This window comes from Rhea americana, unplaced genomic scaffold, assembly GCF_003343005.1.
Source record: "Rhea americana isolate MKP2758 unplaced genomic scaffold, rheAme1 scaffold_398, whole genome shotgun sequence".
Lineage (NCBI taxonomy): Eukaryota > Metazoa > Chordata > Aves > Rheiformes > Rheidae > Rhea > Rhea americana.
Window position 1 is genome coordinate 76,020 of NW_028186532.1, and position 72,089 is coordinate 148,108.

Sequence of the window (72,089 nt, forward strand, 5' to 3'; positions counted from 1 at the left end):
AATATAAAACTGAATACAAATATTTTCCATTACTTCTGTTTAAAGTACTAGCTAGCAATGGAATGTCTGMAAATCATTTTGTATTGAAATTTACACTCATATTCAGGCAATTTATTGTAGGTTTTATTTCTATTTTAAAACAATTTTTATTTTCTCAACAGAAAATTCCCCAAGAAAATCTCCTTGTTAAGCAGAAATTATGTTAGGAGTCCTTTCAAAATGTGCTGCTAATTTTCACTGATTGACACTAYATCCAGAAAAGGCAATAATTATAACATTAAAAAACTAATCAGTAGGTATCTTGCAAACATCTCAACTTAGATCCTGAATCTAAGGGCTACATTGCTTCTAAAAGTAGAATTTTAAGGGTGGAATAATATKAATATGAATACTATAGTAGGTCAAAGCTATTTGGTAAAATGATTAGATTATTTTCAGTTCATGTGTAAATACTAATGAATTAAAGGTGAAATAACTTAAGACTGTAAATGTGCATGTGCAAAAATCTCTGCATGTGGAAATTATGGCTGAACAGACAAGCTCATAATTTCCAATTTTAGAAGCAAGTGTGAGCAATGAATTAAAAATGGTCTGATTTATGGAGATAATAGTTCTCGGACAATCTTTGTTTGAAAATGTTGGCTGCAGCTCTCTCTTTGTTCCATTTTAGTGGTTGCACAATGATAGGTTTCAGTTTCAAAATGATTTACTGCACTTCACCTTTATACAGTTTTTTTATGGATGAAGTTTTTTTTTTTAGTCCATTTTAAAACACATTTCAATAGTGTGCCAAAAGTCTAACGAGGCTGGATAGTGGTGCAGAGAAAGCCACTTTGCTGAGTTTAGGGGCTTACAATTAAAAAAAGAACTGCAATTTTTTCAGTTGTCATAATGCTATAAATTGATAGCTGTGCTCTGGGGAAATTGTGCTGGGCTCACGTCYGTTACAATAAAAACTTCCATGGGGAATGTGCCTAGCTTTATTCTGAGCAGAAGMAGCAAATCAAGGTGGAAAAACACATGCTCCATGGGAAACTGCTCATACAGAGACAGGGCTGAGAAGGAAAGAGTAAAAAAGAGAAGATAATGATAAGAAAGAAGGAAGAAGGAAGAAAGAAGAAAGGAAGAAAGGTGAGTGTCTTGTCCAAGTTTTACCAAGCCGAGATGATGAGCAGRTGGTGTCCAGGGTGTCCTGGTTTACAGCTGCTGCTTCGCCGAGGTCAGGTGCTGCATTGCAAACATAAAGGTTTTCCACTGGTCCTGGAGAGAAGGGGTGGCCCTGGTCTTAATACTTCAACAAGTCATGACTGAAGGGCCAGTTTCTCTTGTCAGCCTCTTTGAGGAGGTCCCTGTGGCTGGAGGGACATAGGACAGGCTRGCTGAGACCTTGTGGGATTCCTAAAATTGGCCTCCTGTTCTTTGGTTCATCCTGAGAGTTGGGTTTATTTCATCTCCTCCWCTGCAAATATAGATCTGGAGGCAAATTTGTGTCAAAGCTTCTTCAATGAAAGACAGCTTCTAGTCCCATAGGAGTTTTTCCTGGGAACATTTGGCGCTGGTAAATTTTGAGTTCTCGCTTCAGCTGAGAGTTAAACAAAACCACAGTGCTTTCCATTTTGATGACAGGTGATTTTTCACTTTTAGAATGCTGCATTTCAATAAAGAAGAATTTCACGTGCAAATATCCTGAGACAACTATTTGTTCCAAAATATCTTGTRGGGGAAAATTGTCCAATTATGTACAACAGGCATGCATTCTGGCTTTGTGCAGTATTCAGAAAGATGAGGATCAGGTAAATAGCAATGTYGATCCTTCCTTCAAACCCAGAGCTGTGTTCTTCTGCGTGTCAATTCAATTTGTTTAACACAGTAGTCTTAGTCTATTGCTGAGGCAGTAAATGAATTTGCCTGGCCTCCTGAGTCAATAGCTTTCTCTCCAGCTGCCTCATAAATTGCACTTTCATAAATGACTATAAAAATTGAAGGCTTTAGAAATACATGTTATTTAGTCTTGAGTACTTTTGACTCAGAACAGTAGAAAACTCATTTGACTGGTGCAACTTGGGTTCCTGTGWGGAATTTTCTCTGTGGTAGGCAAGAAAACTTTGCAGTGTAAGTTTTGTTTCTAATTATTCCTATCAGCCTTTCAAGAAGAACGACCTGATTGTGAATATCTTTTCCATTGCTGTGGTAATGTGAAAAAAACCAGGAAGTAGATTAAATTCTGTTTCCAGTTCCTTGAGAGCCCCTCTGCTTTGACAGTGCTGTAGAAAGGGAACTTAGTATAAATAACTCAAAGCTGAACTCTTTTAAAGGGATTAAGAGTCAGCCTGAAGCTTTAGGGGTTGTTCAAAACTCCAAATCATTTCAAATTAGAATGAATCATAGAAACTCTGAATTGCAGCTGCTGTTTGGCTTTTGAAAGGGCTCATGGAGCAAGTTTAAACCCAATGCRAGGGAGCATTTCCTGTGTTGTTCATAGCTGTATCATGCAACGTGCTGGTGCAGGACATTGAGGAAGCCATAGATGCAAATGGGATTAAGAGGAGATTAGACAGAGAAACATATCATTGGTGGATATGAAATACCAGGGAATGAAGGAAGCTCATGGCTTTGTGAGTGCTCGGACATCTGTTTGGCTGGGAGAGCCTGCAAGGACAGGAGGCTCCATGTGCACTGAGGACCTCCCATGCCGGCATGTGGGTCCACGACAGCYCCTTGCAAGTAGGATGTGCTGCTAGTTGCCTTCTAAGTTTTGGTGCAGGCTCAATAACTTGATGTTATTTGAGCCTGTGCAGTTCACCATTAATGTACATTGCCAACGGATGCTCTATATTTGTGCTACATGTTAGGAGGATCTTCACCAGGCTCACTGAGGCTTTCATTCCCAGTTTAAGATCCTTTTCTCTCTTCTTTGAAATCAGTCAGGTTTTATCACTTGCCACTACAATATATCAATCTGAAGAGCATTTAACAGAGATATGATGTAATTTCAACTCTGTAAAGACTAATTTGGTGTTTAAAGTCATGATAACATCAGCAAGATAGTAGGAGAGAAAACATAGCTGATCCCCAAGTGAAACACTATTTACTTCCTTGGGGTACCATGAGCAAATTAGCAGTCTGCTCTTCTTTCCTTTCTGTTTCTGCATGGATTTTTCAGCTGAAGAAAACAAGAACCAGAAAGAGAGGCAACGATCAAAGCCCAGACGCAGAAACAACAGCAGTGTGTGTTAATGAGCAAGGATGGCTAGTCCATTAGCAGCTTCAAATGGAAAATTCTCCWGGCACTGTGAGCTAAACAAAAGGTGTGCTCCCTTTCCCTGGCACCCTCTCCTCCTCACACATGTCCAGATGCAATTTTTTACCCTGGTCTGGGAAACATGACCTCTCCAGTTGGCATCTTGGCATAACCTCAACTGCACACTGGCTGCAAGAGGTGCTCATTTGTCATTCTCTGCTCAGTGAGAAAGATTTCCTAGAGCCTAATGATGGATRAAAAAGGCAAGACCTTACGTCTCTGTGATAGTTTAGAGTCTCCAAATGGTACTTAAATCAATCCTAGTTCTGCAAAGCACTTCTTGGACTTAAGCACAGTCTTAAATCTTGCCTCGTGCACACATCCCCATTGCTAGATTGCATCGATGTTAGATATGGGAGCAGAAATGGCCAATTTACCACTGTGGAGCAGCTCCAGCAGTTCAAAAGTGACTCCTGTGTTGAGATTTTGTCCTTCCATGTAGTTGAGCTGGGGAGGAGACGTGTTCTGGTGTGTGTGTGTGTGTGTGTGTGCACATGTGTGTGCATGTGCGCAGGGCCAAGGCCAACCACCCGCTATGAGAAGATGAAGAACTGCAGAGATCTCCACAGGCTCATGCTACAACTTGACGGTGAGTCTGGTGCAGCTCTCATACAAGAGAGGATATGGTGTACTGAGGAAAGCACTYCTCCCTCCTTCCTCCCAACTGGCCTTCAGGCACTCCTCTTCCTCCGTCTCTCAAGTTCCCCAGGTCTTGTGGCCTTGGGACAGTAGGGTGCTTCCCACCCTGGCCAGAAGCTAGAGAACATGGAGTCTCTGATTTTCTGCAGGTTGTGAGCAACCGGAACAAAAGCAAAGAGCCCATCCTCAAATCTCAGTGCCAACTGGAGGAGCTTTGCTAAGATCTGTGGCCATCACCTCCATTGTTCCATAGCGAGATCAAGTCAGAGGAAGGGGAAAAAATTACACTAATGTCATTTTTCGTTGTGCAAATCATGGAGGATGTACACCAGATAACTTCCCAGACCAGGAAATGTAAATGAAGAATAATTATTGTGATTAAAATTGGTTTTTAAAATTAATCCTATAGATTTAAGATGTCTAAGATGTGTCTACTGAGGGTGTGTCTATTGAGGGTGTTCTTTTGGTTTCACCTCAAGAAATTTAAGAAGGGGGTAATGAATACAGGTTGAATGCCAACCAAACAGTGCTATGCCTAAGGAAGGAGTAAAAAATTCCTCTGGAAACACGTTTTATGAAAGGGAGCTGTATATGGAAACAAGTCAGACCAGATTGTTTAGGGCTTCTTTTCAGTACGGTTTTGAAAACCTCCAAGGATGGCAACACCATAACTTCCCTGCCAGAGTCTTTTCTGTATCCCTCACCCTGGTCTATACCTAGAGATGTTCATTATCCAGCTCTATGAACAAGGAGGGGACATTTTGTTTTATGGGTCCATAAGGCTTGCTCCACAGACCCTACTGACTTGGCCAGCCTGAATGACACGCTGTCCAAGAGRTTCAGCCATGCACAACCGCTGTGTACTCCCTCTTTCCTCTCAGTGGATGCCTCTCACTGGCACCTGTGACACTTTGTGGTGAGGAAGGACACCCATCAGTGGTACCTTCCTGTCTCATGACTCTTTGGAAACACACCATTGCAAGGCCTCAGGCTCCAGTCCTGCCTCACTAGCCAGACTTTCTTCTCTCAGAGGTTCAAGTGTTTCCAGATGTTGTACATATCCCAAAATGTAGGTAAGGAACAGTCAAAGGGAAATAGGGAGAATAGTCAAGACACTTGACTGACTAGACATAATTTTCTGCTACAGAGTAAAACCTCTTCTGGGTCCTCTGCTACCTACCGTGTTGACTTTGCACAGGTCTGGCGGTCGGGGCCCTGGCTATTTTACAGAAGTATGAAGAGCWGAAATTAGCAACAGGCTGTTCAAGGTCACCGAAGAAGAAGTCCTTGAAGCCAATTAGAGAGAGAAACCAAGATAAGCAGAAGTATGTGCACCTGGGAAGGGAGTCGACACAGCAGCCAATTAGAGACTGAGCAGATRCACCTGGACAATGCTAGACAACCAATAGCGACGCTTTGCCYGCTGGAAAGGATATATAAGCTAGATAGGTAGAATAATAAAGTGGAYTGAACTTGCATCACATTGATGTGTATGTTCTTTCCYGTCTTGCCAATAATGGGCTGTGGCCACTGGCTGCAGCACTGGCATGTCTCCTCACTGTGGCGGCCTCCATGGCCCTGTCTGAACATGACACATGAATGTCATGCCCTTTGATTGCTCCCAGCTGCTTTCTTGATCACCCAGCCAGGTAGCAAGTCTCCAGAGCACTCATTTATGCTGTGCCTTGATAACTCTATCAGCCTAATTGGCATCGTCAGGCATGTAAGTCTCTACTTCACCTTCATGAAATACAGCTTACTCATTGCAAGAGGCTCCTGAGTATAGTGGATCCAAATCTTGTTGGTGGGGAAAAGGAGGGAGTCTGGGAACATTACGAAAGTCGAGGAATTATTCCTCCTTGTGTGCTCCATGTTCACTTTTACCTAAAAAGAAAAATCCTAGGATTCTTATAGAAAAATAAGGCTCTTGTCAGCAGCAGATAGAAAGGAGGAATGAGGAATATGCAGAGCTTCACTAGCTGTCACCCGTAACTTCACAGTGGTGTAACACAGGAGCTGGCTGCCTCTTTGGGTCCAGAGCTGCTCACTTGGCTCAGTCAGTATCCAGTGACGCCTTTTGCCTCTCATCATCACTGCTCAGGCCATATCCCTAAACTGTGCAGCTTAAACATTTTGATACCTCTCTTTGGGATGCCCGAACTGCCAACGGCTCTTAGCCACAAGTAGGACCTGCTTTCTGCTGCCCAGGCTGTCCAGTCTGAGGTCCAGCAATCCCAGGTCGCAGAACTGGCCAGGGTAATATTTACCTGTGGCTCCCAGCAGGAATCACCAAGATGAGGAGTTTGGACTGTCCTCAGACCATTATATTTCTTTCCTACCTTTGGAGCGGTAGTTGGGAATCTACTGTGTGGTGCTGTAGGATCTTGGCAATTCAAGCTATAAAATTAGAGCTGACAGAAACCTTCCACGTGGATTTTTTTCCTGCCAATAAATGTGAAGTGTTCAAATCTTCATGGTCTCCCCTTGCCCACTTGTCCTCCTCACAATAACAATCAATGCTCTTTCCACCTAGTTTTTGCCCAAGTTTTGCCAGCTTCTCAAAACCACAGGTGATGCAAGGCTGCTGAAAAAGGCAAGGAAAATGCCTCTGAGATGAAGCTCCACGAAGAAATGTGCATGCAGCAGCATTGCTTGGTTATAGGCTGCAAGCGATGTTCGTGCATCAGCAGAAAGCAGGCGGCATCCACAGCCCTCAGGGATCCTTTCCTGTTCTACTGCAACATGCCCTGACTTTGTCATCCTGCTCGGGGCAGGCCATAGCTGCCACCAAGAGATGAGGCAGCGGGGGCTTGGCTTAGGGTCCAGAGTGAATTTGGAGATGGTCCCATTGCATCCCTGGTCAGGGGGGTGATTTGYACCAGGCAGCACAGAGGGGAAGAGCAGTGCTTGTGGCTGGATTTCACCAGTGCAACAGCAGTGGTAGGCTGGGTCATGTGTACTTCCCAGACTTCATACACTTTGGTTCATGGGCAGGTATGAATGACATAACAACCCTTGGGATGGGGTGAAGCAAGCCATCGTTTCAGTGAATTAATGCAAGTCTGTCCATTAATGCAAGGCACAGTGCACTTTCTCGAAATCAAATTCCTCACCTTGTATCATCTGCTGTTTCCCAGCTGGTCTAACTGGACACTCACTGCAAGGCTTGACAGTCCTGTTAGCTTGTATAACTGTTGGTGATTTTCCTACTTTAAAGTTTGTCTGATGCTTTTTTCTCACGTTTGATTTTTGGAATCTAAACTGTGTGAAATCTTGACTTTGCTGAGCTCAAATGTAATAATGTTCTTGCAATAGTTGAGCTGAGGCACTGCGCAGAAAACATGATACTTTGTTTTATAGCAAGGTTTCCAAATGGAGGTCTTTGGCATAGAACCATTCTGGATCCTCSCTTGTCAAGCAGGGCTTTTTAAAGGAATTTTCTAGCCAGAAGACTGATAAAGGATTAAGGTGGATTTCTGAAAAGACTATCTCAAATGAGTTTTTGATTTGTCGCATTTTTATCTGGAGACCGGCATATGTTAAACAAATTGCAAGTWTGATGCCTGTTTTTGATGTGAGGATTTTTTTTTTCTTAAAAAAAATATTTTCTTCCCTGTTACTGTGTGGGGCCTGAGCAAACAATGTCTCTGCAGAGTGACGTGTCTCTTTGTGCTATTGATGATATAATTTCCAATCTATCTGGAGTGCAAGCTAGGTCAATCCCATTGTAAATTATGTCATTGTCAYGGTCTTGACACTTTCTCATTCACCCTGCTGTTGGAGGAGAAAACCATTTAGTATTGCTCCGAGAAGTTCTTGGAAAGAAGTTGGCGAAGTTTCCAAATCTCTCCAGCTAGTGACTCTGCCAGGGCCTGATCTGGCTGTTCTGAGGATGTGGGCATCCMATCCAACCGGAGAGGCAGGATGGGCTAGTTGCTAGACTCATATGAGGTTGAGAAGGCTGAYGTGAAGCTGGCTTTTGAGTTAAGGATGCCCTACATCATCCTGGGCAGCTTTTGGACATCCCAATATGGAAGGAGCAGCCTGTCTTGTCAGAGGGGATGATGAAGACTTTGGAGGCTGTGAGATATGCTGGGAAGAAAACAAGCCAGAGAGTGACATGAGAGTTACTCTGAGCCAAAAAGACAAGATGAAGTAGCTGGCTACCTGCAGAGCAGGAGCAAAGCAAAGCTCTTGMAGGGAACAAGGTGGACTCGCTGGGGAGGTCTCAGTGCAAGAAGATTTCATCTTGATTTCCGCAGATGCTCCATGACAGTATGGAGCAGACATGCAGCGAACATGGGTGAGCAGTCAGCCTGGAGGCATATCTGAGTGTTTCACAATGCTGCATTTGGAGAAAATTCTGCTGGGAGGTGTCTGTAACCCCACTGTCAGAGTCTGATCACTCCCATTTCTTGCTCTCCATGTGCACTGAGTAATCTAGGCTGTAGTCTCTTGGAGAAAATGTATAAAACCAAGACTATTAAACACCTAATGAGCCTCTCCAGACCTAAACAGAATTAGTACCAGAACTATATTGAATGACTTAAGACTYAGTGCTGGCTGGATGAGGTGCTCGCTGGTGTATTAATGCCACAATGGCACAACCTACATTTTAAAAGTTAGAATAGTCCCTTTGTTACCCAAGGGGTGGGAAAGGCCCACAAGGGACATATGGCACCTTGACCAAGGACCACAACAGCAGTTCTCAGGCTGGCAGGTTGGATGCGGCTCAGGCTGCTGCTTGTTGCTGGTGGGAGGCTGGCTCACTGACTGCCTGCAGCAGAGATGTAGCAAGGTAAAAACAAAATTTGCCTTCAGGCCAAGGTCAATGAGAGCAAAGAAATTCTGCTTTTTCTCTAGCATCTGCCTCCCTGAAGCCTTCAGTGGCCTCCAGATCTGACCTCATGTTTGAGGAGATTAGTCACTGCATGAGCAAGGCTGTAAGTCAGCTGGTGAAGAAAGTGAATACAATTTTTCAGTGAGATATAACTAGCGATAGGAAAACAGTGAAGCAATGAACTCCTGACTTGAAGACTGACTCTGGAGAGATCTACAGAGGCACTTAAGAGTTCCGCAGGCTCCATCTTGAGATCTTGTTTCTTGCCCAAACAGAGCAAAACTGCTACAGTAAAATACACTAAACTTCAGTCCTGAAAATGTACTTTATACAGAAACCCCATTCAGATTTTCATCTTGGGTTTTTTTTTGAGCATGAATATACTAAGTTAAAAAGTTATCCTTTTTAGCACCATGTGGATCATCTGTAACACAAACAAACCACTCCAGCTTGCAATAATACAGAAGTAAAAAATGGACAGYCTGTGATGTTCTCTCAGTATTTTCCAGAACATGATCAGTGTTTTACTGGTGCTTTTTCTATGCTGCAGTCCTCTGCAGCATAAACAGAGTCTGTATTAGGATTTCTACMTTTCGGTAGTAGATACAGATAATGAAGGAGACTAACAAAGCAACACTTCCTTATTTACAGGCACACTTTTTGCTGACATTTCTGGAATAACTAGGTATATCAGGATCACAGACTCTTGGTCTGGGTAGGGAGCCCCAGAATGATTTTGTAGATCCATGAAATTCCTGCTTTTTATCATTGGATATCTTAGCTTGCAATTTTCAATGAATGTTTTAGTTTTGCCCCTTTTTTTCACCCTAGTGTTGCTGAGATTCAGCACTTTGCATGGTGCAGAACCAAGGAGGATGAGAAACTAATTCATGCAAACGTCTTTTTCTTGTTACTGAGACAATCACTTGTTTTCAGGGCTCTAGCTGTCTKTTTAACAACTCCCACCCAGTTAACTTCCATTTTTACAGGTTCATATATTTGTCCATTGTGGCCAGGAACAGAAGTCTGAGAGCCCTGAACTTCCCAGTAATTTCTGTTGTGCAGGACAGGTTCAAAGGAGAGTGGGGAAGGGTTTTTGAAATGCCAAAGGATAGATTTTCAAAGATTTTTGTGAGGCTTGGAGATTTAGGAGACTAAGTAGAGGGATTTCCACAAGCTTCTAAGCTGATTAATTTTCTCGTTCCCTTTTATTGCTACATACCCAGTGAGGGCTGGCCCCACCACGCAGCATGACTCAACACTGTTCCTCCCTGGGTTTGTTGGCCTGATGCTTCTCACCAATTTTAAATTCACAGGGAAAAAAAAAAAGAGACAAAAAAAATTGCTACTTTGTTTCTTATTGAGATACTGCCTTTACAAACTCCAGTATCATTTACTGCCTGCCTTTCCAAAGCAGGGATACACTTATTAATATCTAAACAATTTTATATCAAGTATTGCTGCATGGCAGAAGGCAGAGGGATGCTAACTTTCACACTGGATTTTACAAGGTGAAAGGGTATTATTCATTATTTGAGAGAAGCTACAGAGGAAATCAGGTATTTATTTAGATATATAATTAATGGAAGCTAAGACTTCAGTTACCAAACCATTCAGGACAGCTGCTGCTATTACTACTACTAAGTTCTCCATGGTAACAATACCAAAATCAATCCTGAAATAAAAAATCCCTGAAATTAAAAAATATTAATTGATCTCCTTTTTTTTCCCCTCTACCTCAGTGGGAAACTTAGTCAAAATCAATATGACTTTAGGGCTACATAGGTAACTGTAATTCAGATGTGAGGATTTGTGTGAGTGTAGAGTGAAAAGGGATGTTGGACATGGAAGCACTGGAAAGAACCAACAGCAGGAGAAGGGCTATGAGGAGCTCTCATGTTCATGGGCAGCCATACTAGCAGGTCAGCAAGATCCCCACATCGCAATGCATCAGCTTGCAGCTTTTCAATATACTCTAYTGAGAAAAAAAGGACAGTGATTATATCCTGATGACTCACCAAGGCAGGATGGAGATACCTGTCCGCTTCTGGAGCTGAGAGTGAGCAAAAGGCAGACCTCAAACCAGTGTGGGATTGCTCACCTAAGTAAAAACCAGGAGAGGTGAGGAAGACTCTGTGACTGGCATCTCTCTTCCTCCACATTGTTGCATCAAGGAGAAATAATAAGCCGGACTGAAAAAGCACAGCCTCCAGCTAATATTCCAGTATTAACACATCCTGAAGGAGAGCTGGATTTCGTGTGTAGACTGGGTAGGATGTAGAAGTCATTACATTGAATATATATATGTATATATATCTTCACAATTTATATAGATTAGATGTAGATAGCTGTGAAAGTCTGCCTCATTTACAGAAAGTTCTAGCAAACTTCTGCACTGTGAGAATTATTTGAGGAGGGAATTCCAGAATCACTTATGGCAAAGCTGGTGAAACATTTTATGAACTGTCAAGTGAAAATTAAACCCCGGTAATGTAACTGGTTGCTCTATCCCACCCAAGCACAGGCAGAACAAGAGATGTGTCCATCCTTTACCTGCTACAGCTCCAAATCCAGTTTATTCTCAATAGTAAGCCTCCTCCATAAGGCCAAGCCTTGAAATCATGGGGTGTTCTTTTTTTGGTGGTCCAAATCCCTGAAAAGAGATGAGATCTGAGCCAGTGTCTATTGAAATTAATAAGAGTGACACTGTACCTGTTTGGGATCTCCTAAACCAAAATGCACCATGCCGAGCAGTTGGACTGAGATGCTTCTGCAAGGAATGAGTTGCGTGTATCACTCAGTCACAGGGGAGGAAAGTGATGCCTCCAACACCACCAGTTACAGCAGACCCAGTCCAGGTTAGAAACATGGAGATGCACARCTGTTTCTGTCTAGAAAAGGCTGACAGCTCAGCCTTGTATCTGTGACTCTTAAGTTAGCTGTATTTCAGGGCAGAGACTCCAGACACACCAGATAAGTGGCCAGGAAAGGTGGATGGCAGGTGAAGTGTGAAAGCAGTAATCTAACCCCCTCAGAGGGTTGGTGGGTTTGTTTAATTGATGAACATGCACAATTCACCTAATGGATGGGACATGAGGAGACACCTAAGGCCAGATAAGGCCTTCTGCATCATTCAGAGTTGTTGCAGCTTAGAAATTGATGATGTGGATATTTAGGGCAACGTTGGGGCATGAGAGAGGAAGAATCTTGATGCTGTGGAGTCTGCTTGGGTGGCTGGTGTCAGGCTGTAAACTTGTGCATGAGAAGGAGGTGGCAGTGTTACACCTGCCAAAGCTGCACAGATGGCAGTAGGCAAATGGACATCTCCGACAAGGAACTATTAGCACTGTTCACCTTGACAAAACTTTCCTATCCTGCGTCATCATTCCTGGCAGCTTTTATTTACTCAAATGTCATGTGAATGAAGTTTTGGGAAATGAACAGGGACAACTTCAGAAGAATGTTTTAGGATAGAGAATGCTGAATATTCCAGTATCTCCTCAAGGAACCTCTGATGTGTCTACTTGCCTGTGAATGGCAGACCCATGGGACATTTCCAGAGGTTGGCAAAGAAGAATAAAAATGCATAAACATTTCAGAGAAGGAGAACTGCATGGAGAGGAAAGAGTTACTAAAGATAATGGACAGTATTGGAGCAAATGAGTACCAGGTGACTATGTATGCATTTAGGCTAAAAATTAGACTTTCCTGAGAATTATGAAGCTCTGGGACAGCCTTCTGAAAGGAAAGTGTGGTGAGATGCCTATCTCATTTTGCAGTATATTTGTTGTTTTTTGTAGGGAGTTACCTGAGAGGCAGAGTGGCAGGGAAGGGAATTGATAGCTGAGGAGACCTATTCCACTTCTCAAGTGCAAATAAATCACTCTGATTTATCATCAAGCAAACAGCAGACCTTGGTAAATGAGCAAGTTGCATTGATGTGGACAAACTCAACACAAGGTGACACCAACTCATCGCCAGCACAGATTATCTGGACTAGGGTATATCATTCAAACAAACTGGTGTCATGTATAATTTCAGAATTGGGGAGGAGACAGGAGTTGTCTGGGGAAATACACTGAGACCATGCTTCTTTGGCTGAACAGAAAAGTACCTTCAACCTCTGTCATATCTTTTCTCTGATTGATTGGTTGATCAAACCAGACGCTGGCTTTTTTTTAATATTGCAGAAGGTGTTAAACAATATTAAGGCTGAAACTGGAAGCTGAAAGTATATAAAGTATGAAAGTATTTGCCTAAAATGCTTTTGAAGAAAGTAGTGTACATGTCTAAGAATTTCAGAGTAATATGTGATCTCAGAAGTTTGATTCTACATTTAGAGTCATGTGGATCATTCCAGTCAGAAACCCCATTCCCCAATTTAAAAAAATAAATCATATTTTTTTGTTTAATACTGAAAAAAATGTTTTAAATGCCTATGAATCTTTATTTTATTTTGTTCTTCCTGGCATTTTAGGGAGAACTCAGTGTAGTCCTTTTCTCAGGCTGTTTATTATATTTAGTGAGTTAGACCTCAGGTTGGTGCTTCAGGCTGCAGGGGGTGGCCTGCTGTAAGGAGAGAAGCAGCATACGAAGGAGTGTAGCAGAGTGTCTGGTTGAGCTGTGCTACAAGACATCATATGATGGGAAGAAGCTGGCTTTGATTGCTGCCTCTCTCCAAGATATTGCAATCAGTGAAACTGGCTTAATGAGGTCAGACAGATACCACAGTCTAAAACCAGGAGGATTTTCATCTCCTCAGTGCTTCTATATCAGGTTCCGGTCTAATAGGAGGAGAAACAAGGGGCTGTGGGTAGCCTTATGTAAGAGACTAATTTTATTTGCTCCTGTAGTGATGAGAAAGCACCACTTCTACAGCTGACTGCCACGTGCCTTCCCTAATGCAAGACTTTCCGCTGCTTCTACTGTCCTTGAGCACTGCATGTGTCCAGCGCTCACCCCACAGACGCTACTTCTCTTCTTTGTCTAGTTTTCCTGCTGGCAAACCCCTTGGCAAGCAGGACCATTGAGCTGTCTCACTAGCCTTCTCTCTGCAGGAAAAGGTGAGGACTGGTGTCTGAACCCAGGACAGCGCAGCCCAGGAGGGGCAGGAGAGGTGGAAATATTTATTTCTGCCACCATCATGACTTACAGGTTAGCAGCCACCCATACGATCCTGCTGATACTGATGTCTTGGTAGAAACCCTCTGTGGTTTATACAGACATGCTGGTATATATATTATATATTATATGCTGGTCTTATATTAAGGATCTTCCCCTTTTTAAATCAGAAGAATCCCAAACTGCTATAATGCACCAGCCTGTGGTGATAGTAGCTAAAGAAGTCTAACTCTTCATAGACAAGCTTTTAGCACTGAAAATAGAGGGAGAGGAAATATTTTCATGCTGAATATCCTGAGAGGAATGGGAGTGAAGGGATAGCACGAGGGCCAGGGAAAAGCAGGAGCCAAGGGTCGTTTTGCCATGGCAGCCAGGCTAGGGCAATCTGTCCAGCAGTGCCATGGGGTTCAGAGGTAGCTGAGAAAATGCTCCTGCAGGTAATACAACAGCCACATTGTCATCCTTCCCCAGCCAAAAGAGAGGACTTGGGGATCGGTGAGAGCGGGGTTCTGTCATAGCTACCTTAGCAGCACATCTCTATCAGTATTTGTTCACATTATCACCCCCTGTTTCACAGAGCTTGCAAACTGGCATGGCAGATTGAGGGAGGATGGCAGCAACAGGTTCAGGATGATGCACAAACCCCACGGCAGAGATAGCAACCTTATCGCACACCATCAGGGCCTGGCAGATTTGCCTCAAAGGTTTTCTCAGTTACGCACCAACAGGATGTTTTCTCTCTGATTAGCTTTCACTGACCTGCTAGAGCTGGATTCCTAGAAAATCAATTGCAGTCGTATACCAAAGAGGAGGAGGGGACTGTGCAACTGCTAGCTTTGAAGTAGTTTCTCGTTACAAAGCGCAGAATTATTAGCACCAGGTAAACCTTTACAACTGAAGGTAGCATTTAAATCTGTGGTAGCAAACATGTGATCTGTTCTGTCCCTGGGGTGAAAACCTGATCAGGCTGTGGGCTGTGACTGGATGAAGAGGTTTTCCTCTCTCCAGCTCCCTTTTGCCAGCTTAGTGACAGATAAGTCAGAAAGCTTCTCAAGACCTCACTGACCTCTGTTGCCCCAAATTCTGGCAGAAAATGGGAGTCACTTATTAGAAAAATCTTTATCCTCATTGCTGGCTCTTCCCATGTCCTGCCTTAGGCCTTTGATCTTGAGATATTTGCAAGACGTAGCCTATGAAGTGTGTCTGCCCCATGACCAGCTGATCTAAGGGGTTTAATATTTAGTTCATTTTTTTGATATAACTTAAAAACCTTGGACAAATGATGTAGCAATGTATTTTAGGGGTTCTTTCCTTGAGACCAAAGTGTTCTTCCATCAGAAGAACAGTAGATGAAGCTGCTGGGTGGTTGAAAGTGAGCTCTTCCAACAGAACAGTGAAGTCTACCTCTAGATGATTGATTTGTGTTTGCATTTTGCCCTATGTTGTTTTGCCCAGTCATTGCTAGTGCTTCTGGCTGAAATGAAGTGAGCTCACTTCAAAGCACAAAGTGCTTACAGACACAAATATTCACAGAATAATGCAGGCTGGAAGGGACCTTTACAGAGCTCTTGTCCAAGCCCCATTTGAAACAGGACCAGCCTAGATCAATTTAATGAGAGGCCACAAGTTTTTTACTTGCATGAGGGCTGCGCAAGAATATACTGTGTGCCAGCCCTGGCTGCCTCTTGGGGACATCTCATAAATGCCATCTTTTTCTCTTGCCTGCAAATGCAAGCAAGTCAGTTGTCATCACTTGCTTGACTGAGGATGAGTTGGGTATTTCTCAAACATCCTTTCCTTCTTTCCTGTACTGCTGCTGTCTTCATGGGGGTCTTCACATCCCACCTCACCATGTTTGGGCATCCACTTAAGCTACACAGGGGACCTGGTTTCCCACAACAGCAGAAAATGGGAGAGGAAGGCCAAAACATTGCACTTTCAAAATGTCTGAACAAAATATTTTGATACCTTTTTTCTTTTCAAGGGAGTTTCTCTACTCCTATAATTGTATTTTCATACTCCTGACATGAGTTGATGAGATAAGTTTTGACTATTGCTATCTCTTCTTTTTTTGTTTTAATATTTCAACTGCAATGCTTCATTTCTAAGATAAGTGTATCCTTAACAAGCAAAAAATGAATATAATTCTCCCACTTCATTTATTGTCAGGAAACCCGAAAGCAGTTTGCAGTCTCTGCATCCTATTTTGTAGGGCATTGAAATCCAACCCACTTTGTTGCTTGTGGCTCAACTCAGCTTGTCCTGGAGCTCATGGCTGAACTGAGGACTGAGAGGACGAAGGCTATGCGGGACAGTGGTAGCTGAGGAGCTTCTTGAAATGCTTGTACCCCTTCTATATCCTTAAATGGCCCAGCCCTGGCAGATGAGATGCTTGTCTTTAAAAAAGGGGGTATTGGGGAGCATGAAGATTCATTCTGGGGAGAAGCAGCACATTTGGGGCCAAGTAGGATCTGCCTTGTCTTGCGTTACTGAAGTGAGATAATCCTGTTACAGAGAAAATACCAACCAGAATAAATACAGCACTTGGAAATAYTGTAAGCAGCCAGCTGAATGGTCAAAGGTGAGGGTCAAAGCACCAGGGGCCATACAGAGTGTTTAGTGTATGTTTGAACAGTACAGCTCTCTCCAATACTAATATCCTAAGGGATAAATTGGGGCAAAAAGGTTGAAAGAATGTCATTACAGAGCTGTAATATCTTTGTTTAATGGACAGTGATGGCCCTGCTCACTCTTAAACACTTTTAAAACCTAGCTGAACTTCTTAGCACTGCAATAGCCTGCAGCACCGAGTGCCACTGTTTGCGTGCTGCATGGAAAATACTTTTCAATTATATTACTTTATATCCAGGGCTGAATCATCTGTGTGCAATGTGGGCCCCAGTCTTTTCTTAGGAGCCAAGGTACCTTGTGGTTCCTTGTGGCCATCTGCCATTGGTGCCTAATAGTTCCAGCTGAGAAAGTGGAGTTTTGCAGAGCTAACCACAGTAGCTCTAGCCTTTCCTGTTTGTTACCTAATTGCTTTGGAAATCAGTCTGGGCTGATATATCAAGAATTACAAGATTGATGGGGGGACAGGGGAAGAAGGCTGTTTTCTGGAAGCTGAGCATCGCCTCTGTAGTGTTAATATCATGCAGAGATGTAAATGCACCTGGAGCTTGACTTCAGTGCTTTTAATAGTGTAGTGGTATAACACTTGGCCAATATGATTTCTTCTTTTACCACAGACTTCTAATTCCAAAGTCAATTAATTAAACTCATGCTTTCCTATGATGATATTTGATGCATAAGTTTGTTTTGTGCTTGGGAAGATCTTGGGTTGTTCAGTTCGGAAGCTTTGTCCTCCTCCTTTTTTTCTAGAAAACTACTAATTTAGAATAAGCTATATTGCTGCTAATGGACTCCTTGGGTAGCTGCAGTTTCAGACCAAGGGAGCGTGTGCATATTTCTTTCCACGCTGCAGAGGCTGGTTGAGGGTGGTAGCCCCTACAAGCCAGGACACAAAGAATTTTCCCTGTGACCTGCCTATTTCTGTCCTCCTGTAGCAAGTGGCATGCAGAAGGACAGCCCTTAGAAACTGCAGAGTGTTACACTCCCTGCATCAATACATGCTAACCCCAAACATAAAAATAAATCAGAACTGTTTTTTGTCTCTCTGTTTGTGAATTAATAATGACCTAAGAATATGGGACTTAAAGCTTTAAGAGATGCTAGATCTATGAAAACTTCAAGGCTAGGAAATTACCTTGAAGAGGCAATGAAGGGAAGCAAAAACAAACAAACAAAAAACCCCCAAACAATTACTCTCATTGCTGGAAAATGTGCCTTAGTTTTCATCTAAATCTATCTCATTTTTCAGCTGTTAGATGAAAGAGATTTCTTCAGAAACAAAGAAATTCAGAAATCTTTTGCCGCATATAATCTACTAATTTCTACTTTAAATGATGCTTTTTCTTATTTCTTATCATATCAAGGTGCCCCCATCCAATGACATAATCAAATACAGGAACTGGGATGGTCCTACGGACTACTTCAATACTGTTTAGGAAAGTCTTGTATGGAGATCTTCTTTCCTAACTTCTTGTCTTTTGGCAGCCAGAAGGCTGTTGGGCTTTCAGTGCCCTACCACTGGTGGATTTGGAGAAAGATTAAAAGTAAGGTTAAAATTAGGCAGAATTAAAGTGGAGGAAGATGTACTTCATCCTCAGACTTACAAAAAGACCACTTTCTTCTGTGGAATAGTATTAGACCTTTCTAGAGCTAGACCTGAGTTTCAAACTCCTAGCTCCTCTGGAAATTGCAGCCTAAATAAATAAGTCACTCATCTGATTCAATAGTCACGATTGGGAGACACCTGTTTTATGTTCTTGAAGAAGGATGTTAAGGAGATGGTACCTGGTTAACCTACGGACAGCAGAGCAGCAGTGGGAAAGGCTGAGTTAGCTCGTGCTGCCTTTGAAGGTGTAGCAGAAGTCGGCTGGGAGTGAGAATAGGAAAGTGCTGTGAGGACACATATGAGAAGACACTCAGACACATGATAACAGCAGCTGGAGAAACTGAGGCGCAGAGCAAGGCTCCTGGCAAGCAGCTGTCAGGTCTGGAAGTCCCCATGCTTCTACCTTGGGTGACGCTGCAACCCTCAAGGTGCTTCAAAGTCAGGGTCATTGCGTCTCATACAGTTAAGCCAGAGTAGTCTATCCAGTTGTGAACTGGGCATGTGTAGTTCATACTCTCCTCCATAGGTGAGCAGACCTATTTGCCATGTTTTTGAGTGTTCTCCGTGCTTTTTAAGCCCCGGCCTTACAATCAGAACTGCCATTCATAGCCAGCCTAAGCAAAAGTTTAGCATAGATATGAGCAGGACATTATCATCTAACTTTTCCAAGGTTTCTGCCTTCCTGGGAGGTTGTATGGGCAGATTCTTGCAAGGTTGGGCAGGTCATTGCAATCTGCATCCTTTCCATGCTTTCAGTGCTATTTAAAGCCATCTCAGGAGGAATATGTTTTCCCACTCTGCAGTCACTTCTGTGGGACAGGCAGTGCATGTACACCAGTCTGGGCCTGGGCAGACCTCCACTGACTCTTTGTCCTTGTGGATGACGTGCCAGGCACCTGCCTAGTTATACATTGCAAAGGCTGCCTGAAAACCTAGGGAAGACTGATAAACAGACCTCATGTCTAAATACCATCTTATGGCAGCAGGGCTGGAGAACGAAATGTCTGTTAATGCTACCTCAGGGCTCCTCATTTCCCTTCATTCATCGCTCTGCATTGTTTGTGATTGCGGCATTCATAAGGCACTTGCCTCACTTGCACATATTAATAATCTCTCATTTGGGACAGTTTCTCACATTTAGTTTTCCTAATTTCATATTTAGAGCAACACAGAACCATGCTTTCCATCCTTCCTGAGGGACATAGGAACTGCTTGACTCTTCAGCCTGGGAATTCTCATCTTTTGGAGTAGTGGGCTTTTTTGTTTTGTTTTGTTTGAGTTTGTTTGGTAGCTTTGGGTTTTTTTTTCAAATGTTGTGATTTTTTTCCTGAAAAATTATTTACCTTTGAAAGAAACAAGAAGTTGAGGACACTAGCCAGTGCCTATGAAAACAGAATGGAAGAAGGAATCACAGGAGCATTTTCCAGAAGTGCTAATTTTGGTGTTAGCCAAGACCTAGATGTTGTTATTGAAAAAAATTTTGCTGCTTACTTGTAGAAATGCCCTTTTGCATAGATGCCATTTTACTATGAATTTTTCTAATATACTATTTTATCATAAGTGGCTACACATTCTTCCAGTATTATTTTCCAGATAATCTTCCCTATCTCTTAAAAATTGCTTGCATGGTGATTTTTCTTTTCTTTATCATTAGTGTTGAAAAACGACTTCCAGCTTTTCCTGCAGTGGCTGACAGGGAGGGCTACCTAGCCAGCAAAGGTATATCCGTGAACTCTGCTTTTTACCTGTGCTTTTACCACATATCCCTCTGAGATCATGGAACCATGATTTGTGGGTGCTACGGGATTTTTCAGTGGATGCCTGTCATGGAGGATTGCAACACTTTTGAGGCTGGTTATGAGTTAGGGCTGAGGGGCCAGTAACACCGCTTTGTGGGAGGCCACAGGTCTGCTGTTCCTGAGGTACACGCAGTGGATGGTATAATTCAGCTGGAAGTAAAAAAAAAATCCAAAGTGGTACAGGCTGATATAAAATGGTAAAAAAAATTTTTTTTTCAAGTGAAAAGCACCATCTACCTCAAAGTGGAACATTTTGTATCTTTTACGCACAAAATGTCTGAAATGAAAAATACCTAATTCACTTGTACTTTTAGAAAAACAATGCAGTTAAAATTGTTTGAAGATGTTACGACAGTAAGTCTTAACTTTTCAAATTTTGCTCAGGGCATTTTTGGTTGATTAATTTTTCCTGCTTTGTTATCCTGTTGAATGATTGTACAAAATCAAGTACATCCTTGAAACTTGGTGAAGTAAAATCAGCTTTAAAAAGAAGTTTGGGCTAAAAACATCTTCTCAGAAGTGCTTGCTTGGACATGGTTGGGAACCAGGAAGATTCTGCTAGCATGATAAATTCCATTTGTGTCCGAAGAAGAGGTGCCGAGCAGAGGTCTACCATGAAATGAGGAGATCTCATCATTCATCTCTCATTTCCCTACTTTTTACTGGTACCAGTGAAGTCCCCAGTGCATCATCTGTTTTTYTTGTATGGATGTAAGTCTTTGAGGCAGTTTGCTGTCAGGTCAAATCTACTGTGGGGCTATTTTGCCCTGCTTGACAGCCTGTGGCCATTCCCACCACCAACTTCTCTGACTCCTATATGTGTTATCTGCCTGGTCCCAAGGTGCAGAGAGGGAGCAATTTAGAACAACTTGCCGATACAATTCATGTTAGCAGGAGTATCTCTTGGTCAGATCTTTAAAACTGTCATCTTGTCCCTACAACAGAGGGGAGATGTTATACAATTCTCCCGCAGCTCCCACTTATCATTTTATAGAGGAATCAGTATTAGGAAATGGTTTTTGGCTCAGCCCCTCACAGCCATCTGGGAACATTCTCATCTAGAGACGGGCTGAACCGAGTGACAGACGGTGCCTGCCCCTCACACTTCCAACAGCAGGGCAGCTACATGAAAAACGATGTATTCTGCATGCTTTTCAGTTGTGGCAACATCTCAGAATTGTCATTCATAAAGATTTGGCAGTGCACCAGACCAAATGACTGCTGATGCATTCCCCCACGGGGTTTGAAAGTTAAATGGAGTCAAGATTTTTCCTTTTTGTATAAGCCGTACTCATTTTTATGATACCGTTGCAGTACAGAGTTTGCACAGCACTTTTCTCATCTTATATCAGAAGCAAGTGTGAAATTGTAATAGCAGGCTAAGCACATTCTCTGTGATATTCAGTGCTACAAAAATTTTTCGTAACATGCTACCCAATCTTCCTGTAATATGAACAAACTGATGAAGTCCAAAGTCAGTGATGTACCTTCTACCTGATTTGTCTAAGTCCTGTAGTTTGGATAAAGCACAGCAGTTATGCTAATATCTCAGGTAGGGTTTAAGAATGAACTTCAAGACCTCTAAACAAAAAAAATGTGTCCTTTCTCATACCACAGGAATATGGGTCCTCTTCTTGCCTTAGGAAGTCCATCTAGTAAATATGAGTTCAGGGAAGATTTTAAGCTTTCAGACAGGTCTAGACACCACAGCAGGCTTCTGAGGCTTAGTTAAGTTTGCATATATCCAGTGCTTTGAAGATAAAAACTGTAAGCGAGGATTGCTGAAGGACGAGGCTCTGCATCCTCATTCGAACATGATGGTGATTCTCAGAGGACCCATGAGGTATTGCTGACTGCAAGTTTAGTGACTGGAGTTAGAGAGGCCTCCACACTTTCATCCTTGGTGTCAAGCTGCCATTCTAATCAAGTACAGGAGTAATCACATGGGAACTATAGGAGAAGATTTTCACAGTTTCTTTTACTGAGTGGTAATACAAATGGGAGCTAAACTGAGAAAGATAGTATTTATCTCAACCTCTGGAACTGGTAAAATGGCTGTGAAGTGTCAGGAACTAAACTGGGATGAGAAATTTAGAGATTTTTTTTACCCATTTTGAAAAAAGCCATTAGGACCTTGTGCTCTGGCCTCCTGCAGAGAAAAGCTCAGGGCAAACCATCCTTCCCAACCCAATGGCTCCTGAGAGGAGCAGTTTGCTTATTAAAGGTGCAAAGTCCAGCCTGTGGGAAATTCTGCATGGGGAATTTGCACTCACTGCCACCACAGAGGACTCTAGGGAAAGAGAAATTGTCTTTCTGGGTTATAAGTGATGCAGGAAAGGGGGTGAGAACCAATGGCCCACAGGTTGTTCACTTGTAAAGGAGGCCAAGATGCAAACCAGCAGGCACTTGGCTGGTTCAGCTCCCAAGGGGAAATGCATAACTATCTGGGAACAACACAGGCAATCCTTAAACGTATATTAAGGGGAGACTAAACTGCATGTACTTCTGGAGCTCAGATTCTTTTGTATGTATTAATTTTTACCATTTCTGCTATTTTACATTGTACTGGTAGAGCCAATGAGGAGCCAACAGTATCAGTATCTGGCCGTTACCGCTATTGTCTAGGTTTGCAAGGAAATTCCATGTGAAGAAATGCGTAATCTAAAGTACAGTAGGTATGCCAGGATATTTCTATATTGGCATTCATTTTCCAGCACAGGAATTCTTTACTATTGCTCGGATAACTCCATTTTCAAAACAATACAAGATGAAGTCATCTGGAATAGGCTTTGCCCGTGCACAGAGTCCAGGAAAAGCCATACTAGAGGAGTTCTCCCAGAATAACTTTATGTGCCAGCAAGTCCTAAAAGAGAATCTAGCCCATCTTTCTTTAAATAAAACACTACTTTGAAGCTTCCTGGTGTTGAGGAAAGGACAGAAAGAGTCCTGCCATCAGCCATGTATTTGCTATTCTGCAGAGCAGGTGTTTATTTTCAGGCTAGTGAGTAAGAGAGAAAATGAGAGTGGAAATAAGTAGAAGAAGGTATCCAGTCTGGGTGGATTAGCTATCATCTGTACCTGGGTAAGCGGTCCAGATTTATTCTCTCAGAGTAGCTGCTGCACACAATCTGTCTCTGTACTCTGCGTGTACGGCTTGTCGTATGATAACTGTGCTAATGAGTTCCTATGGTTTTACTATTGAAGATAAACATCAGTGCAAAACAAAACGTAACCAAAATAAGATGCCTTGAAGAGCACTGAAGTGGGGTCACACTGCTTCTGGAGGAAGGAATGGAGCATCTGAATGCTGGGAGGTGAACAAGGAGGTGCATGGACCAGGTAATGCACCATTCGCAGCTTTGAGAAACTCTGTCCAGTGTTTGTGGACTGCAGGACCAAATCAAACCAGAGGGGAAAGCAATTGTGTTGCTGAACTAAGCCCCAAGCAGCCCTATTGACCACGAAAAGCAGCGTGTGCAGCATCCATGGGTTGGAGTCATGCAGCAGGCTGAGTGCTGGTCTCCAGCCTTGCTGCTCGAACTGGGATGTCTGAGGACATAGGAAATGGGAACACAGCCTGAGTAAATCTGGAGTGCTGACTAGGTCTGGGAGGCTCTCAGAAGGTCTGGTCTCTCCTGAGAAATGGTAAATCTTGCACCTGTGACTTACTGAGCTCAAGTAGGGGAGGATTACAACAGCCTTAAGTACAACACAGTAAGAGGTATGAGCCTTCGAACCTCTAGGAATGAGGTCAGAGCAGAGCCAGGGACAACAGTTTCTTCCAACATGCGTACCCCATGCACAGCCGCAAGCACTGTCCTGCAAACCCCCTAAGCATCACAAATAGAAGTTAAAAGACTCCAGCCCATTCAGTCCTTCTTATTTTTCCCTGCCTCTCAAAAATATTTTGGTTTCTCTTTCTCTCCCCCCCCMCMCACACATACAGAGACTGGGCCAAGAGAAGAGATTTGTTTACCAAAGAAATATGTCGTATTAACTCTCTGCAACTTACTGTCCTAATTCAGCACCTGACCCAAGCACCCCATAACACATCTGTGATATACAATGCACCCCAAGAACGCATGCACCCTATAACCACAGCAATGCTAAGGGAACCAAGAGAGAGTCAGGGCCTGCATGGTCACCTTGGATCATCTTATTACTAGACAATGCTCAGGGAGAATGGAGCCGAGTTGTTCTTGGCAAGGAGGACGTAACAGTGTGGTTCATTGGTTGAGCTGTTGAAGCTGGAGTAGATGAAAAATAGGAAAAAGACTGGTAGCTCCCCCATATGTTAAGCTGGGCTTAACATGAGCTGGGCTGTTGGGTTGGGACATTGACAGGAGGGTATTAAATGTGTGAGACCTAAAGGAGACTGATGGCAAAGAGAAAAAGGTAGGGGAAGAAAAGAGAGCTGCTCCTTCTGAGCAAAAGCCCACAGCAGAGAGAAGAAAGGAGGCTGTGGAAAAAAACTAGTAGTTTGGAAAGGCTACAGTAAGTGACCTTTAACTGATGGAGCTGGTGACTGAGAGACTTGTACTATTTTGGAGGCCACTTAATTTCCTCCAGGTAATTTTGGCATCTGGGTCGCACCCCTCCTTTCTCTGATAAAAGAGTGTGCAAGGTGAAAAATATCATGGTGCTGGATGGCAGAACTGCCTGGTGGCTTTGCTCTTCCAAGATCAGCTGGGGCTTTTGGAGGCTGCTACCACAGTTCCCACACCCTTCCTGGGAAGCCCCAGGAAAGGAGCTTGATACAGCAGGGGATTCACACTGCCTATATCCTGGTCTCAGGTAGCCCCGCAGGAAGGGCATGCGCAAATGAGTTCAGCAGAAACTTCTCCATTCTAGCTTGGCATAGGACTTAATGTTTGCTATACAAAGCTGTTGGTGCTGATAGCACGTCCACATAAGAGATTTCCATGAAGCAACTGTTTCTGGATCTGAGGAAATCACCCTTGAACTGCAAGCATCTAATCTACAGAGTTACTTGTTAAATCACAAACTCTGTTAAACTTTCATTGCCCTGCAGTCCTGACCCCTTCACAGTAAATGGAGATGACTGACAGCATAAAGTCACTCGTGGGCTGTTCAGGATGCTTCCTTTTGTGTGCCTGAAATGCAAGGGCAAGCCCCAGGAAGGACAGCTTGTGTTTTCTATTTGCTGTTCCCATTGAACATCAGTGAAAGGATATCCAAATTTAGATACTTATTGTAGGGCTTGTGGCTTTGTGTTAGGCTTAGCAAGTAGAGAAAGCGCAGATAAGCTGCAGGGACTCTCCTGTCCTTCACTTCTTTGCTAAGTTCTTTTTTTTCCAAGTGAACTATAATTCCACGTGGCTGACACCAACACTCAGAAGGTCTTTCTCAATAATTCTTGTCTTTCAAGCAAAGTGAAGAAAAAATGCATGTGTCTTTGGGAGTAGGGGAGGGGGAATTGTTTTTGTATTTAGTTTTTCTCTGTTCTTTTTTCCTTACAAGTCTCATCAGTTTTCTCTTTCTTCAGAAAGAGTGGTTTATATGAGCAAACAAAAAATAAATCATAGATATAGCTCTGGGTTTTTTTATTCCTCTCTTCATGGCCAGACTTGTTTGGCGCTCTCTTGTATCTCATGATTGGCCTGAATTAAGGGTTTGATGCAGAGAAGAATGAATAATCACTGTGGAATACGAGTTTTAGCTGAAATTTTCACTTGATAATCCTATCCATTTTGCTATTGGTGGCTGTTCTCCTGACTGCATTTGTAAATCCAATTGTATGACTAGGGCCTGAAACTGGTGCAAATCTCCAAATCTGGTCTGAGGGACGGAGCTCCCTCTCAGTATGGGGATCATTCAGAGTATGTGGTCGAGGGTGTCATAGCTGACCTGGTCTTTCCTACTCATGGCATTGCCTTTGGTGTTTATAGTGTGCAAACATGTATGTAAAAACCTTGGACTATAGAGACGAAACAAATTGATGAATTTGTAGAGCTGGGCAGGACAATGCTTGAGTCCAGGACCAAGCAGTTATCCATCTGAGGGAGAAGGAACCAAATCCTGCCCCCTTCAGACAGATCCTCAGGTAGGAAAAGCAGCAAAGTTTTCTCTTTTTCATCATTTTTCCAAGCACCAGGGCTGGCTCTTGCACAAGCAAGAGATCATGGAGCACAACTGTGTTATGAAAGGGGCATGTGCTTTTGACAAGGCTCTTGCATTCTCTTGTCGAACAAAATCTTGGTGAAGCCTATAAGGCTCCTGATAGGCTGTAAGTCAGGTACTGTAAAAGAAGTGCAGCCCTGCTGAACTTGATGGTTTACCCTAGCCTGACCTTGGAGTAAGGAAAGGGAGACAGAAGAGTTTGCCTGGTGATGCCTCGTGCCCTTAATTRCAACGGTGATCTCCAAAGAGCAGCCATTGCACTTTTCAGATACATTGCTCCCATTGTAGTTGGTTTTCAGGCCTAAACAAATCTCTCAATAGGCATTTTTGCAAGGAATAGACAAAAATCTCCAGTTGGATCACTTACTGTATCTGTGGGTATACTTATATCACACCAGGAGACAGCAAGGTAGTTTTTCTCTTGCACGTTCTCCCCACAGTTGCCTTTGAAGTGTGAGGAAACTCCATTTATTGCAGGTAATAATGGGAGATAGAAGGGGGTGAGCAGTCACCATAACAAGTCGGCCCACAGAGCAGGACCTTTGCTCTGAACACTGACAACTTGATCTCCAAACCCACCTGTTTCTGCTCCAAGTGGTCCTAACCCAGATTCCTTGGGACTTCATAAGGAAGAAGAAAGAGGCCATAATGCAGCAAACTGTGTTCAAAAATCACTCTCTGCTGCAGTCAGTCTGTGAGTATAAGCTATTGGTGGCTCGACATCTGAAGACTTCTGGATACCGAGGACCCAGGTTCTGGTTGTGTGAGGGGATAGGAGCAGATATTCTGAACCTGGAATGGGCCTGGATCTGCTGTAAGCTATAGGTGATACTCCCAGCCTCCATCCACAGCATCAAGGAACTGGTATCTCGTGCATAGGCACGAGAGGTGACATCATACCCTAGTTGGACTTACATTAGCTCAAAGGGACAACAAGGCCCTTTCTCTGCAAGATGAAGGCAGGTTTTCACCTAATTCCCATGAACAGCCATGACTTTGATTGGTGCATGCTACAGTAGGGAAGGCAGCAAGCAGCAGGCTTTCTCTGGTTATAGATTTAGGGGACACCAAATCATGCAATCGTGATGACATCTCTCCAGCCTTGGGAGTCTATATTCTTTGCAGAAAACCAATGACCCTTGATTTTTATACCACAACGGGGCCTGAAGCATTTTACCTGAATCAGTGGTGGAAAATCACAGGGTCATCAGATGGTTCACCATCTTGGATGGTTGTACTTAATTCCTGTGGATGGAATAACTACTTTTCTGTGTCCTCGAATTTTCCAAGCTATCATTACCACAGAAAGCACATGTGGCAGCTTGACATAAAAAGGAGACAAGTAGAGCACTGAAAAGGCAGTTCTGGGGAAAGGGAAGTCTAGTGTGAGCCCTCAGAGAGAAGCAACTTTATCTGCACAAAATAGCGTTTCAGTGAAGACTCTCTAGCAGACTGGTTATTTGCTGCTTGCCAGATGTCAGTAAAGGACTCTTGTGTTGAACCACCCTCTGGCACAAGACACAAGATCATCTTTAGCACTGTTTCAGCAGAGTGGCTTTGCAACTTAATTGCAGATGTGGGGCTCTGTCATAGATTTCTTGTGTGATCATTTTGATTGGTCACGTTGCTAGTTATCTCTAAGGCCAGAAAACACTACAAATATGCTTTCCTGGATCTGTCTCTTTCTTGCTGCAGAAAATGAACAGGACTAAAGCTACATCTACATACTACATGTTAAGATATGAATATCTTATTATGTTCCCAAGAAGCATAAATTCATTACTTCCATCTTGCTGATAAAGAGAAAAGGCGAAGAGCTACAGATCCTTCACTTGTAGTACTGAAATATTTTTATTTCCACAATTTAAATTTGCAGAAAAGTAACTATTCCCTATAAATTCTGTTCTAGTTCATTTAACTGCCAGTGCATGAGAATGACTTATCACAAGAGCCACAAATGCTATCTCTTTCTCCTCTCCCTTTGCTACACATGTAGAATAGTTCAATTAGCAGAAAAACGTTTTTTTTTTTTTTGGCTAGTCGTTGTGCTCTTTTCCTACCCAGTGGCCTCAGACCATCTCTCAGGTAGTCCAGCAAGCAGGTGCCTTTAGGACATCCTGTCTGTTTGAAGCAGGCAGTGTGGCTAGTGGGATGGTGGAGAGTGAAATTAGAGGGATACATCAAAATCTTTGTGCAGGTGAGAACTCTGGGGCTACAGACCTTGCACCATGGAGACATTTCAGATCAGAAGGCCACAAGGTTTCACGATGATCTTCAGGGACTCCCTTGCACCCATCTGTCAGGGGGAGAGAAGGAATCCTGTACACTTCCTCTGAGGACCTGCCCCTGAGCCAACATGGCTGTGGGTTGAAGAAGCTCTGAGCAGTTAGCCATCAGCAGGGGAATGCTGGTGCTTAGGGACCCTGATAAATACTAGTCAGAGGAAAAGGCAGTCTTTGCAAGGGAAGGTGAACAACGAAAGAGAGAGATAGACCCCTAAGGAACTCAAGAATGAGGTACCTCTGTGGTGAAGGTTTCTCATCAGAAATAGCATGAATCTATGACCAGTTCTATTCTGTAGTTTCCCACTTTTTAAAACCTTACTCTTAACACTTGTTGGCCTTACTTTTCTCATATATTTTTCCATGCTCAGAGTAATTGCTGATACATGCAGCCAAATCAAATATAGATTACAGTAATTTTGAAGTGAAAGACTTTTGGATACAAGCTTTGATTCTTTTGTATGTGAAGAGAGGGAAAAATATTTAAACACAGTGCAATAGAAATGAATGTAGCCTTGAGAGCTTGTGTGGCTGTGGAAGCAGTGCTCTCTGGGAAGAGCTCTGAAAAGCAATCCATTAAATTGAATCCCATTGCTTTTACATTCAACTTAATGAACAGCACTGGAGCAGTGACTCATTGCACCACCAGTATTGTTGCCTAAAGTTACCGCAAGAAAACATTCAGATTGATATTTCAATGAGTCACCTTCCCAACAAAACGGATTAAGGAAAATTTTTTGTATTGGTCAAAACAACTCTTATCTTCTCAAGTATAACTGCTATTTAAAAAAATAAATTAAGAATTCTCTTAATGTGTGTAATTCAGCTATTTTTAGAGAGTAACATGGAGTAGGTAGGACTTGACCATCTCGTCTTATCTGTCCCTACTGCCATTGTTCAAGAATGGTAGTTATCAGGGTTTTTCTGTCTCCTGAGTAGACCTTAGCCCCGTTGTCTTTCCCACTCCCTCTCTGCCCYGTCAGCAGGGTAGGCCACATCGTCTGCCCAAGAGTTAAGAGTAAATTGGCTCTGGTTCCTCTTGGCTCCTTTTTTTATGACACCTCCTGCTCTGAGGACCTCTGCCTCAGTGACTATATCAGCCTGCCAGCCCTGCCTTGCAGCTAAGCTTTTGCCATGTTTTTCAGATAGGAATGTATGCTGTCTCACAGTAGTCAGCCACAAGCCCTCTCTAATGAGAGACATGACGTTTGCGCAAAAGGACCAGTTATCCTTTCAGATAGCTTTTGGGGGCAGAAAGGAACCTGACTCTAGTGATGTTTGTCCTTTAAATTTATTGGCTGTTCCAAAGAACCAGACTTTTTTTAGAAGATACTCAATGGAGGCTTTGGGTACACCAGGTGTTGGGARCTTTAATAACTTCTAAAGCCATTCCCAAGTTTATGAATAGAAAAGTTGTATGTAGTCAGAATAACGGGAAGTGCTGAGTGCCACATCATCATGAGACAAATTATTGAAATCTCAGTCTAGAGCCATGTAGGTTAAACAGTGCCTGTTTCCTCTGAAATTGCCAGTTCAGAGATGTGACTCACTGTTCGAGTTCACATGAGGTTTTGACACTGCTTTGGGGGAGTACATTTGAAAAGATGAATACATAAGCTATTAATATTTGTTCTAAGAGGAGAGACACAAACAAACCCAATCCAGCAGAAACAATACTTACCCCAGTCTCAGCCTCTCCCAAGTTTTTTTTTTTTTTTTTCTTTTTTTGGTGGAGGATTTATTTTCAGTCCAGATGATGCCTCCCTGAGAGCAAGCAGGCTAGAGAGCATGCTGTACTCCAGACACAAAAAATTCCTGGTACAGCATGTCCCAGATGAAGAGCAAAGGCTTGTCTTAATGCCTGATGGATGGGCCTCCTCAATGGAAAATGGAGATTTCAAATGAAGACCAAAACCCTGTTTATGCTGACAAACAATCACTTTGATTTCCTCTGCCAAATAATGAGTGTACAGTGATTCTAAAGTGAGTTTTCAGGTAATGCAGAAGCTAGGAATAAGCTACACATTTTCCTAAAGCTCTCCTGAGGACTTTAAGCAGCAGCTTTGGGGATGAGCAAGTTAATACATTGCTTAATTCAGGTAATCTCATTTCCTCTCTGTTTTCCTTGGTATGTCTCCCCTCCAGGAGCCTATGGCCTGAAAAATCTGATATTTGGAAGTTAATAATAGCTTTTGGAAGCTATTCTTATATCTCTTCCAGCTTCTTATAAGATCTATTTTTAAACTTGGTACCTTGACAGCATGATCAAACTCTAGCAGAAGCAGTACTGGGCTAGAAAGTGCCTATTCTTGTGGTTCGCTTTTGGTTTGGTGTGAGCAGACAGCAAGAAAAATGGGATCTATGAGGAGGTGCAAGTCCTGAAAGTGTGTCTAGAGAGTTGTGCTTGCTTCCAGCCACAGAGAAAAGTGGAAGACATCCTTTGGTGGCGAGGTTAACAGAGCTCAGCAATCATCTGTCACATTTCTTCGGCTTGAGCAATATGGATTGACCTTGGCAGCATATTCCTAAACTGGAGATGTTGGGCTGGATAACACAAGCAAACAGAGCTATAATTCTTCAAGTTTATGTTCATATTGTTTCTGTGTCTGTGGTGAGAAACCCTCTAGACAACTTGAAATTAAGACTGTAATTTGCTGTGCTCTTCAGGTCACTTGCTGGCATTGCTTCAGTTCATCACAGTTTAATAGGGGTTACATTCTTTTTCGAAATACTTCCAAAATGAAACACTGCTGTTTTCTATGGATTTTTATTATGGATAGGAAAAGAATGGGATAGGTTGAGCTCTTGTTTGAAGTAGTTTGTTAGACACAAGCAGGAGGTTTATAAATGAAAGGATAGCAAGGTGCTGTAATAAAACTCATGGCCGATTTTAAGAGCAAATTAATAATTCCTTGCAAACATTAGGATATAGTTGTTCTTGCCTTCTGGCAAGAGGATGGATGTGTCCCATCTCGTCCTCTCTCCTGTGATTTCAGCTAGGTGTAGAAAATCTGCGGTTATTTTCATAACCATGCTAGCAAGAAATTGTAGCAGCAAACCTTTTAATTTATGCACAGAACTCTGGAAAATTTTACATTAAGTGATGACCGGATACAGGGCAAGCATAAGTTTCTGCTCTTAAATAAAAATGCAAGGTCACAAGCTCTGTGTGAGCTAACGAATAAAGATTTTTCCAACAGGAGATTCCTCAAAATCCTTGTGTAGGCTTACGACCCTGTCATCCCCCTGCTTACTCCAAAAAGAAGGGTGATGAGAAGGGATCCTAGGCTTATTACTTGTGTCTTGATATGCAGGCAGCACTGGGTTTTTCTCTCTGAAATGCCCTGAGAAAGAAGTCTTTTTAAGGCGGTGGCCCAGTATGTAGACACGATAGCTAGCCTGCGAATGAGCAGGATTAGGAAATTCAGTTGTGATTTTTGAGGACATCCAGCCTCTTTGGAAAGAAAAAGGTTCTACATCTGCTAAAGAAAGTCCAGAGGACAGTGCAACATTGCCTGTCTAAAAAGAAGCACTTCTACTTCTTGGCAGAGCTGGAAATGTCAAGTCTTGTCCATCCTGTCCATTTTGAAGCCTTGAATGAAATTACTTCTGTTTTCCAGGATGCAAGGTCGCTATGGTCCTTGTTTCCTAGACCTCCAAGCATGGGCAAAAGTCCTCGTGGTTTCTTCAAGCTAAGGGTGTATTTGGTATCAGGTACTATGGCTGGGGCTACTGAATTCCCCTCTGCTGCATCATGCAGGGGCAATGACCTCTGCTGCATGAACTGGTTTTTCATCTCTTGCACATGTGAGCTCGTGTAGAGGAGAAGGTCTCATGCACTTCGTTTAGCTGAGAACTATACACATGTTCCAAGACTGTGAGAGAAATAGGATGATGAAAAAAATAAATATACTCAGCTTTTCAGTAACTTAAAACAAAAATCCCTTTGTGTTTGGCTTCTAAGCTCAACAGTTTACACCTCAGGTTAAAAAAAAGGATGCATTTACAGCAATGATACTGTTAATTGTATTAGAAACCTCAGATGCACATGTTTTAACCTGAATTGTGACACAGATTTTTGGAAGTCATCCTATAAATCACACTGTTCTTCAAATCCTTTCCTTCCCTCACAAACAGCTGCAGTTTTTATCCAAAGTGGTGGCAATATGAAAGCCACTATTCTTCTTCCCTAGAAAATGTTATTTAGAATTTAAATAGTTCATGCCAGCTCTTGCTTCTATTTTGCTGGAAGCTGGGTGTTAATACTGATTTCTGAGCCTCTCAGGTTCATGTTGCGTTGAGTATCATTTGTCATAATAAGAAATATGTGGGAAAAAATTTGCACGACACTCAATATTGAGGGTATATATCCGGATTCCTGCCCACCAGCAATAATCCAGCTGCATGCTCTCCTTCCTTGGTGCAGCAGGCGAGTTTAATTCCATAATTGCTGGTGGAACTAACAGTCAAAGAGCTGCACAACATACTTCTGTGCTACTTGATTTTTCAACTAGTATGCAAAGACATCACTACTTAAAAGAACCCTTTCCCCAGYAAAGGGACATCAACAGATGAATTTATGAATTCATGGTTCCTTTCATAAATTCAGTTTATGAATTTATGGTTCCTTGCTTTGCTCTCTGGATTGGCAAGGAGTCATGAGATGCTGAAGGTCAATTAGGAGCACATAGGTTTATCAGCTGTAGAGGTGAGGCTTTTCCCCTTATCTCCTACATGTTCATGAGKAGAAGAGCATCACCTGCATTTTGATGGATTGAAAATAGTTTTCTTTCTGCATGTGTTTGATGCTCTTCTCCCACCCCCTAGGCTAATCGGGCAGGCAGATATGGGACAGGAGGAATTACCTGCTCCCCTTTGCAGGGCATGATAGTTGAAGGTTGAGTTGCAACAAGGTGTGTGCCAGCTCACTCAAGAGCTGCAGTGTGGACTGAGTGCTCCTGGCAGCCRTGTTTCATTAGGGCAAAGTATATGTGTGGAAGAGTGTGGAGGTCTTGGGAAAAAGAGGGACTAAGTAACCACAGTAGTGAAAGGCACAGCCAAAACTCTCTATTCAAGTGAGCCAAGTAAACACTGACGTTGCTTAGGGTCACGCTGCAAATTATAGCTGTACAAGTAAGGGTGGAAAAGCTCGGAGTTGATCACCTGATCCCCACCCTGCCCTGGGCCTAGTGTTGCGCTCTTTGCTCGCTGCATCTCTATTCAGGGCTCCTTGCCCATCTCCAGCCATCAGGGACTTGTGTGAACTGAGCTAAGTGAACGGCAGCTACATCTGGGCCCAGCTGCTGAAAAAGGATTTGAGAAATAGGAAGCCTTATACTGCCTACTTCAAAAAAGGCAATATCAACAGAGAGGGAGAAGTGGCCTCGACCTTTCCTGGACACTAGCTTCCAGATAAGTGCGTTCTTGGGCAAGTACAAGAACTGTATCTTTTGTTCTTAGGTCTGAGTACTCAATCACATTTTGTTTTCAGTAAATAACTGTTGCTGCAGTATTTTAATAAATACCCACAATTACTTAGACTGTTCCGACATGTGTCAGGAGAGGAATTATTTTGGATATTGATATCACATCAAATCATTGGTTGTTCAACTGAATATTTGCAATTGGATCCACATGGCTAACAAGAGCTGATAAATCCTTCCCTGGTTTATTTGTCAAGAGAGAAGGTAAATGGCAGGCCCTGACTCTGCAAGTGGATTTATTCCCAGTGCTAATTCTTTGTCAGCTATTCTGGATAGAGACTCAGTATCCAAGCATGGATATCAGCATCCTGAGTATGCAGACTGTTCCTAATATCTGTCTCCACTGTCTCCTTCTAGCAAGCAAATAGGAAAGAGAACTTGCTTACATTGGCTAGAGTACAGACCCCACATGGGCAGAGTGGTAAGTAGGGGAGAAGGGTGTTGCCTCTCCTAGCAAACGCCAACCTTCTAGCACTGGTAGAGAAGCCAGCAAGAAACACCACAACAAATTGTCTGAATAAAACCTTGGCTTTAGACTGAAATCATAAGCAGATTTTATTTTTTAATGGAGAAATTTTAGCATTGTGGGAGAGATGGTGTTTTCTACTAGAATGAAGTGTTTACACCTAAAGGCCCATTTCTAGTGAACTTCCAAACAACTGAGTTCCCAGGCATCTCTAACAGCATCTGAGGACAATGGAGAGYGGCTGTTCTATTCTCTCTCAAGGCAAGGTCACATTGCTTTCAGCAGGGATCAGACTGAACTTTTGTCCTTCAGCACTTAATTAAATGAAAATGAAGAAGTGTATAAAAACAGACCAGATCATGTTGTGTTAGTCTCAAATGGCCGCAAGGATCCCAGGATGCTATTGCTCTCTTACAGACTTAGAATTAAAACCCAGCAAAGGTAGTGTAGTTATACCACTTACTAAGAGGAAACTGAGGTGAAACAACTTTCCTTGGGGGTTTTAGTTCGATCCTGGCTTTACCTCATGTTCCCTACATGGCTTGAGTGTGTAAGTAGCATAGTCCGTTACTGCTTCCGTCTGCAGCTGTACCTATACCATGCCAATATACATATACATTGTATATGTACAATTGCAGATGGGTCATAAGATAATTCAGGTTGGAAGGGACCTCAGCAGGTCATCTAGTCCAACCTCCTGCTCAAAGCGGGGTCAGCTTTCCCTTCCCTTCACTTTAGAGAGCAGGGAAGGTATCAGAGGTACAGCAACAGAACGGTTTAGAATAGAAAACAGCCTTCTGTCAGAGGTAGAGAGGCAAGAGCAACCATTTCCAGGTGGACACTGTCATGGTCCACCCTGCATGTTAGCCAGTAAGCACCATGGCTTTCAGAGAAAGGTCTTTCTCTAGAGGAAGAGAGAATATGGTGCTGTCTCTGTGCTGGTGCAAACAGCAAGGTGAGGTGGCTTCTGTCTAGCAAAGACAAATGGCTCACTAATAACCTGGGGGTAACACTCCTGCTAGGTGCAAGGTTGCAGCCACACCCACTTGTCGGATTCCCAGGTAGATGCTTTAAAATGTAGCATATGTGTTCCTATGCACTCACCCCAATTTCCCTCTGGATTTCTTATGTGCTGCAAGAGTTAAACTTTGTCATCTGGACAAGAGGGATTCTCCAAAGCCATGAAATAGATGGAATACAGCAGCAGCTTTTGAGGGTGCTGTCAGCTTCTCCTGCCTAGGGTGACAGTGAGGGGGGTAGTAGAACAATAGATGTGGCTACACAGCAAACGCTGCAAAGCAAGAAGCCATCAGCAGTGGTCATTTCCCCTCTCTGGGGCCACATGCCTGCTGCCTGTCTCTTGGGTAGCCCAGAGGGGTGAAAGGGAAGTTGAGCTCATGTCAAGCACTCAGAGGTGTCCTGCCTTGAAGGCCTATGTCTTGGGCTTCCAAGATATGCCAGTGGAGAATAATTTGTCCCCATTCCCACTGTGATGTCACATACAATTTTCCTTCCCAGTTCCCTATGGGAGGCCAGTACCACCAGAAGTGGGGGTGAAGAAGCTGTGAACAGCTCCACTTCTGGTCATCATGTTCAGTGATTGCAGTCTTTCCCTTTGGCCCAGAGTGGGAAGCCAAGGGGCCAAAGCATCCTTAAACTACATTTTAAGGATGTCAGAGGGGGCTCTCTGTACCCCAAGGGATCCCCTAAGGGGATTTATTTAAAGCTTTGCTTTAAAGCTCTGTCTACTGCCTGCTGAATGGAGATCTGGGCTTGACATACTTAAGCTTCTCCAAGCACTTGCACTGGAGAGCAAATCTGTGAGTGCAGATGTTCAAAATGCAGTAAGCTGGGAAGGACTAGAGTTATGGTGTTCTTTAATTCCATCAAGGCTCTAAGTTCATTGTGACACCTTCAAAAATCCTACTTAAGTGACCTGAAAAAGCAGAATAATCCAATGCTGGGAGAAGTGTCATGACTGTAAAGAGAGAAAAACACGTCTTCCTGATCTACTTTTGTTCTTGCAAAATATCAGTAAACAAGCAAGTGATATAGGAAGAGGAACCATTTGTTGTTTTAAAACTTTTTGATGAAATTCCTTTTATGAGAACATTGGAGGAAATGCAGAGAAAAAGTAAAGTTTTTGTAATGAAGGAGAAAAGGAGTCAGCTCTTGGAAACAGCTGTAACAGGTAATGGCTCTTCAGCACTGAGAGTGCAGACTTGACGAGGTCAGACTCTTGGGATTGCTGGTTTATGTCTTTGTCCTTGCAAGACTAACTTGGTCTTTCCATTAGGTCCTTGTTCAGAAAAATACTTATGCTGGTGTTTAAATTTAAGCCTGCTGAAGAATCTCCATCAAGGCAAGCTGTGCAAGCACGAGTGTTTTGCTGAAACAGGGCAATGAACAAGAAACACAGAAGACTTCTTGATGACCTGGGACAGCTTCTTTTGGCTAACTGTATTCCAGCTGGCAGCTTCCATTTAGGAATGACCCCCCCCATAGCTGACTTGAAATGTCTATACCATCAGTTTGTGGAGACAGTGAAGGGCTACAAGAGAACTTGGCTAGAAGGAGGATCTGTAAAAAGCAGGAAGACTTCTCTGCTTTAAGTTTAAAAGAGATTTTAAAAGAGAGTTGGTGGGACTGACTAGTTTGTAGTAATGGACAGYTCAGCAAGCAATAAACTCCTCTTACCTTATTTTTGCTCAATAAATGGCCCTCATGACAAGCTGAAAGCTTAACTGGTTATGTTACAGGAAAATACTGTTTCCCAAAGCAGCACGCGGACAAGGCATGCTGTGGACCATGTAGGGAGACTTCAACAGAGTGATCCGTGTCTGGAGACAGGTCAGAAGCCCTCAGGACATTCTCTGCAGGGCAGAAACATATGTGGATGTGATGAAGCTGGCTGTTGCCTATGAAATAATCCTTCAAAGTATCTGTCCAACATTGGTTACTACTGGAGGCAATCGCTATTTTCAGAAGCGCAGTAACGAAAACTGATGTGCAACCTTGCATATATTATTCTGCACACAGACCCACTGCTGTAAATTAGTTGTTGTCACATTATCTGAGTTGTCCGCACAGGGAGGTAGTGATTGATCCAGCCCTAGGAGTGGGTGCAGTGCAGCGGAGCCTGTTCTTCTGAACCCCTTGAGAGCAAAATGCTGCCCAGGCTAGTGAAAGCCTATATCATCCCAGCACAACAGCTGCTGTGAAAAACTCCACTGAGCTGCTTTCTATGGTTCAAGTTTTTTCAGTGCAAGATGAATCAAAAGAAACAATACATTTACAACACAGGAACTGAGTGCAGAAATACATGCAGCAGCAGCAGCAGTTTAGAATTTCACACTTTTGGATTTTCTAAAGAAATAGAAAAATATATCATGAGATTTATATTCACCTGAGGACTCCTTCTTTGAACCTAAAGGACACCAAAGTTCTGTGCTGTACTTCCCCTGGCTAGATTTCCAAATTTAAGTTTAACCACTGCCCTCACTCCACATCCCCCTCTCCAAAAAAAGAAAAAAAATAGAAAAAAAGGGGATCCACACATGCATTTCTCTGTAGCCTCTAAACATCCTCATTTAAGCCAGGAAGTGTAGCTTCTCAGCTTCTGTCTGCTCTTCTGCTTGTCTGGTTTGACTCCATGCATTGTGAAATGAAGCAGCAAAGCAAAAGAACTCAGGGAAGAAAAAAAGAAAGAAAACTCTGCATTGGTGCAGGGTGCCATGATAGACATAGAGAATTGACATCTTGCCTTGGTATGCTCTGCACAATATGAGGAGGAGCTTGAATYGCAAGTGCTAGATGCAGCATTTTAAAACAGTCATCTATTTTCTCCAAGATGCTTCGAAGAGATGTGAGTATCTAAATGAACTGGCTCTTCCTTTTGCATTTCTCTTGGACACAAAAATCTCTGATGGTAACAAATGGAGATAGTCCACTGAGACCAATCTTAAGCCTAGGGATAGCCTGGACCAAAGTCCATGGCTGCATTGACCTCTCCCCTTCCTTGAGAGCCTGTTGTTCAGGGTGCATCTTGCTACCTTTTGCAAAGGTACCAGAGTTTCTGCCATGCCATTAGAAAAGTTGTTCAGCTTCCAAACTAGGACAAATGTGACTCGATGGGAAAGAGAAGCCTCAGAAGAAGACAAGAAATAATCTTCTGTGGGAAAAAAGGGGGGGAGGATTATTTGGTAAAGTCACAAGAAAGTTTGTCTGGCATCCACTTAAATGATTGTGGTAAAATGCTATTAGTTAGGTGTTAAATTCGTTATCAAAACCAACTATGTAAAGACAAATACAGATGAGTAACCAGAAAGATTCACAGATTCTAATGGTGTCTTCAGGCCTTATGCTCAGTTTAGTTTGACTTTCCACATGAGAATTTCATCTGCTCTGTTGGATAGGAGTTACGATCCTCTGCTGAATGATGGTGAGCACTTCTGAGCAAAAAGGTTTTTTTTCTAGGCTTCAGCATACAGTCTCAGCATGAGGAACATAAAGCAATTTACCATCTTCCTTGGCAATCTCTTCCAATAGCTAATCATTATCACTGTTACAAAAAGTCCAGTTTATTTCCAATTTGAAAGTTGTCTTTTTGTCCTCCTTGTTTGTTTAAATTTCAGCTGTCAGCCACTGGAGTTTGCCATGCATTTAACCTATCAAAGAGAATAATTTTATGTTTAACATTAAGAATGAGGCATATAAATTTTCTGGGGTAGGTGAGAGTTATATATTTTCTAACAAAATACAGTAAACTGAAATCATACTGCAAAAAAGAGGATAATAGGAGGGAGAATTGAGGAATAGGAGGTTGCCAGTAGAGAGTATTGTGTTTTTTTTTCTTTTTAGAAAAACTATCTTTAAAGGAGGTATTTTTCAGGATATGAGAAAAGAGACACTAGGAAGAGCGATAACTTCATGGCTATTTGAGTTTCATTCCTATACTGTGAAGTTACACCTTAATCCTCATTTGCTCTAGTAATAAGAGGGGAAAGGAGAGCAGACTGGTTGGGGAAGACTCCTCCCACCTTCTGTGCAAATGAGATATCCTGGCAGCAGTGGGCAATCCAGGTCCACAACCCAGAGAGGGCCTATGCATGCACTATTACACAAAGCTGTGGAAGCAAAGATGCTAGTATCTGAGCCAGCCAATGACAGAAGCCACATCAGGGTAGGGGTACAGTCAAATTCTTCCCTGCTGATGTTTCCAGGTGTTCCCAGTGTTGCTTTCCAGTTAAGGCTGTCCTTGTGAGTGATGATTGGCCAACAGAGTTGCAGGAGTGTAAAAGAAGCTGCTGCATTCTTCTGCGTGGTGGTTCCCAAGTCCCTTCTTCATTCATGTTCGAGATGAGGCAACTGTGCCACCAAGGTCGCTGCAGTGAGTCCTGCTTCTTCAGAACACAGGAGAAGATGAGGTGTCTGCCAAAGAGCTGATGTTTAGCTCAGGACAATAAACAGTGCTAAGGGCAAAGGAGGTCATTAACATCACCAGAGTGCTTCTGCCAGCACCAGACAGTTACCTGAGCAAGGGAGCAGTTGGAAGACCTAGTGGTGTGGCTTGACTGAGAAAGAAATATCTAGAGCAATAGGATTTGATAGTATAGCAGAAATTACTTTAGCTGCTGTGGTACACAAAGCACCACTTGAATCTGGACAAGATCATATGGGCTATTGCCTTCTGAGGTTGTCCAGTATGTCTCAAGTATGAGAAACCAGACAGATCATGCAGAAAACTTGGGAGACCCAGCATGGAAGTGGGGAGTCTGAGAGGCTGAAGAGGGGAGAGCCAGAAGGGAAAGAGCCTCATTTTGTTGTTTGCTGTCCACAGAAACAATCCCATCCATCTATGCCTTCACAGAGTTTCTGGTAAGACTAGATTCCTGATATAAAGTAGGTGAATTCCAGGGACTCCAGTACAGCTGGGTTAAGCTAAACCAGGTGAGAATCCACCTCTGGTTTAATTTCTCTTCTTTCTCTTTGATCTATTTGTTCCTCTCCCACTACTTAATAACACTTGCTATTAATGAGCCCATGAAGGTCTAAGGCAGTTTTTCACATGGATCACAGACAGGGAGGGGGCAAGGAACACAACCATCACCCTGGAAAAGGCGGTAGGGAAGGGACTGCTCACTTTTCTCCCCTYCTCCAGACAAGGAGTCATTGGAGGACCTCTCCCTAGCACCTCACTTTTGCCACTGACCAGATGCCTTCCACCCAAGACCCAGGTGATGCACCTGTGTCCAGATAATACTTCCACGAGTTACCTGACTGCCATAACTGGCATGTATACACTCAGATATGAAGTATGTCTTGTGCAATAGAGACATCAGAAAGACACTTACTTTTGCCGCTCGCTGACATGTTCTCACGGGGGCTTGACTGTTGTCCCAGAGTGGGGCCTAGAGGATGTAGGCATTTACGTCCTAAGGTTGAGCACCTAATACTCATTGTAACATGCATGCTAAAGGGGTACAATGCGCCTAAGTGAGTAGAGTGAATGGAGGCCATAAGTACCAAGCAGCCACCATTCACAGCTTGATGGAAAATTATGGCTCCTGCAAGCATGTAGAGCAGCTTAAAATAGCTGATGCAAGCAGAAGTGAAGACTGACCCCAACTGGTGCAAACTCCTACAACTTCAAGCTCTTTGAATTATGCCARTTTACAGCAGTAGCTAATTACATCAGTTTTTAAAGGATGATTTAAAATTGAAGGTATTGGCCTAATTATCACCTTCCTTCTCCTCCTTCCAGTTCAACAAGGTGTGAACTCTCAGCTGCTAGTGCTGACAAGGGCTACCTTCTTCTACTTTTTTGTCTGAAGCCTGCACATTGCACTGGCTGCTATTATCGTCTGAACTCCAGAGGGACATAAACCATTGTTGACAGATGAAAACAGTGTATCTAGTCTGATAGACAAGAGCCCTGAAACTCAGAGTGGATAAATGAAGCCAGAAATGATCTCTTGTTTTGAGTAGATTAGAAAAAAAGTAGTTTGCCTTCAGCAATACAATGTACAGAGCACAGTTTCAATATATGTGTGTGCAAGCACAAGCATGGGTTTTGTATTCTGACTGAATTTCTACATCTTGGTGTAAGATTTAAGACTAGCAGACTACCTGCATGTGCTGCTTAAAATGTTGGAGACTGCAGCAGACTTCATATATGAAGACTGAAGGTGGTTGTGACTATGCACACACATGGATGCCCTGTCTTGTCTATAGTAGGCATGAGGCTTTGTCATTCTTACTCAGGACTGTAGTGATCTAGAGCACAGAGAAAGAACAGCTCCTTGATTTGTGCTTGTGTAAATTCTGCCTTCAGCAAAAGTGGCCTATGATGGAGTGAAACAAATTTTGGAGGGGAGGGAGAAGGTAATAAAATACAGAAAGATTGGTCTGATTGGCTTTAATTGTAATGCTGCATAATGTTCGTGTAGCTTGAAGTAATGAGATGATAAATTATATCTGAAGCACACAGAAATACTTTTAACTCAACCTGGGAGGCTGTTTTATTGCCTAGTGTTCAACAAACTGACAATTCTTTCCCACTGTGGAGGATCACTGAGAAACTTTATACAGAACAGTGAAATGACTTGGCATGTTAACCTTTCCAAACACTGGAGTCAGCCTGTGGATCCACAGCCCTCTGCCCAGAGAAGCAGAAACAAATGGCCAGATTGTTTCACACAAGAGAAAGAAAGACCATGGCCTTTCTGTGAATACACAGTATTTGGACTCTCCTTCAGTGAATCATAGAACAGTTGGGCCTGTAAGGAACCACTGGAGATCATCTAGTCTGACMCCCTGCTCAAGCAGGGTCACCTACAGCATGTTGCCCAGGACCATGTCCAGTAGAATTTTAAATATCTCCAGGGACAGAGACTCCACAACCTCTCTGGGCAACCTCCTTCAGTGTTCAGCCACACTCACAGTCAAGAAGTATATTCTTGTGTTCAAGTGGAATTTCCTGCATTTCATTCTGTGCCCATTGGCTCTCATCCTGTTACTGGTCACCACTGAAAAGAGTCAGGCTGGGTCTTCTTTACATCCTCTCATCAGATATTGATGAACATTTATAAGATCATTACCCAGCCTTCTCTTCTCCAGGATAAACAGTCCCAGCTCTCTCAGCCACTTCTCATACAACAGATGCTCCAGTCTTTTAATCTTTGTGGCCCTTGACTAGACTTGGTCCAGTTGCTTCGTGTCTTTCTTGTGCTGGGAAGCTCAGAACTGGATACAGCACTCCTGATGTAGTCTCACCGGGGCTAAGTAGAGGGGAAGAATCACCTCCCTTGACCTACTGGAAACAGTCTTCCTAATGCAGCCTGGGATACTGCTGGTGTTCCTTGCCACAAGGGCACATTGCTGGTCCGTGTTAAAATTGTTGTCCACTAGGCCCCCAGGTCCTTCTCTGTAAAGCTGCTTCCTGTCTGATTGGCCTCCAGCCTGTACTGATGCAAGGGGTTATTCTTCCCCAGGGACAAGGCTGTACAATTCCTTTTGTTAAACTTCATGAATTTTCTGTTGATCCATTTCTCCAGGCTATCAAAATCCCTCTGAACAGCAGTACAACTATCTAGTGTACCAGTCATTCCTCCCAGTTTTGTATCATCTGCAGGTTTGCATTTGATCCCATCATCCAGGTCATTAATGTAGATGTTAAGCTGTATTGGATCCAGTACTGACCTCTGTGGTACATCTCTAGTGACTGGTCTCCAGCAGGACCTTGTGTCACAGATCACAAGCCTCTGAGCCTGGCTATTCAATCAGTCTTCAGTCCACCTCACTCACTCTCCACTTATCTAGCCCATACTTCATTAGCTTGTCTATGAGGCTGTTATAGGAGACAGCATCAAAAGCCTTACTAAGGTATTCAATATCTTTGCCTTTTCTATGTGTTTTGTCACCAGGGCCCCTGTTTCATTCAGCAGCAGGTCCGCATTTCCCCAAGGTTTCCTTTTCCTGCCACTGATATACTTATAGAAGCCTTTCACATCCCTCACATGTTCCAACTCCAGGCAAGCTTTATCTCTCCTGCCCTTATCTATGCATGCTCCGACAGTGTCTCTATACCCTTCCTGGGTCACCTAATCCTGCTTCCACCTCTTGTAGACTTCCTTTTTATATTTGAGTTTAATCAGGAGCTCCCTGTTAATTTATGCAAACCACCTTCTGCCTTTGTTTGATTTCCTGCTTGCTGAGATGGACCATTCCTGAGCTTGGAGGAGGTAATCCTATCAACCAGCTCACATGGATCCCTCTCCCCTCCAGGGCCCTATCCCATTGGATTCTTCCAAGAAGGTCCTTGAGCAGTCCAAAGTCTGCTCCCCTGAAGTCTAGGGTTGTGATCATGCTTTTTGCCCTGCTTTCTCCTCATGGGATCCTAAGCTCCATCATCTTGTGATCACTGCACTATGAGGTCCAGCAGACTGCCTTTCCATGTTAGCTTCTTGATCACCCAAGCTAGGAAGCTGTGATTTCCTAGACGCACACCTTCTGCGCTCCAGAAACCTCCTGGATTGCTTGTGCCCTGCTGTGTTTTTCCTCCAGCAGATATCAGGGTGACTGAAGTCCCCCATGAGGACCACGATCTGTGAATGTGAAGCATCTTCTAGTTTTCTGAAGAAAGCCTCAGGTACTTCTTCTTCCTGATCAGGCAGTTTATAGCAGACACCCACTATAAGGTCACCCATGCTGGTCTACCCCACTCACTAACACCAAATTATAAACTCTCAGCTTCCTCATTCACCTCCAGGCAGAGCTCCATGCATTCCCACTGCTCTCTCACATAAAGGGCAACCCTTCCCCCCTCAGCTTTGCAGCTCGTCCTTGCTAAAGAACGTATATCCAACCCTCAGAGCTTTCTAGTCATGTAAGCTATTCCACCACATCTCTGTGATCCTGCAGAATCAAGGAGTGGTTGAGGTTGGAAGGGACTTCTGGAGATCATCTAATCCAACCAATGAAAGCAAACTTTCCATTGAAATTGTAGCCATGTAACTGCATGCGGATTTCTGCTTCTTCCTGTTTGTTCCCCGGGCATTAGTATACGGGCACTTTAGATAATCACCATAGTATTTTGTTTTCCTGGAAAGGACATGAGTGATTTCCCCATAATGTGGTCTCATGGGCATTTCCTTATTTACCAGCATGCACTTGGGATGATTCCACTTCAGCCCTGTTTTGTTGATGAAGAGGTGCCTTCTGCTAACATCACCCCAGATGCTTTGATCGCCAACCCCATCCACCCCATCATTTCTCATTACTAGATTGGCTAGCCTGCTGGCAAAGATGCTTTTACCCCATTTGGTCAGGTGGATCCACTAAGCAGTTGCTGGTCCTTGAAGAGGGTCCCACGCRCCTGTCCTTACCTTGTCTCTTTATCTGTAAGCAGCAGACACCCTCTAGTTCCTCAGAGGGTTCTCAGGAATCCCCCAGTGATCTCCAACAAAGTCAACAGAAGATCTAAGCAGAGCCTAGAAACTGCTACATAAACTGCTGTGTCTGTTCCCTATGCACATTGTGGAGAGCCACTGTCTTGGCAGGGTGCAGAAGTGGCTCTTTGTGAAGAAAAACACTCACAGAGATGCTGCAATGGGTACTCCAGACCTGTGTTTATGGAGCTACTTTGTATGAGATCTTGTAAACTCCAGAAGACCATAAGAGGTCAGGGCCTTGCTTCATCTTCCAGTAACAACTAAATCCCCCTGGGAACTTGAAACTTCCTAGTGATAAGAGGGAAATCTCCTTTCCAGAAACAAGGAGTGTCATCTACCTTGGATATAGACAAGCYGGGAGGTTTCTAATGAAGTCCTGGTGCCTTCCTGTTTCTGAAGTCCCCTGAAGTGGCTGCAGCTATGAAGTGACTTCCACTTTTTCACTGTAGTATTCTGAGATACCTCATGGGCAGGACTCAGCTATGCTTATGCTACAGCCGTTTGCTGCCATGCAAACTTCTGTGCCACTTTCTGTGCTGCTTTTTCAGACTCACGCTCCTTCTGGTCTCAGTGGGAAACAGATGTGGAATAGATACTGTTCCAAGGGACTTCTCAGCTCTGCTGGAATTTGACCTGCTTGAAAGAGCTTATAATAAATCCCTTCTGTTAACCCCAAACTGGAACATCTCTAGAGCAAAAGGACTAAAAGAGTAACTGGCAATTTCAATGGATCTGGTGCTGGGCTCAGAGACACCAGTGCAAGCAAAGTGTAATAAAAAGAGAGTGAGGATACAAAATCTTCATCTTTGTTCAACAAATGTGCATTTTAATGTTAAATTAGAGCTAAAGTATGTAGCAAGTTTTTTACTGGTCTGGAGTTGGAAAAATCCTCCACAAAACATTGTCCAAGGACCTTTGGATTAGGACTATGGGCTTTCTGAATACTGAACTTCAAGGGCAGAGATTAATATTGCAGTGAAATATTTCTCAATGGATAAGTAAAGCCCAGTGATCACTAGTCTATTTTGTCATTTCATTTTCTCTCTGATTTATATAGGACTCTCATCAGAACTGTAAGTTACATAGTTTCTCAGGAATTATATGCTCCTGCCATTATCCAAGACACTTTATCTTGTTCTAAAGCCCTCAGAAGACTATAACTGTCAAGGACAGTATTGCTCATTGGTTTCTGTAAAATATTTTAGGAAATACTTTCATGATAGCCGTTGTTTAATGCAAACATTCAACTGAAACAGCCTTTCAGATGCTAGCAAGTAGTACGAATGGATAGCAGAACTCACAGAGTTGCCGGGGAATTTAGGCCCTGACTTGAAACAGGCGTCTAGGGGAGGTCTGAATGTCTGTTTGAAGCAACTTGTACCAGACCTTCCCTCCCTGGGGACTCTCTATTGTCTACTATGGATTCAGCCCATACTGCCGCTTTTCTTTGTTGGGGCACTTTTAAGGTTTCTCTCCTCAGTCATCGGCTTTAGTGCAAACATATAGGGTTTCTGTAAGCCTGTCTTAGCGAAATGTTTTGGGGACTTCCTATCTTCCAGACATCCTTTTCACCATGAAGTCAGCCTGAAGCTAACCAGAAAGTCATAAGAAAACATACATAGGAAGGGGTGAATGCAGCATAATCCTAAGAGCTTTGCCTACATGGGGCACCCACCGATAAACATCAAGCCAGAACTAATGGTCTCTACATTAGAGTCATTTAAGGATTTAAATCCGTGCCCTGCACCTAACTGTGTCCAAAGCCCAGATCCTCAGAAGCTGTGCCATGCTTACCTACTGTTACTATTTCTTTTTTCTGTTCTTCTAGTTTTCTCCTAGCACCAGCTTTCAGGTTAACAACCTAACTGTTGCCTGACCTTTAACTCATGATTCAGACAGTTCTGTGAAGTCCTTTGAAGATGTGCATTTTATTTCTTCTCTCTGCTTGTTGGTTGCTAAACAGGGCTGGAGACTTCTTGTGCGCAAGCTCCCCAGGCCATCCCTGTGTGTTTTCTCTAATCACAGGTTTATTCTCTGTTGGAGCATTACAGTGCTTCCCTGGTATCTCTTGAAATAAGCAGACAGCATCTCTGCTAATGCTCACTGTGAAGGAAGGAGGCTAAGGTACAGCAATGCTCAGATATTCACCTGGTCCCACTGACATGGCTCCACAGCTCCAGGTACTGCCCAGTGCATGGCCGAGTGTGCATACTACCAGCCAAGCCACCATGAAATATTGCAGACCAAAGGATCTTTTAGTCTTTTCTTTTTCAGGAATAATAAGAAAAAATCACTAAACTGAAGCAAGACAGATTAGTTAGTTAGTGGTCTGGGTGTGCTCATTGRGGCTGATAATAGACAGCCAAAGAGAGTCCTGAGAGCAGACAACATCTAAGGGCTTTTGAAAGTTGGCTGCTTACCTTCCTGCTACAAACGGAGCAAGTGGAGAAGAAAGAGCTTAGAGCTCCATATAACAACATCTTGACAGCACTTGCTGAAATAGTTTTGATCTACTTTGCTTATAGATGGATATTTTTTAGCAGCAGATGATGGGGAATAGGTGTGAGGGACAGGAGGTAGGGGCGAGGATTCTCTCCTCCAGTTTCCTTACTGACATGCGTACGTCCAACCAACGAACCAGTGGACACCAGGACTGAGCAGTGCAGCAGCCCTGGGTGCTCTGAAAATGATTTCCTGACAGATTGTCAGGCATTATGTCTTTGAAATGGGCATCTGCCGTCCCAGGTGTATTCGAGCTAACATAGCCAGGGTAATTACATCTCATTGCATGCCTTCTCCCACCACAGAAATGCTGGAAATGCAAGAATGACCTAACTCTAACTCTAGCTATGACTACAGCACAGAGTGGTACAACCGAGCTGTTTTTTTTTTTTCTGTGGATTTTTAAATACTGATAGATGCATGTGACAGACAGGAATCTCTGTTCCTAGTAAGGTAGGTAGCTCAGTGAGGCAGGGCATGCTTAGGGAAATTCATCTCCTGTGGATCTAAAAATGCCTCTTCAGATATCCTTGCCTTTCCAAAGAGCTGTGCTGTGGGAGAAGAGTATGTTGAGGATTGGTCTGTGCCTCCTGCCAACAGGTAGGAAACAAGCAGGAAGAACTTGCCTACTTCCCTTCACAAGAAGGAAAAGAAAGCCAGCTTGCCAGGATATCCCAGGATTGTCTCACTTCTGTCACCTGATGAATATGTATTTACTGCACATTTACTCAAAAAGCAAAAGGCCTACATCAAGTCAGTATGTCATCACTATAACGTAAGCTCCTTCAACTGATGGGTGACCATCACAGCTCTGTGGCCTTTCCAGTGTTGCAGTTTTCACACACAGGACAATCGAGGACTCGCTAGTGTGAGCTAATTTGGTGAAGAGTGAGTTGCTCCTTTCCAAATCCAGGAATAAGGTGCCATTGAAATGTGCATTAGAGAGGAAAGACACTTTGACCATTCAGCTAAGATGTTAGAAGATTTGGTAGGACATCATGTAATCTCCTCATCTGCAATATCAGGTTGCTAATTCTGCCTTTCCTGTTGCCACAGATTCTGAGGGAGAGGTTTGCATCTTGCTGTGATTATTCAGGGTGTTTTATAAAAAGAGAGTCATGGATGTTAAGGCCCATGGATGTGGCTCATAAATAAGCAATGAAGTTGTATTAGGGATTTCCCAGTACTCCGCTTCCAAGGAAGAAGGTGTAACATAGCATGATTATATGGAAGGGCTGATGGACACCCCTTGGCTTTTGTGTGTGCACTCAGTGTGTCTAAGTGTAGGAAGATACTTGACATAAGGGAAAAGCCAAGCAACAGGTACTGGGCTAGTTCCAATCTGCTATAGCGGTTCATTTGGCTTAATCATCATTTTACTCCTCTTCCTTCCTTCTCCAGACCATCACTGAGAGATGTACTCCAAAACCCTGCAAGGAGAAGCCTTCCTCTCTCTGAAGGAAAGGAGGACATGCCAACAGCACTGAGCCCTGCACCATTCCCAAAGTTCTCCTCCTTCCTTTTTTCCCAGACTGGACATAAGTGGTGCAGTGGCCTATACACAGAATGTGCACATATAGGATATCACTCTCTGGGTCCCACTGTTTGGAGGCATTGCTATTCATCCTGTAATACAACTAGCAACAAAGGCACACACTCCCGCTCCCAGCCTCCACAATGGCAGCCCACTGAAGGGAAGACACACATCAGTGACTACCCCTGCAGCTATCTGAGGCCCACTGTTACTAATGGGTGAAAATTTGAATGTTTGCTGTCTGCATGTGAAAGGGCAGTTTTTGGCTTTTGAGGTCAAGGTGCGTCTGTTCTGTGGCATTTATCCTTGTGCTGCCAGACCACCAAGTCTCTGTTCTGTTGATGAAGGGCAGGAGGTCATAGAGCTCCTGCTCTTTGAGTCAATTGTGACTGTGGAGCTGGTAATATAGGAATAACATAGCAAATATTTCTCAAATACATGTAGAGTGGTGGTGGGCACCAYGTTCAATTGAAAGCCCTCCAGGTCAGAGGCTTAAAATGCAATGTTCTCCCCGCACAGCTGTGCTGCTGTGGCTCCTTAGTGCCTGCAGTGGTTAGGATACCTTCCAAACTTGGCGCTGAGCTGCTAAAAAGGATAAGAGCTCCAATTTGTTTAAAATTGAAGCAGCTAACTGTCTCTCAAGATGCCTATAAGATAAACAGAGTCACGCTAGGGAAAGGGGCAGATGAAAGTGGTTTTGTGAAACTAAGCTGGCTGAGAAAATAAAGCACAGAGTAGACAGGGAGACTCCAATTCCCAAACGGGCTGTCATGCTGAGAGTGAAGGATGAGCTTAGCTTAACTTCTACAAAAGGCATATGTGTCTTCTGCAGCAAACATTTTCCAATGTTTCCTGCTTAATCTGTCACATGAAAGACAGCAAATTCTCCTTTCCTTCTTGTGACTGATGGCCAGGCATGAGAGCCTGCTCTTCCTGCTTGTATTGCAAAAGGAACAGGCTTCTGTTGGAGAAGTCCAATGTTTAACACACCATTGCTCAGTGGACAGCATGTTTAAGGGATGTATCAGCAGGGGAGTGAATCTTCATGATTCGGACCAGCTATGCTATGTACAGAAGGATGGCTGACTGTTCCTTCTGACTCTGTAGCTGGGAAATGTGAGGCAAAATGACCATATTTAAATGCCTTTGGAAGCATATTTACTGAGAGAAGAGTAGTGGAGTGGCTGGGAAAGGGACCTTCAGTCACTGTCGCCTGTTCTCTTTAGCCCCAACCAGTATTGTGCATTGCCACATCACCTGATACAGATTCTTACTTGTCCCTATTGTACCTCTGGCTTAACAGAGACTTAAAAAAAAAGTTGAGTAAAATAATCTACAATCTCCAAAAGAACAGCCTTTTTAAGTGAAATTTGGAAGAAAATACAGAGGAAACCTGTTAAATATGCATTTTTTGGTATTTCGAACTGATGCTCTGACATCTTAATTATTAAGAAACAAATGGAGCAAGAAACACAAGTAAAAATGAGTTGTCTGGTTCCCAAACCTGGGCTGGAGGGAAGCAACATGACACATAAGTGGTGGACAGGAACAATGCCTAAATATAATAAGCTACAATTACACACAGATCCTCCTTACAAATTTTGATAAGACTTAAACCTATCCAAATTACATTAATACCTATAATGTCAGACAGACATTTGCACATACATGAATGAGACACTTTTTCATATGTATGTTATTGTTTGTTTTGCAGCTTTTGAAGGCCCTCTAGCAAGAAAAAAACGTACTTCTTCTACCGACAGAAGTTGAGATTAAAGTTGAGACTGTGGATTGGGAATTTGAATAGATCTGGAAGCATTTAGTTGAAAGCGGATATAAAATTTGTTGAACTGAGTCAAATAACTGAAGTAACTGAGGTAACTGATTTGCTGAACTTATTTAACATATTCAATGGAACAAGAAGAAAGATGTAAGGTTTTTTTGGCAGTATTTATGGCAGATATTCCTCTATGCACATCAGTAGGTTTAATGTAACAGACAATGAACAGAAAAGACAATAAATCGACACTCTTTGGATTTACTTCTTTTTWTCTTTTGTTTTGAAACTGCCTTTCAGTAGCATTAAAATGCTTAGACAGGCATCCACGTGTTGCTATCTTTCTGCTGGAGGTTCCCACTTCAGCAACTCAGGCCACTGAAATCAATACAGACAACCAAGACGTCTTCAAGGTATAGGTGTTTCCTGAGCAGTTCTTGCACTTAAACTGGGGGGTGCATCCTATCATCAAGAACTGTGTGGGTGYAGGGAGTGGCAGAATCCCTTCTATAGGGAGAAGAGAGATGCTTGGGGCTCCTGAGGACACCATCTCAGGGACGCTTTGCTCATCCAGTCCATGCCCATCCCAGAACAGGTCAGCAGGATCCCTAACAGAGCCATTGTCACAGCCCTGTTGGGCTGTCTGAGGCACTGGGGCACAGGTGAATGGCTTTCAGTCCCATGGAGCTGTTGGCATGTGGCTTGTAAACTCACAGGGATTGATCATATCTGGCTTTGGGGAAAAGTCTATGCTGCAAACTAACGATGGCAGATGTAGCTGTACCCAAAACAGTTGTTCTCACAGCCATTGTCCAACTCCTGGAYGAAAAGCTGCACTGTTAGCCCATGACTTCTCTTCATTGGCAGCAAGACACAAGATTTGCTTGGGGAGAAAGCAAATTAGGCAGACATCATGCTTAAACAGGAGCCAGGGACCTGCCAGTGCCCGAGCAGGGAGACCTCTCTGTACAGCCATGATATAGGAACACGAAGCAATAGCAAAAAGAATGATAACCATATAGCCACAGGACATCTGTAAGCAGAGGAGCAGTGGAGATGGAAAAAAGGCAGCTGCCTATTGCCTGGACAGACAAGATTGAGGTATGGATCAGAAGCTTCTTAGCTATAGCAGGAAGGTCAGAATATGAGGGCTATGAACAGAATTGGTGTTACAGACAGTGTCTCTCCTGTGGTCTAGTCATCTTTGGCTTCAGCCAGTGAGTCACTAAACACTTCTCCAAGAAGGAAGGTGAAAGGGGAAAATTCTCAGAGGGAAAGATGTAGCAACCTGCCTAGAACTGAATATTTGTTTCAGAAAGGTGGAAACATTTGCCTGCTAAGATTTCCCTGCCTCAGAGAAAATGTAAGGGGAGTGCCTGATACCAAGTATTTTTCTAGCCTTAGTTTATCAAGACAGCTCTGGAATTTGCCTCCTGAAGTGTAGAGTGTGCCTGTATGTTTCAGCCTATCTTGGTCATGTAATACTAGTTTTGTGCAGGGTTTTTTGCAGACTTGGGGATCTGAACCAGAACAGCAGAACTGATCCCTGTTAATTGGCCAAAGTAATGGGGTTACCATACACATATAACAACCCAAATTCTGATAATCCCCCAAAGCAGGACATGGTTAGGAAGCTGATACAGAAATCAGTATATTGTGTTCAGGATCCTGTAGGWAACGATGGTGTATGTTAAAGCCTGAGAGAGTAGCTTGCCATATGTCTGCCCTTCTGGGTTCAAATCTTTCTATGGCAGAGTAAGATAGTATTATGTCCAGCTGCTCCTATGGCAGAGTCAGCAGGAAGGAGATATGCCTGCACATTAGCTCTTTTACAGTGATTTGATTTGAGCCAAAAGGTTGAACAGTGGCCTCTGAACAGCTTTTGTATCTGCTCTGTTTTCTTTCCTCTGCTCCGCTCACCTCCGCCTGGGAGCAGATGGGATGAAACCAGAGAGGACTTGTATATCAGATGCTTGGGATAACACTGCAGCTGAGACACGGCCTGGGAGAGATCATCAGGCATGAAATAAGGGGACAGCGTATACAAATAGAGCAACTGTGAAAAATGCGTTGAAAATAACCTTATGAGGCTGGGTTGCTTTGGAGCAGAATTAGCATATAAATCTGGTAACTTATTTGGCATGCTCTGTGTGCTCCTAAGCAGGAGGAATGTAGTTTGTTCTTTTTAGCAGGGTATAAACATTTATGCTCTCCTTTCTGACCCTATCACTTTGATCTCCTCCATATACTTTTCCAGCAATGCCTACCGGCAATGGAAAAATGCATTAGCCTTAGCTAATTTGTTTTTCCTTTATATACAACTGCATTAAGTCTTGGGAAATGGGACAGTGAAGAGGTACTGTGGAGCTACAGGGCAAATCAGGGCACCTGTAACACCATAACAAGGTTCCCCATGTGTTACAGGAGSTAATGGAGGTTTTGAGTTTTGCTATTTTTTATTTTTCTCTTTAAAATCTTCTGCTTTTTTTTCTTCAACGTTAAGTGGTTCATTGCCAATAACAAAAAAAGAAAAAGAAAAAGAAAAAAGAAAAAGAAAAAAAAGAAGAAGAAAGAAGAAGAAGAAGAAGAAGAAGAAGAAGAAGAAGAAGAAGAAGAAGAAGAAGAAGAAGAAGAAGAAGAAGAAGTCTAATTGCTCTGTCTTTTGTGGGGACTGTTTTACATGAGAAGACAAGATTAAGAAGAAAAGAAAGACAGATTTATGAAGATTCATAAGCACAAATCATGGGGCCAAACTGTGAACAAACATAAATCTGTTGCACATTTGTTGAATTCACAGTACTATATCACTTTTGTCACTCAATGTCTGTATGTTTTTTCTGCACATGTAATGTTGGAACATGCATTATGGTAAGCAAGTAGCTTTCCTTACATTTCCTTAATCTGTAATGCACGCACATTGCCAAGGCCTGTGGACAAGCAAGCAGTGTAGGACAACCCGATGCCCACAAAGAAGGTGCAAGGAAGCCTGCTGCTCCTAGAGTTGCTTCTTCTACTGAGAAAAGATTTAGAGATTTGTTTTTTAAGTAAATCAAGTGCCTGCTTCACATTCCATCGAAATCAAGGTAGAGGTTGCAGGTTATTAGAGTCACCCTAGTAGCAATAATCCTGGCAGCTGTTTTTTTAAGGATTAAAGAAAGGGGATGACTTCTCTTGGGGGAAGAAGTTTTCTGGAACAATAGYCCTGCAAGTATGCCCTGGGGGTGTGAACTGGGTTGTGACAGGTATCTCAGAGACAGAAAATGTTGTGATAGACCTTGGGTTCAGGAGATCAGGACACAGTTAAAAATGAGCTGCTGCTTTTTCACTTGGAAGGGTTTAGAGCAGGGAAACTTGATCTCATGCTCATCAATGCTTGCTGCAGAACAGTTCCACCATAACTGGAAGGTGATTCAGCTGACTCTAAAATGTGGTGAGATGCTGCTGTATGGTTGTGGGAATCAAACTCTTCTCTAAAAGCTTGAGCCTGACTGCCTGGGCTATGCCAGGTGAGCCAGCTTTGCTAACCAAAAACTCAACTTTCTGCTTTGCTAGATGGGAGGAGAGCTTGCTACTGATCCAGGAGAGAAACTACTCTGTAGACTTTCAAGCAATGTAAGGTTCAGTGCTGATGAGAAGGAAAGTGCCAGTTTCTCTTGCTAGATTGCTATAGCTGTCCAGAGAGATGTTAAAGCCTGTCTCTCTGTAGCAGCCTGTAATGACAGTCACTTTTAATAGGGCAGAAGAAGCAGCAGAAGACAATCTGGGAAGTCTTTGGTTTGTACTATGCGGGTTCTGCTTTCTTGCAAATTCACTTCTTCAGCTGAGTTTGGAGTGTTTGAAGGAGGGGGTTTGGCTGTAATTTAATATATTCACATACTTTCACATACTTTCACATACTATCTTAAAAACTAAAAAAACACGAGAAGGAACAAAAGGCTGTAGGAATCAGCCAACCCATGGAGAGCCAAGAGCTGAGCTTACTATGCAGACTGAGTACTTTTCTCTATTGACCATCTTGTTTATTAGAATAGMCAGCAAGTGATGGGAGGCAGTCAGTCTCTGCTATGGCTGTGCTGCTTGTTACACAGATCTCTTGTGCATATAAGAGGTGGTAACAGATTCTGGAGGTCCATAGGACCTTCATGGCTTCCCTGGGTGACAGAAAGGAAAAGGAAGCATTCTTTCCCTTTACAATCTGCAGTACAGTATGGGAAAAGGGGTTTTAGAAGAAGGAGAACTCTTTCATAATACTACTGGAAGAAATGTTGGTTTCTATGCGTGCAGTAAAGGCTGCACCTAGACTGCTCTCCACATTCCCCAAGAAGCAATGTGGCAAGGGCACTCAAAAGTGACCAAGTATTTTGAGGTGTCTCTGTGTTTTAACATCCTTAACACAGTCCAAACTTCAGCAAACCCTAAATGCCAGCTCTGGGTCTCTCAAAGAGTTCCTATCAGTCCCTGGACATGGAGGGTAGCAATGCACACACCTTGCAGAAGTGTAGTACCCAGACACCTCCCCAGTGAACTGCAATATGGGATTCACTTCACTTCATTTAGCGCTCCAACCAAGAGAACCAGTTATCACCATCCTGGTCGTACCCCATCTTGGCATTGCTAAGTGGCAGCTCCTAACAACAGGCAGTGGTAAGGCGTTCCTGAACAGATCAGCTGTGACCCATGAGCCTTGGCAAGGGAAAACTGGGCTTTCCCCAAGCTGCAAAGTATATATTCATGKCTTATTTCAATTTTATTTCTGGACATCACCATGCACTGAGCCACAGAACTGCTGTTTCCTTAGTTACTAATGTGTTTTAAATGGAAAAAAAGGCACAGGGAAGATTTTATTCCTTAAAGGACAAAAGCACTGTGCCAGCCTGGTTAATTGGCTGCAGTATGCAGTAGTTTTTCCTTAGCATAAAAAACACAGTCTAAACTCCCGAGATTAGGACAAAGTTGACCCAATGACAAATGAGTGTGAATATGCCAGCCAGGCAGGTAAGATAGAGTGGGCCTGCAAGCTTGGAAGTAAGTTATTTCTGTAGTCATTAAATGTCATTCATTTCCCCCAAATAACTTCAGTGGCAATTAAAATACCCTTCCATTTTCAGCTGTCTTAAATCTACAGGAAAAAAAGTAATGGGTAGCATTTGATGGCTGGAGCTGTGTTCAGGCAAGATGTTTCTGAGACTAACATGATTAGCAAAGCCCTTGGTTGTCCTTCAGTTGGGATGTGCTGCCAGCACACTATGTTTTATTTCTGAAATATCTGCATAGGCATAGGAACTAAAGACTTATTTCTACATGTAACTCCCTCATACATGCAGAGACCTATCATGTGCAGAACAAGAAGTTAAACTTAATTTGCAATTGCACTGAAACATTTCTCAGGGTTCCTCTTACAAGTATGTCACATGACATTTCATTCAGGCAACCTTTCTTTTTTCCTTGTTTCATTCCCCATCCCCCCCAATTGGATTACCCATTTTAATGACAAAAATACGTTGGCAGTATATCACATCTTTGCTTTTGTTTCTTGAGGGGTAACTCTTCTTTTTACATTAGGAAAAAGGAAGCACTACGACTCCATTATCTGTACGTGATTTGGGGCCAGTGTTCCTTATTTCCCTAGGTAATAACATAATACTCCTACTCAGGGGTGCATTCTGTCTCTAAACCCTGCTCCACCTCATTTCCAAAGCAGTGAGAGCCCTGCTTCATAAAAGTCAAGATATGAATAACCAGTGGTACTTTGTTTTGTGTGGGATACAGCCTCTTAGCTCTTGGAGGTGCTCAAAGATGTTTCAGTCAGGTCTGAAGGTGTCAGTTGGCCACCTCTGTATAAGACGAGTCTCTGGTGAAGACACAATAAAATGTCGTGAAAATACATGCTGTAACGGTTCCAATGTATGTAAAAATCCTAATGCTGAAAATGCATCTCTATCAGCTAACAGAGATATCTCTTTTATCATTTCTCCACCCTCCCACTGCTCAGATATTTGAAGGGCATTCCATCATTATTCTTGTATTCTACCACAAAAGAGATACAATAGTTTTTTCATTGTTTTTATTTGAAGCTACTGGAAGTTGAAAGTACRTGATCGCTCACTTGGGACATCTCTCAGTGCAGCTAAAATTCTAAAGGGAGATTCAAATAATATAATCTGGTTTCCAGTTTTGACAATCATATGATCACAGTGATATTAGGCAGAATTTCTTGATTTTTCTTTGTCTCAGCTTCCCTTATCTAGAAGGGGAATAATCTATTTATGTTCTGCAGGTCCTCAGAACATAAAATCTAYGGCAAAGAATAGGAAGCATTTAATATAGTAAATGTCTGAAGTCAGCTCTTTGCAATCTTTTGATGCTACTGAAAAAACATAGTAGAATTGCAGTGATGAGTTAAAGCCAAGCCCCATGAGGCACTTTCTGGAKGATTTTTGATTACCTGTGCACTTGAAAACTTTATGACCCTTTCAGAGCTGAAATGCAATGAGAAGGAAAATATAAATATTTGTTCCAGCTTGGTAGTAAGTTATTTGGTTCACTGGAATGTAGAGATGTGCTCCACCCAGYCACACCAAGCTGGAGCCGAAACTTCACTTTTAACTAAGCATTTTGTATAACCTGGAAGCGTGTCTGCTCTCTAAAGACCTTTGCAATACMTAGGAACAAGGGATGGAGCTGCAAGCTTCATTATTAATTATGGGAGTAATGCAGATTTAAAGTCCATCTCTTTGCACTGTATAAACTGAAAATGTTCACTCTCAGGTTTAAAACAATGTATTATTAAGGTAAATAGGTAAATACATACTTTAAAAGTATCTGTAAATGTGCTTTTTAAGAGGAGTTCAAAGCTGTTTCCTGTTACCACTGCTATTGATGACGAATGACCAAGCAAGAAACAAAGAAGCTTAGAGGTTCACRGGGTGTGAGCAGCCTATTCTTCTAAGATACAAGCAGAAACCTACAATTTTAAAACATTGAGTCAATACAGAGTGTTGTATCAGACCATAATAATTTCTGGTGCTTCTATGCAGTGTTCTTTGGCTGGAGACACTGAAGCACTTTACAGAAGAATTCAGCAGCACAGTCTCCACAGTGATAAAGGGATCGGGCAGGGATGGAGGCAAGAACAGTGCAATGCTCAAGGAAACTCCACAAAGCAGAGGTGGAGCCTGAAATTTCAGCTAAAAGCCTGGCCCTGGCTCTGTCCCCTTGTCCAGCCAGCAGCTTCAGACTTGCCACGATAATCACCTCATCCTCTTTCCCAATTTTGTGATGACCCACTCCATTTTGGCCGTGAAGAATCAGAGTCATCACACTTGTTTTGAATGCTGACGGTGACACACGCAAAACCTTCCACCAGTCTCCAAATTCTCTAGCCACAGAGAATGGCTACCTTCACAAAACTAGTATTTGCTCTCCAGAGCCCAGACCATTCTCCTCCTTGAAGGGCCATGTGTGCTATTCAGTCCTGGCAGTGTTCGGGTGGGTGGCAAGGCAGCAGTAATTCATGCACCTGGAATAAAGCAGTGAATAAGAAATCCAGCCCTGCTGAAGTGGCAGTGTAAATTTTCAGGAACGGACATTCTAGGGAAGATCCTGAGGCCTACTCTGTGGTTTTGATTAAGATCTACTGTTTTCTCAGGGCTCTTCCGAGATGGTCACTATTGTGGTTTATAGAATTTCTCACGGTGTCAGTAAATCAGAAGCTTCTTCACAACAGTATTTAAGCTGGGTGGCTACAGCAGTATCTGCCAACTTTTGGCCACACACTAGCACAGACTTAACCCATTAGTGGAGTCTCTGCTCATTAGCAGAGTGGTTAGTGGTTAGAGGCAGTGCATATTTGCTCAGAAGGTTACCACAACAAAACCCATGCTGGTATCCAAATGTCCTACAGGCAGCAGTGAATGCAACGTGGGTTATCCTGGCCAGGCCATGGGAGAATGTGCATTATCCTTTAGTCATAGACTGTCCTGTTTCCATTCTGGGAAGCATCTTCCTACTTCTCTTTGTCCAGTTTCATTCATCACGGCTATAAGGCAAAGCAGTATTTAGAGATATTAAGTACATATTATTATTTATAGATAATTATATATATTCACTTTCATCTCTATGTCTTATTGCTCCTGACATCAAATCTTTCTCACTGCTGGATTCCCTGCTGAAGCAGCTGTACTGAGGATGAAAAGCTCTGTAGTAAATAGCTTAAAAAAATCATACTTGGATATTTTTGTCTGTGAGGTCAAGGAATAGACTGATTTTGTCCCTGCTATAGCTGAGTGAATTAAGGATTGAATCTAGTCATAATATCCTACTTTTGGCTTTATAAATGAGATCCCATTAATAAAGAAAATCCTCTTACCAATTGCCCATATAAAAATCAGACCTGTGAAGCTTTGTTCATACTCATTGCAGGCTATGGTGTGTTAATCTTCTGACCATACCAGCGTATGTCGAGTTTTCTTTCTTCCAAGATCATGTTCTTTCTAAGTGTCAGATATATTCTTAGATCCTTGCTTTATATAGTAAGATAATGTGATACCTTCTTATAAACTTGGAGACTATTTCCCTGCCTCTGCCTTCTTTTCTCAGCCTGCAAACAGCAGTGTCTTGGAAAACCAAACCAATGAACTAGCAAAACCAAAACTATTAAGGGAACCAAAAGTATTATTAAAACCACTACAGGCAACTCAGCTGCCTTTCTGTAAATAACAACTTGCAGATGTGCAAAAATGAAGTAACTGTGCTGTCTGGCAATTCAGCTGAATTCCAGATATTAGAGTATCAGTTAGAGTGGAGCTGGCTCATGAGACTCAGCCTTGCCTTCCTGCCTGCCCTAGCCAGATGCATCTGGACAGGTAGAACAGATCATGCTGAAGATGCAGAGCACGAGTGGACACCCACTGGTTTTGTCACTGACTGCTCCTCTCCAAAGCTTTCTGGAAACTGATTCTTTGCTGACTGGGACACCTGGAATGAGAGGCCATGGAAAGTGGTGGTGGAGGCTGTATTTCCCATGAACAGCTGCTGCAGCTGTTCCCTTGTCCTTAGGTATGGAGAGGAAGGCCTGTCAGCATCCTCTCCTCCTCCTCCTTGTTTCCCTCATTCACTGGCCCAACAGCTGCTTCTCCAGTTTCGCTATCTATACGCTCTGCTCTGTTTCTTTCCTGTGCTACTTAGAAATATTCCCTCTCCTAGAGTTCACAGGGGCTCTCTGAGTGCAGTCAGTCAGGAACTGCTGACCAAAATATGGAAGAAAAAAGGGAAAAAAAAAAAAAAAACTTTTCTCCTAAATATTCCAATATCATGGGAAGGTCACCACTTATGATTCCCTTACGAATATTCCATGTGGACTTTTCCAGCTGCTTCTCCTTCCTGCAGATACAAAGACATGAATTTTGGATTTACTCTTTTCTGAAGTGTCAAGACAAAAGAGTAGGTGGCGATTGTTATGGCAATTTTACTGACAGTGTTGGACAGGTTTAAAATGTTTACTTCAATAAGGGAAATCTTGAAGAGTAAACCAGATCTACACTTCCAGTGTGGCAGAATGACCATGTTTTTTCCATTCTAGCAATGCTGAGCACATTCTTCATCTTTTTATGGTACAGTAACCTAACTACAAAAGAAGAGGACAGGTGCAGAGTAAGGCAGCCACTGGGATTTTTGGCTGCAGGAGTTGCTACTGCATGTAACAGTGAGCAGATAGTTTCACCAGCCACTTGCAAGTTGCTTAATGCAACTAGCCCGTGCAAGTTTATTAATGGAGCTGACTGCCTCCCAGCAYCATGCCATGAATGATCAAAACCAAAAGCTCAAGCACAGATAGCACAGGACACGCTTCCATTTTGTTAAAGCTTATAATCTATGCTACCTGAATAATGCTAGATATAGGAAACATTATGTCACAAGTTGTGAGGAGAATTCATACAATGTTGAGCATTTCTGCATGCAATGACTATGGACATCAATACTTATTTGCACTAGCAGTTGCACTGGTAACAGCTTCTTAATTCTCCCTGTACAGCTAGGGAGTCAGTGTAGCTCAGAAGTTGTGCAGGAAGGGAAACATAGAGGAAAGAAAAGCTGAGGAGACACTGTAATTTCTGCTGTCATCCAAGTGTAAATCCTGACTCTGTGCTTCAGAGCGATGATGTTACAGAAAATCCCTTTGCTTGCTTTGTAGGGGGATGAAGTTGACCTGGACTTCAAGGACTTGTCTCTCTTTTGGAACCTGGGCCTTTACCATCTCAGTTTTCCTTCCTCCAGCAGCCTTGGACACACAGGGCTCCTGTACTGAGGGTACCACATACGACTTTGGTATTTTGGCTAGGGCCACTGCTCCTGCAATCCATCACTTCTTTCAACCTTTGCCACAGCCTACATGAAAGCAGAGTATGAAGCTAAGAATGGCATGTCAGTCAGTACTTGTCACCCCAGGAAAGGCATGTCAGCAGCCTTAGGAAAGGTGTCACTTTGTATTCAGATTTGCTCAAACTCTTTCTGAAGGCATATGTCTTCCTCACATGTACTTCCCCATAGATTTCCTCCACTTATCAACCGTGATTCCTGGATCTCAGCTTCTGAGGAGATTTCCCAATGCTCTGTATGTGGGACTCATATTTTCTGAGGCAAGTATACTAAAAGTCAGCCCTTCCAAAGGACCTATAATCAGATTTTCCCAAATCTTGGAGCCCAAAACTAAGGCGAGGTTTTCCAAAAGATTTGGAGATTTCTGGCCCCCAGGTACACCGAAGTTTTATGAAACATAGTCCCTGTTGTTGCAGCTGTCCTCTTTTTTGGAGTTTTGCCTTCACATCACTGCACTGCCTGGTCTCTGCAAAAACCTCTATTTGAACTTTATTATCTCAGACAGGGACATTTCTGGTTTGCCTGCAGAAAAAGCTACTCTCATGCAATTTGCTAAAAAAATGAAAATGGCTGGTGACAGTGTTAGCACCAGAGCCCAGGTAAACTTCAGTCAGGTCTTTGTGCAGTCCTGTCCCCTGAGCCGTGATGAATTGCTGTCTGTGTTGTTACATCAAAACACTTTCCTGGCAAGCTCTCCAGGAGCAGAAACCTGAGGTGAAACAGAAGCAGTCCCTGACGTGTGAAGTGTAAACAGAATTCCATACCTGCCTGGTTGTGAAATTGGTTTATGGATAAGAAAAGGTAAAGTTGACAGGCTTGACCTGTGTTATGAAAGCAATTCAATTYGCCTCTGTACTGCCCTGTGTCCATCACCTCTGCTTGCAGGAACCAGTCCCGGGTATATGATGGGGTCYCTTGTTGTCTGCCTGCAACTCACCAAGTGAGGTCACTGGTCTCTTAGCTTTGTACTTTATTATGTGGGAGCACAGAAGACCTCCAGGCATGAGAGAAGGAGACTTCCTATCCTTCATACTGTACAAAGCGAATAAGAAGGCTCTTCCTAGAAGATCTTACAAGCCAAGATTGCAAACCACAGGCAGAAACAGGATGAGAAAGGAGGCTGCTACTTGGTGAGACAGGCAGTTGGATCAGCAGCAGGCTGGCTACTGTTATCCAACTTTATTTATGGATTTGGTTGGGAAATATTTTGATTATTCTTTCTTTTTCAGTGAGGAGTTATACACTTTTTCCAGAAGCCCAAGATGGCTGAGTGTTGATTAACCACTGTTGCTGGAAACAATGTCAATTCTGGGACAGAAGTTCTGCAGAGGGAGATGACTGGAGCCAAAGCAGGCCTTGCATTTGACTATGAAATCCAGCCCATGAAAATAAGGATGGGGAACACTTGTCACGAAACAGCACTATAATCCCCTGCCCTCACAAGCTTTGTCCTTGCTAGAAATGCMGTAAATGAATGGTGGCTACTAATAGGATATGGGCTGCTGAGACTGGAACAGGTTTGAAACCGAGGCAACATACAGATTCTACACRTATGGGTCAGAACCTCAGCTGGCAGCATTTTATATGTCTGTATCTATCTAAGCTCAGTTTCGCTCCAGTCAGTGATTGTTCTCAAATCTGTGGCTGTGAGACAGTGACAGGGAGGGATGTATAAGTAAAACTGCTGGGTCAGTAGCAAATAGAGCCTTGCATATCAGAGTAAAATGAAATTCTGCTCATTTGTCAAGTGTATTCCTAGATCATGTCCTCCTTAAAAYTGCACATATTGATCCAGGACCTGCAAATCCTGATTTTCTCCCAAATCAAAGATGGGACTGCAATAATCTGCTCTCTCTCTATCTATGCTAGAAAACCCCCAAACCCTGTTTTTCCCTTTGGGCTTTCCCCAGCCTCTCTTCTTCCAGCTCTCCAGTCAGAAAGATGACTCATTGATGGYGGTTTTCACTGCTTCATTGCTGTTTTGCAGGCAATTTACGGACTCACGTATTTGAACAAGTGCAACTGGTGCATTAGCAGAAGGAACACAGACGGACAGCTGCTCAGTTTCAGGAGCCCTTGCTGAGAGCTGGCACCTGGTGTGTAAAGACACGTTGACCGTCAGTGGGGCATGAGGTCCTACAGCCTATGGGGCAGGGGAGAATCTGTCTGTTGTTGAAAGGAGGTATGGGGAAATAACTGTAATTACTACTTTTTAAAAAAGCCAAACTTCATAACCTTCATGTTTCCATGACTCTCACTATGGTTCTTATGATATTTTAATACCTTTCTTAAATCCTCAGTTCCCCTGGAATTAGGAGAAAGTCTTTGCTTTTGTCACTTTAAAAAAAAAACTTCTGTCTCTTTTTCTGGGAAGAAAGATTTGAAGACAACAAAAATTCTAGACATTGCAGTAATGAGACAAGTAATGAGACAAATCAAGAGGTTTGTTTGTTTTTAAGCATGCTAATACAAGGTATGACACAACTGGATCATGAGACACAGTAAGCTAGTGGATGTAGCATTAGGCTCTCCCTCTTGAAAGAACGCAGGCTAATGAGAGGCATTTTCTCAGCTCAGAGCAATTGCACGCTGAATGAGAAGCGATCTGCCACCTCTGTGCTCTTGGAGATGAACGATCTGCCACCTCTGTGCTCTTGGAGATGAACGAGTTACCTATCTTTTCACCAGGCTGAATGAATGGGCTCATCACAGGGTATTTTGTACGCAACTTTATTCTATTTGCATCAAAATATATGAAGGTAGGGAGAAAGAAAAGGGATCTAGGAGAGAAATGAGACAATCTCTTATCTTGTGCTATTTGATCTTTTGGTAACTAATGTTCCCCCTTAAAAATTAATTGTTTGAATAAATTGTTTCTCTTGTTAAGGAGAGCAAATGCAAAGCCATCCCTGGCAGCTGGAGTGGTGATGATTTGCTCATCCTAGGGCATCAGTATAATAATGCTTCCTATGGCAGTTCTGGGGGGGCAAAAAGCTTGTTCCTCTTGACTATTACAGGGGATGTAAGCCACAGTTACCTTGGGATTTGTATGTCAATGCTGCCAGTTTTGGGCCTCTTGGGTACTTAGGGATGGTGCACGTGGGTGTGGTGGTGTACGCATATGCACTTGAAAGATGCCATGATCATAAACTAAATCCCTGTGGAAGACCAAGTGAAGACCGCACTGGAAATTTTGTGATGTTTCCCTAGCCTATGAGTTAAGGAGTTTATATGTATGTTAAGATGGTATCAGTGAGGCGGTGGTTATTTCAGCCCTAGTGAGACTTTGCAGAACTCAACTAGCAGTACACAGCTTAGGCACTAGATGGCAGGGCCTTTTGAAATAGCACTAATGGAAATCAGGGCAATAAAGGAGCCCCTCTGGAACACTCATTTTTTGTTGGACCCAAAAACCCAGGGTACTTAATTACAGCGAATTTCCTTAACTACATATGTGATGCATCTGCAGACTTAACACAGCTCTCCCGAGGAGTTCAACATTTCCCTTGCCATGGAATCAGCTGCTTTTTGCCAGGTTTCATGATTTGAGGTCCCAGCAAGRGGACTTTTGACAGCATCACTTCCTTTCATCTTTTCAGGTGTATTCTGTTCTTTTTCCTGCTTTTGCTCTAGTGCCAAGCCAGCCCCTGCCAGGATCTTTGGTTGTCGGAGGTGCTGACAAGACCCTGTCTCCCCTCCATTCTTCACACAGCCACAGGAAGCCCAGACTCCCACCACAGCACTATGTGCGATGTGACATCGCCTCCTCCCACTCCACATCAGTTGTCCATTCATCATCATCACCATTAGCCCTTCCATTCCTCTGAAGAGATGGATGTTACAGGGCCCTGCCAGCTCCCTTTTCTCTCTTGTCTTCTGCCAAAATCAGGCCAAAGGCATTTCAATTGTTTTGCCTGACCTTTGCATGAAATTCCCCATCCAACGGCCCAAGCAAGGAGCTCAGAAGTCATCACTCACTGTCAGGAAACTAAATTTTTTTAATACAGTGGTGCAAAACAGTGTCTCCTGTGGARTTCTGCTGGTCTCACCTCAGCTTTAGACTCATTTGTCCTCTCAAACTCAAGCCGTCCAACCTTTTGAGCTCTAGCTGTGAGAAGGGGGCTCTTTTAACACCTTCAGATAAGATATCCTAATCTTTATTCTCTTTTTCTTTTTTTCCCCTCACTTTCTGTTAAATGTCACTAATTTAAATTGTCAGCGCTCAAGGGTCCCCAGCCAAAGGCTCTGTGGTCTCCCAGGTAGCAATAGCCTACGTGCTCTTTAGTTAAGGAAGATTTATCCTTTAGGAGACAAAGGAACAGCTACTCACACTCTTTGGAAGARGTGGCTTGACACTTTACTGCTTCTGCTCTTTGGCATAAGAGACATGTATGCTCCTTTCCTCTAAAAAAACTTTCTGTGCTGCTTCAGCCCCAGAAGAGCAGCCTTTCATGCCTGGGTGAYCTGACACCACCGATCACTGACAGGCCCAGGGGCCTCATGGTCTGAATGTGGCCAAGGGTGCAGGCAGCTGAGACCTGGACCGGAGCAGGTTGGCAGAGACCCTGCTCTTTGAAAATCCAGATCCTAGTGACTGGGTACACTGATGTCCATTCAACATGCAGACAGGAGTGATGTCTCCAGATGGGAAATAAATGAGGGACAGAGGGTGAACATGAGGGATCTCCCCAGAGAAAGACACCTGGCCAGCATGAGGAAACCCAGGCTCCACGTCCCCCTCTCTCAGCTCTGAGCAGAAGTGCATTATCCTGAGGTGGATGGCAAGGGCTCTAGCAAAGATGCACTTTTTTTTTTTTTTTTGAAATAAAATGGTTGTTTTGAGAGTGCCCTAAATGAGGTGCCTTCGAAGGAGGAGTTTCCAGAGTAYGCAGCACTCTCTGAAGAACCAAGCCCTTTGACTTCATGCCATTTGGGAAGTSTAAAATATTGATTTGCTCTTGAAAAAACAGGCTGGGGTCCTTAGAAGTGATGCTGGTGCTTTCAGAGACCTTTCTAACTGCAGGCAGGGAAAGCTCAGCCAGGAACACTGCTATTAAGCACTATGTCCTGGAGGACTGAGTCTGGGCAAGGCTAGAAAGGGCATCTCCAGTGCTACCTGCCTCACTTTTGACAGCTCCTTATTTACCTGCTTCTTATGGGCCTCCAGGGCTAGGGACTGCACATCTTGTGAAAATCTCCCTTTAGACAAGGCTAAAATATATGTTATTGTCTGCAGAAAGGAGGCATTTTAAAGAAGCTTACCATTAAAAATTTGCATGATACAATTAAGTGTATGTACATTTTTATTTTCTATGTATATTTATATGTGCATTTGTGCATATACAGATATAAATTAAAATCTATGCTTTTTTTTCTCCCTAAGTTGCTATTAAAATACTCATAGACTTGGCAAATCTTTGATTTCTATCTCATGAGATTCAGGGAGCTTTGAAGTCCAGGTTCTTGTAGTCAAGAGGATTTTAACTTCTCTTTCGTTAGATTGGTTTTGCTACTTTCAAGTCATTTCTAGCCCTCCTGATTGTAGATAACAACGTCTGAAAATGTGACTGACTGCATGTTCAAGTAGCAGGAGGCAAAGAGAAGAATCCACTTATTCTCTTTAAAAAAATAGTTTTTCTAAGTCATATTCATGATTTTATTGTGGTTTTAATGATTATCTCAGCATACTCCAGCTACCACCACGACTCATTCCTGTGGGTCACAGGTCTTATAATTGCCTTATCTTCTGTCATATTATTGGGTTGCAGACTTCTCAAAGTAAAATTTACTAGCCATGTCTATCTCTCCAAAGCAAATCGCTCAGCATCTTCCTTGATGTCTGGCAGTCTCATCACTGTGACATGATAAGGATAGTTTTAGTTAGTAGACCGTGCCTGGCTGCTCCACTGAGAAGGGCTTGCAGCATATAGCTCTCGCTCATCTCAGCAACTATTGCTGGAAACTTGYGTGTTGCCTCTGTCAAGGTGACGCACAAAGCACACCTGTGCAGACTCCACCTGTGCAGTGAGTTGCTAAAGCACTTTTCTCTGCAAGCTGAAAGTCACATCTTGAGTGGATTAAAAGTAACTCAGGGTTGAGAAGGGATTGGGAAGGCACTGTGGCCACATCTCTTGATGGCAGTGTAGACATTTCTGTTACAGGGAAGCTGAATGGGGCTCATACACACTACCTTGGTTCTGTAGGAATCAACTCACCATGTGTAAGGACATCTGAATAGAAAAGTAAGTTGCAAGAGACTGGAAAAAATATACTGGGGTCAAACTAGAAATAATGGATAACTAGCATATGATGAGAGCGCACRGTAACAGGCTGAAGGAAGAATAAGCAAAGTAGGGAATAAACATGGGTCTCTTCCATCTCCTCATTGTGTACTCACTGTTAGTAATATTTTAAGATGGGGAAAGTTTGGCCCCTGTATCTCTTTTTTTCCCAGCAGCTAAACCATTCCCATGCTACAGTGACCAGCATGCTGGATTAGCCTGTGGTACACTGGCTAAACTAATTACTCCACATGAAAGGTGTTCAGCAAATCTAAACTATCGCTTTGTTTTCCCTAAAGTTTGAGGCTGTTCAGCTCACATTTCATTTATTGCCAGTGAGTGCAGCCTCCCCCACCCCTCCTACACTGTTCAGTCCCTAGAACCTGCCTTTTAGCAAAGGAATTGCTTGCACATACTAAATGTTCTGCAAACAGCATGGAGCTCTGGTAAGCATTTTACTTGCCAGATGGGAGTGGGTGTTTTCAATAGATTATTAGTTGGCTTTTAACTTCTAAGGTGTTTGAATCCTGTGTCYTGATCAAAGCAATTAGAAGCCAAATGACTTGGCTTTGGAGCAGATGACAAAGTAACTGAGGGAAAGGGAGGAGGAAAGTTTTTATTTGGGGTTTTGTTTGGTTTTCCTGCAAAAAGAGATTCAGCTAAGGTAGAAGAACACTCATACCACACACTGCAAGTGCTGGGCTCATTATTACACAGCTACACCACCCTGTTCAAAAAATGTTCAAAACATTTTTCTTATCTATAGTAAAGGTAAGTAAATGCCTTTTTCTGTTTATACTAGTTGGCTACACTGATCAATATACTCAGGCTGGATGATAATTAATAAATTACATGCCCATTTAAAAAAATCTCTATTTCTTTTCTGCCAGTGATCCTCAAGGAGCAATGAACAAGTGCTATTTTAACTGTTAGTACATATGTTGCAAAAGTGATCATTAATTGTGCACATGACAGCGGTGCTTAGGAGCCATGATCAAGCTGGAACACATCAAGAAAGGCCAGACTTGGCCTCAAGCAGCTGCAAAATTAAATGGTAGCAGGAGAGGAAAATGCAATGAGTGCAAGAGAGAGTGTTGTGCTTGCAAAGACCGACCTCAGGCAGATAGCAGTCCTGGGACAAAATATTCTAGCCTGGCTCAGCAACTTGCCCCCTACCTGGCCATCACTACCTGGACCTCCTTGCTCCATAATTCTCATCAGCTCAGCTGAGTTTGCCAAACCTATTGAGTTTAAATGAGACAGAGACTGTAATCCTTCTCATTTTAACTKAAGTAAGTTAGGGAGTGATTATGCAAGTTTTTCTGGCAGATCTGACCAGATCGCAACTTTTGGCAGAAAAGAGGTAACAAGAGTTGGAGGTGGCTGTCTCCAATGATRGCATGGTAGATGCATGCCAGGAACTGCAAAAAGGCATGCAGATGCTGCCCTAAGCTGCATGACCACATAGCATCACTAGAATCAAAGGGAGGAACAACAGATGTAACTGGGAATATCAACTTGCCTTTAAAATCATAGTCACATGAGCTGCACAGGATCAGCAACAGCCCATGAAGAACACTTTTTCTGAGCAGAGCCTGGCAGTTTTGTGACACTGGTGAAGGGAGATAGTGCAGCTGTTGAAAACATGAGATGTGAGTCCATCAAAAGACAGCTGATGTAAATCAGCTGCAATGAAAAGAGGCCTGTTTACACTGGCTGTGGAAAGATAATGCCCCTTGGCTTTGGTAGAGGCGTGCTGATTTACCAGCTGCAGCAGGGATATAGGACAAGTAGGAAATTCATCTCATTGACTTCAGCACAGCCCTTCCAGTGCATACTGGTTGGAGAGAAGGGCACAGGTCATTCTCATTTTCCTCAAGATTTGCTGTGCAAAATATACTTGGAACAAGTATGTGGTTTTAGTTTTTTATTAATGCTTACTTCATTTTATTAATATTTTCCATCATTTGTTTCACAGTTAWTTTTTTTTAATTGGCTTATAGCTCATAGTAGGAGATTAAATAAGCAGATGTACTTTGAGGAAAAAAATTGCACATAATTAGTATATGTGACATTCACTGGGAATGAGTGTTTTAATTTCTTAATGACTACCAGTTGCCTCCCTTAATCCTGGAACAAACTGAATTGAAACCACTTCCACATAGTCTTACTTTCTTAACCTTTGACTTTTAAGAGCTCAGAATAAAAACATACATGTGGCCAAAAATAAAGTATCACCTTAATTAAAAAAACAAACCTTTGTGCACTGTCAACCCAACTGTTGATTCTAATGTAAGCTGCCAATCAGTCAATACTTTTTCATTCAGTCACTTCAGACAAGAGGTGGGCAAAGTATTTTGCAATAAACTATCTGTTTATTCAGTTTAGCCCTTTTAATTTCCCTACATACAAATTTCCACAAGTTTTGTTTTAAATTACTTGAAGTCAGCAGGGCCTCTTGTGCTGAGAACTTCTGGGAGTGATTTGCAAAGTAAGTCCACAAGAGGTTTTTCAGTAAAGATGCAAAATTTACACATCAAATGCTGCACTGAGCAGCCTTTGAGAGACCATAGTGTAACATACSTTTGCAGAAAAGGTCAAGTCATTAACTCATCACTAGATTTGGTAATTCCTGGCTGTCAAATGTTTTTCTGAATAACCTAACTCTGACTTGGTGTAGCGGCCTCTATCAGCAATCTTTGTCCTGAGCCTGTGATGTGATTACCGTGCTGCATTGACCTAGCAATTTCATGTTAACATTCAGCTATCTTTAGATCTATGTCATTTTAAGAATTGGTATTCCAGTATAGGTCTAGCAACTTGATTAAAGATGTGTGAGGATGCATGTCATGCAGCTCTTAACGTTAAGTGCCCTCTGCTGTGGACATCCTGCCGATTTTTTTTTTCCTTTTTAAAAAATATCTTGCAGTCTAGGCTACAGACCTTTCTGTCTGTCAGCAGCAGAAGCATTCYCAGCTCTGTTATAGGCCTCAAGAAACAAAATTCACCACTCTGTTCTAGTTCCCAGTAAGGCAAGTGAACATAAATAGACCAAATGCAATATACATGTGCTGCTCTTGGCAAATTTACTGTAAACTTAAACATGATGYTCAAGCATTTTGATTGAAATTAATGGGAGAAAAAATAGTTCTGTTTGCTAGCAGAAAGAATCAATAATATAGCTCTGTATCTTTGTGGAAAGCCTTTCTTGCCAAATGTTACAATATTTTGGCCCAAAGTTTTAAATGAGTCATGGTATGATAGTATCTAGCAATAGCTCTTGCAAAAGCAAACCATGTCTCACAGATCCCTAAAACATTGTTGCCTGTGCCAGTGAGGAACTGACTGGTATGATATTCTTATGTAAACTTTCACAACGAGGTTTTGCACGAAGGGCTACTGGAATAGTCATGGAGCGACATGCGATGTTGTGTCTTGAAAGGAATCCTAGGCTGGAGATGTAGAGAGTCAGCAGACTACTCAGCCTCCATTTTCATGTATGAAACACCAGCCCTTTCGTTGCTTTACTGTGAGTGTTCTGGGGAGAAGGACGGGTAGTGAGTTGCAGATGACACGAAGTGATACACTACTGTTCAAGAACGCGCTCCAAAGAGGTCTGGGCTGTCCTAAGTAAAGCAATAGCATATTACATTCAGTGTAGGTAAATGCAAAGAAATACACGTGACAGTGAATTTATTAGACTCCTTCACATAATAAGGTTCTAGGTAACTATATCAAGCCAAGGAAAGCATACAGCTGCTCTTGTAACAATTTCGTAAATATTCTGTTAGTCTTTCTTGGATCACAATGTTATACTGAACAGGGATGTTCCTTGAGACAAGTATCTTGACAAGATCCAAAAAACAGAGAGGARACTTCTATGGACAGCAAGAACACTCAAAGTGACTGTAATTAACGCCAAAAACATTTTTGGCTAGACCCTAAAACTTGTGAATCACTGTTTAAAATTAGCTTTGAAGGTTAGGATAAAATAGAACAGGCGGGAGACTATCAAACCTTTGCCTTTAGGAGAATCTTACTCCTCCCTTTGCCATATGCCATGCTGGCTACTTTTGAAGTCAGGACGGCAAGTATCAGGGAGAAATGAGGGCTAGCTGCTCCCTATGGATGGGGAGCCAAGTGCAGTAACACATTGCCAGCAAAGGCCCCATACCACTATATGCAAGTGGGACAATCAGGGCAGATCTAGAGCTGGTAGCCAGGTTCAGCCAAGAATCCAGATCATCAGGCAAGTTTATGGTGATGAGGCAGGTCTAAGGTCAAGCAGGTAAGTCACCCTACAGGCCAGGATCAAGCCCAGTGAGGATAAGCTGRGTCAGACACAGCCCARTGATTGCCAGGTAGGTCTATAGAGTGAGACAGCTTCAAAGTCAAGCCAGGAAGTCAGTCCATAAGCCAAGATCAGTGGAGTTCATTGCCAGGCACAGATAAAGCTGAGCTGGAGGCCATTATTCCTACAACATGGTTTAGGAAGGTACTGAAAGCCCAGGCCTAAGCTTAAATGGGAGTCCAGGGCCCATGGTCAGGGTGTGTAGGTGCAGACCCTAGGTGAGTCTGGCAGGGCAATTAAGTGTCCTCAGGGCCCTGATAGCAAGATTGGGTGGCCCAATCCAGTTTTACTGTTCCTGTACCCACAAGAGCATGCTTTTGATCAACAAAAGAATAAAAGCTTCTGAGCATACCCACTAAGTATTTCATGAGGTTCAGGTCTCTAATAAAGAAAACATGTTCATGCCACTATCCTGCAGCTTTCAGTTTGTAAGTTTTCCTCATGCTGAAAAACATTTAGTGGCAAATAACATTATAATCAACCAGCAACTGCTGTAGTTCTGGCATCAGC